Below are 70201 nucleotides of genomic sequence, written 5' to 3' on the forward strand. Positions count from 1 at the left end.
TCTCCTGCATCTCTGTATGACGATTACATGCTTTGTCTCCACATTTTCACATTTTTGCTCTTTGATTTCATGAAAACCTAGCTATACAGGACACGCTCTCTCAACTGCTGTAGGCATGTAGGGGCATGAAATACAGTATGTTGTTCTGTAGCAAGCCTCCCAAAGCGCTCCATCCTCTTCGTGTATGGTCAGTAAGTAGGACACATTCATAAACATGTTGCATTGCAAGGAAGACATAAGAAACTGCTGAGTGGAAGAAACTGGTTCTTAAAGTCAATGAAAAATGCTTTCTGTCTCTCGTTCTCGTTCTCTAGTAAACTGTAACACTGGCTCTCAGTCTGCTCTTCCCCTGGTGACAAGATGGGTTTTGACAGTCCTGTGCCAAGTGTTTGATCCGTGGGCTCAAAGGGAGGAAGCGTGGGCCGCAGGGTTCAACAGTGGTGGTGCTTGTATTTGTTACACATGAAGGGTATGGTTCCTGAAATTGGAAGGAAATTGGAAAAGCATCAGAGTTAATTCCAAGGATAATTTCCACCTTTAATTACCAGCACCAGTATATTTATTTTAAGGATTTATTTTTTTACGAAAAAAAGAATGTATAAAAGCTTTATCGGTGTATTTATTATTAATAATAATAATATTTGTGCAAAATTTTCTCAGTTGTTGGTTGGACTGAAATTTTCTTAGCAACTAAAAGATAGACATTCCTAAATGATTGAACATAGCAGAAAAGGGACAATATCAGTAAGTATTCTCAGATGTAAGGGTTCATCTCTGGCAGCTTAATGAAAATCCACAGCGTCAAGTACAGAAATATATATTTATCTCTGCATAAAATATTTCAATAAGCATATATTTCCATTTCAGGGTCAACTTTCTAGCCTAAAGTAATACTCCCTCTGACTCGTGTTTCTAAGCAGTGATGCTCACACATGTAACTAGCATAAGTATTTGTCAACCATAGTTTTACAGATAAGCCTTTATAAAGTATCTTCTGTCCAAAAAATCCCCCTCTCTCATACTGGAATCCAGATGTCAGAAAGGTTGTTGAAGTTATTCTGCCATTCATTTGTTGTACCCTAGTAAAAACATCTGTCCTCCATGTGGCACTCCTTAAATATTTATGGGAATATTTCCAGCGTAGCAATAATTTATGGAATTGAACTTTGATGAAAATTAAAAATAAAACATTTCAAAGTCATGAATTATCACAGTATTTTGTCTTTACCGTCTGTTACTGAGTTTCCATAATGACAAACGGGATGCTCCAGTCTGTTCTCTATGATAGAAACATTGCTTCATTTGTCATCTGCTCTCATATTTCTGTACTGAAATATGCAAGTAGCAGCCTCTGGAACTGAAATATGAAGCCAACACAGGACTGCCAAAAACTGCAGTTTCAGGAATGGCTGCTTGAGCCTGGCGCCGAAAAAGAATCAGTCCCCACAGTATTCCCATGTTAAAATGCCCAACTTCAGAGCAGAAATAAACATGTTTACAGCCTGGTGTAAAGAACTCTTTTGCTCTCTAGGTATTTCTAATTATTCAGTCCATCCAGTTGAATTTTATCAAGGGTTAAATCATGCAAAAGGGTGCATGAGGATGTGGCTGTTTTCAGGGACAGATAAGTGCCATCACAAGTCTGTCTGCTCTGTTTTTTCTGATATTATTAGTGCTTTCTGGAGGGTTTTTTTTTTTCAAATATCATCTTAATAACATGTTGTTATTGGTCTTGTGAGAGGTCCAGCAAATTAATTAGCCTGAAGTATAGCTTTCAAACAAAAAACCAGCTGGGCTGACAATGAAAAAGGGAGCATACATCATTTTTGGATTATCCAGCGTTAGGAAAGAAATCACAGACCCTCCTGTGAACCTTATTGTGCTGGTAATGTTTGCCGACAGGGAGTATAAGAGATGTATAACAATAGCTATAGAAATAACAACAATGCCAACAGCAGCAACAATAATAATAATGGTAGTAATAGTTGTAGCAGTGGGTGCTGAGTAGGATCACAGGAGCAGCATGTTACACAGCAAGCCTGTAGAGCTCTGCCAGCAGGAAAAAAACATACTTCTTATACGCAGGTTTACTGCGACAGATAAAAGGTAAATGTAAAGCTGCTCCCAAAGGTTTGATGATAAATGGAGGAATGAAAAGATAGGAAAAAAGAGGCTAGACTTGGCCAGGCTTGGAAGCAGCCATCAGTGCCCAGTGCGTTCTCTCTTTCTTCTTAAACTTTGTGTCACAGGGCAAATATAGTTGGCGTGGAAAAAGCATCCTTTGTGCCAAATAATGGTACTTACTTTAATACACACAGACTGAGTTCATCTGGTTTGGTTTGTGTAGGTAGACAACTGATAAGCCTTTAACTGATGATGATTAAATGGATATATAAGTTAAATACATAATTTATCATGTTCAATTTACCCTTTCCAACAAGTGCAAAGCTTAATTTTGATTCAAAAAGTTGTTAATAAGTTAGACCATAGATGTTATATCATTTCTCCTCTTTAATTTGCTACTCAAGCACCAATCATTCAGAGATAACCAGCGTTGATTTGAGATTTCTTTGATTTGTTGTGTGGTAGACTCCAGTGTTCATTTAGCATGATCAGTGTGGATAAAACATGGCCATGAAATTGACTGGTAATCATTGGTATTGGGAAAATGGCGACTGACAGCAGAGAATGTTTTCAGCTTCGTTGAAATGTTCTGGTGTCAATCAATGAGAAGCAGAAAAAAAGAATCAGCTACTCCTTCTGCATTGACAACCAACAATTTTTAAATAAGAAATATAGACTCTCCAAAAGTTCGAACCACCTGCATGGTGGAACGGCATGAGGAACATTTTTGTCTAAAAGTGTTGTATATTCGTTGTGGGCTATTAACTATTCAGCCAATACAATTCATGCACAACTTGATGGTATTAAAATTGCAGGAATGTTGGAGAGGTGCAATAACCATGCAATGTTTTTGTCCAAACTACTCACTGTGTGTTGTTCTCAGATAATCAGTGTCCAGAGACGATGACTTTTATTGCACAATATGAATAATAACAAGGTAAGGGCTGGAGACGGTTCTCTGTCCTGACTGCAGCTTCTTCTCACGTGCTAAATGCTGTCATAACAGCACTCTAAGATGGGCAACTTTGTCACTTTCTTGGCTGGAAAATATTTGGTTCTGAGGAAATAATCTTGTATGATGGAGTCAACGCTGACTGCTTAAAAGGGGAGACAGTAACATGCTGGTATTTAGAGGAGAATTTCCAGAGGAGTGGTATGTTTGTGTCATTTTACACTGCCAACCCATCTCAGCTCTATTGTGCATTATATGTGAGGTCGTCCTCTGGGTTAGGTGTTAGGAGTGTGAACATGGTACTTCAGGTCCACAGTGTTTCTTCTCTGATATGTATAGTACATAGCATTTATACTGCATTTACTAACCATGCTCTGCCAAAGTCTCTGTCTCTCCCATTTCCTCTCCTCTCTCTCCCTGTCCTCATCCTGCAGGTGGTGACTCATCTCCATCCCATGTTCCTGCAACACCTGCTGGTCCCATATAGCATGAATTCTGTATTACAGCTCAACTCCATGAACTTCATGCAACAACATGTTCCTGCCTACACCCCCACCCCCCCCCACCCCCAATACCTCTCTCTCTCTCTCTCTCTCTCTCTCTCTCTCCCACTCTCAACCCAACCGGTCGAGGCAGATGGTTTCCCCCCCTGAGCCTGGTTCTGCTCGAGGTTTCAGCCTCTTAAAGGAAGTTTTTCCTTGCCACTGTTGCCAAGTGCTTGCTCATCGGGGGAGCTGTTGGGTCTCTTTAAATAAATTTATAAAGAGTTTGGTCTAGACCTGCTTTATATGTAAAGTGCCTTGATGTAACTTTGTTATGATTTGGCACTATACAAATAAATCTGATTTGATTTGATTTGATTTACATCAGGTATTTGCACTCGACAGTTTCTGGTGAAAGAAACAATAATTCCACTGCCCAGTACATGGAACTAAACAGGTGTACTCAACAGCTCTCAGCAGCAAAAAACATACATGCACTTGTGAATTGGTGGAGACAAAAACAAAGCATAAAAGTTGCTAGAAACACATCTCCAAGTGAGTTCTTATGTTCCTCTGCATCTAATGATTAACATATAACAAATCACTGGAAGTCAGAGTTGTAATTACAGCATATTTTCAATGTCCCCTACAAAGTCTTGTGCTTTGTACAAGAATATATAGTATTTGACACCTAATAATTTTTTCATATGCCTTACAGTTGAAATCACGATGGCCCTTTTTCATATTCCTCAAGTAAACTGACCATACTGCTGGTAAATAAATTATAATGTAAACTCCCTGATTCCAGTCTCCTATTTTTACTCCTGAATTCTCCTTCATATTTTGAACTTTTCCATCTAGCAGGTGTCAGGTCTTGGAAAACTTTCCCTCATCTATCAAGACAGAGGGTGCAGCTTATGTTTCTGTAGCTACAGTGATCATGTGAGATTAATGGTTATTTAAAAGAAAACCCAGGGGAATAATTTTACTTCCTTACTTATGGGATTTTAATATCCTCCATGATAGCATGAATTTAATGATGCTCATTCCATTAATGCTTTTGTAATGACCAAATGGTATCATTGTTTGAAGTGATACAGGAACCTTTAAAGGAATAGTTACATATAGGAACAATTACAATTTAGATTTGGTGGATTTCTTGATGAGAGTTTGTTGAGAAGATCAAGACTCCTCACATGGCTGTATGCAACACTGTAAACCTTTGCTTTAAATTTACAGTAAATTACTGACTAGTAGTCGCGTTACTGTGTGGGTTTCCTCTGGGTAATCCAGTTTCCTCCCACCATCCAAAGACATGTTTGACAAGATCCTGTTTGGCTTACCTGGTGACTCTAAATTGTCTGCAGGTCTGAGTGTGAGTGTGAGTGGTTGTTGGTCTCTGTCTGTCTCTGTGTGTTGGCCCTGTAATGGACAGGTGACCTGTCCAGAGAGACCCCGCCTCTCTTGGATTGGCTCCAGCATCCCCTGCTTCTGGCCTCTTGTCATCCATTTTGTAGTCCTTACATTACTTTATGTAATCTTTTCTTTTAGCTGGTTTAAAATTACAGCAGAGACATGAAAGTAGTATCAAACTCATTACCCAACTTGTAGCAGTACTTTCTCTGAAATTCTGTAAGCGTTACTACTTTTGCATAAAATGTAAATGTTTGTGGTCTAAAGTTTAGTTACACACTTTAATTTCTCTAACTGCTTGCTTTGCATAAAATTTTCAGAACACATGGGGAGAAAGCAAAAATATGAATTTAATTTCTGATATTAAAAGTTTATAACCTTTCTACCTTTCAAAATGTACATTCCAAGGGCAGTTGTGTAAGGCCGTTGAGAAGGGCAGTCATATAGCCCAACTGGTTCAATCCATATTGCCTCTCCAGTTGCTTTTATACAACAATCATAATGTCAATAGTTGAAGTTTACCCTTTGAGAGGCTCACGGCCAAGTAACAATCCTGCAGAAGGATTGTTACTGAAAATGAGATTTTCAGAATGATGTGGTCAGTATTTTTGAAATCCTTTTGATGTTTGATGATTTCAAAAATAGCTTGAGACTGTTGCAAGGTAACAGACATAACAGTTGATGGCTGATTTTGGATTCATTATATATTCAGCGGTTGGAAGAATTAAGATAACATAGTATTCCAAAAAGAAAGTAGGATGTGTTTACTGTAATAGTAATCTTAAAAGTCTTGTACTCTTCCTGTTAAATGTAAAACTTAAGTTAGAAAATTTGTCCTATAAATTCCCAGATGGTTTAATTAGGGAAAAAATATCCATAACAATGAAAAATGTATGTGGTAATCATGGACAACAATGAGCCCTAGATGAGCCCAGCTCATTCATAAAATAGCTTTTCATAATAATTTCAGGTTTTTGGAGCTATGCAGTTAATATTTCTCTGAGCGAGTGTGTTCAGCATTTCAGCACCTCTTTAACATTTATTCAATGAAAAATTGTTAAAGAAAGTCCTTGGTGGTTGTGGTTTGAAGTTGTGCAGCAGACAGCTGAGTAAAAAAGTGGCCTTGGGCATCCTTGAAATTGTAGTGGTCCCAAGTGGCTCCTGTTTGTGAGTGGGATTATTTAGTTGGACTCCTGTTAACTTCATTCAGTGTCCTTTTTTTTTGTTTGTTTGTTTTTTTGTTTTTTTAATTTTGGCGAGGGGTTTCAGCCAGATTCGACTGAACTAAATCAAACTTGTCATGTATCCAAAGTCTATGCAACCTCGGGGACTGAGGATCCTCAAAATTTCAATGAAGAGAATGAACTGCATTAATCTTGACTTGATTGTAGGAACAAACTCCACTAAATTGAAGACATATAGAACATGCTGTCACATCTTAGGCACAAACAAAAAGCAGTTGAATGATCAACCTTGTAGTGTCAACCATTTCTTAAATGTACTTTAAGGCTCACTGAAAAGGAATAAGTTCTGATGATAAATAGTGAGACTGAGATGAATAACTGAAAGACTTCTATCGCCAAACTGTGGAAGAGGTTTACATTTCTCCGAAAACTACACAAAAATCCCATCACTAAGCAACAAGAAGAAGAGAGGAAGAGAGCCAAGACCTCATAAAATGGGGCTAATCTACTCCTAACTGATTTTAGACTAGATGCATGATTGCTAGTACTTTTCAGTGTGGTGGCCTTAAAAGGGAATAATCACAGTTTAAATGTGTTCCTTTAGAGCCCAGCCACGGGGCAAAGATCATGAATGTGTGAAATAAATTGCTCTTAAAAAGGGTTCCTCTACCGTTCTTCAAAAATGGGGCATCAAACCTAACACATGAAAATAACACATCGCAAATCATAAAACTTGTGACTCGGGATGCTGTGAAAGAAGACACCTGCTTTCATATTTTCAAAGTTATAACTCGCTGAACTTGCAGCACCTGGAGGTTTGAAGCAGGCAGAAACTGGAGCAGAGTGAGAGATCTCTATTTTCTTTTCTCCACAGGGGGGCAACATGGCAGTAACAGCACAAGTATTATAGATTTCTATCTTTGTTTGAGCTCTTCTACGTATGATAATAAAAATGAATAATGTGATGTCATTCTTTTACTTGCTGTTTCACTTACCCATCAGGGTCACAGGGCTGCTGGAACCAGTCCCAACTGAATCAAACCAGGAACCTTCTTGCGGTGAGGCAACAGCACTAACTACCATCTACCATGCTGCCCAGTAATAATTCTATTAATATTAATGATGATAGTAAAATCATGTTACTGTACATTTACAAAAGATGTAAGTTGTGGTGTTGGTGGTATTATGGATATTTTACAAATTATTAGTCACATTAGCGTGAATTTAGTATGTTTATTTTCAATTACATTACATTCCTTACCTTTATTTGAGTGTTTTTCTCCCTTTAGCTGAAGGGAGAGGAGCAAAAGAGGGATGGATATAATGTGTAGCAAACACCGATGGCTTGAATTGCAGTGGGCAGTCAGTATGAATGAAGTTATACAGTCACAGATTTTAATAATCAATTCCAGTTTTTTATTTGAATACATGTATTATACCAGGATACTTAGTTTACTTTGTAAATTGACAAACAAAGTTCTGGAAGTGTTGGACACATTTCAGTTAAATTTAAAAAAAAAAAAAAAAAACATTCTGTCGTCTGTCTGAGGAGAGAAATCCATACAGCTAAGCAAACATCAGCAGGCCACTGTGGCCCAGACATCTCACATGGGGAGAAGAGGCGAAGGCAGGAGGAAGAGGAGGAGGAGGAGGAGGAATAGCCATCTTATTCAGACTGTCAGCCAGTATCCTCCAGGCTACATGGAACACTGATGAACTTGATAGATTGGAGAGAGCGCCGGGAGGTTTGGGCTGAGCAGAGCGCTGATCCAGCTGCAATGCTGTGAAAGAAAATAAATCTGGCTGACACCAGTCAGGTGAGATCTGCTCCACACCGACCCTCCAACCACCAACTCTGGCTTATTGAGGAACAATCAAAACTTAGATTGCGTTTGAGGATAAATTTGCCATGTGAGATCGCTGTCATAGTGAGGAATGTCTCCAATCATAGGGGCAAAATATTGCTTCTGATTTAATTTCCTGTCAAAGCATGAATAAAGAAATATGGAAAGATATTCATTATTTTTGACGTGGAAAATGGTTCATTGTTTCAAACCTGCCTCAGGAAAGACTTGATGCATTGAAGAAAAAATGCACAATTTCTCATCACTGAAGTCTCAAGACGCATCAATAGCAAGTCTTACAAACATAAAACATGAAATCACATTGTTGCACCATAAACATATATGTATACTATGTAACAATGAGGTATTTCTGATTCTGATTCCAACATGTTAAATGTGTATGGTGTATGGGCAAGCCCATCTATCATTGATCATCTATCACTGATGTTGTTGTGCTTCAACCCAAGGTGTTGTTTGATAGGGGTTTTAATCAGCCAAAGTAAATGTAGTCCCTAGATCCTCCAGGGGGTGCAGTGAGGGAGGACGTTGGAGGGTGGAGGAGGCAGGCAGCCACAGAGACGAGCCTCCATCCATTAGCCAGTCTTGGTGTGATGGAGGCCATGATAAAGCTGCTGATAGAATCTGTGCTGTGCCTGTGTGGCTCTGGCTCCATGCACACAGCCAGCCATCTTCATCATCTGTCTTCCCAAATGAAACATAATAGAGAAAATGGCCAATGGGTGATGGAGACTAATTCAAAAGAAACATGAGGGGGGATCAATATGGTTTTCGCGGCTGAGCAACATAAGAGTCCCTCCAAACACCCACTGCTTACCCTCGGCTGGGTTTGGATGCCATCCTGCCCCCTGTATGTAATTTATGATGAAGGTGTCACTCTCAGAAATATAGACCACAGCTGAGTGAGCCTCGCTCATCGTGAAAATGAGAGCTCTTTGTCCTCGCAGAGGAAAGAAGTTGCTTGCACTGTTCAATTCTGTTTCGTTCATGACTTGAGATGATAGATTGATCCAAGGTATCCTATAAAAAGTTTGAAGTAAGTCATGCATTTAAAGTGGCTGTGAAAGACAAATGATACAGATGAAGTGTTCTCGGGCTTCTGTTGCAGAAAAGTTTTGATTTCAATTTACAGCATTTATTTAAAAGCAGAGTTTGACACTTTGGGAAATTGTTTTTCATGCTTTTCTTATCAAAAGTTGAGAAGATTGATTGCAGTGTTAATTCATCTGTATGCTTGGGGCTAAATTACAGCTGACTGATTGGTCCTGGGGCAGCATGCCTGCATAGTGGTTAGAGCAGTTACCTCACATCAAGAAGGTTGTGGGTTTGGTTCCCGGGCCAGAGGTCATTCGATGTAAAGTCCACGTTCCCCCTGTGCCTGCATAGTTTGTTGTTAGTCTCTGTGTTTCTTTGTCTGGCTCAATGTGTTGGCCCTGTAATGGACTGACAACCTGTCCAGGGTGTACCCCAACCCTGGCTCCAGCACCCCCCATTGACCCAGAAACAGATAACTATTGGAAGAGGAATGAAAGAGAGGGATTGGTGTCGTGGTTAGCATTAGCCCAGTGGACATGGGTTCAGCCCACAGGCCTGGGGCCTTTCTGTGTGCACTTTGACTGTTCTCCCTGTGTCTGCGCAGCATCCCTCTGGATTCCAAAGACATGCATGTTTTGGTTGATTGGTCAATGTCAATGTCACATTTATTTATAAAGCACATTTAAAAACAACCAAAGTTGACCAAAATGCTGTACAAACTAAGCAAAGCAACTAATAAAGAAATCAAATATTTACACAAGTGCAAACAGACACTAACAACACAAAAGAGATGCCTGATTTAACCCCAATCTAAAGCCAAAGAGAGGAGGAGGGTCTTTAGCAGTGACTTAAATATTTTTATTTTGTCAGCAAACTTTGTTACATTTTTATGTTGTGGGCGTTGTTCCAGAACCTGGGTGCAGCCCGAGGATTGTTTTAGTACACCTCCATCGGAGATATTCAAAACCTGTCCAAGGGTGTCCTTTGCTTTGCCCAATGTCAGATGAGTTTGACTTCAGTCGACCCACCTTGTAACCCTGTCTTCTACTTCTAGTAAACAAAGGCGAGTGTGAATATTTCCTTAAATGCTGCACTGCTAGTTTACCAGAAAAAAGGAGATGACAAAGAGCAACTATAAATTAAGATGAGATTTCATTAGTCAAGTTTAGTTTTTAAAACATTGACAGTGAAATAGGATACCTGAACAATGACTATACTAAAAGTATTTAAATAAAACGTCCCATTGTATTTATTTGCATTAACTGCAGCCTGAATTTCTCAACTGGCATTAATGGATTGCAATGTATTGCTCAACTGTCTTCAATCTTAAGATAAAAGAAACAACGAATTCAGTGAGATGACCTCAATGTGTCTACAGCACAACCTCAGCAGATCAAACTGCCGCCTTATCAAAGGCATTTATTTCTTTTGAATTGCACATTGAATCAGCCTTGCAGGCCAGCATGGATGCATAAAGGTAGCTGAGGCAACTCAGCAGCAACAGAAAGCAGTGATCAATAATGAATATGTGGCAGGTCATAGCTCAAGAACAGGGTAGTTAGGGTGAAGTGTAGTTTTCTGTACCCACATGGGGTGCATACAAAAACTGCTTTTTTCCCCCCCCCTTTTTTTTTTTTTACCAGAGAACATGTTGAGAAAAGGATGTTGATATGTTTGAGTTCTCCGAGGTTAACTGTTCCTGTTTTATCAGAGCACAGACAACAGGCCAGTTATGACAGCAGCCTGGAGGGGGCAACAATATCAGTTAGATGGGAGGTTGGAAGGAGGATTGTAGAGATGAAATTTTACTTTCGCTGTCAGAAGTCATTTCTATGTGATGTGTAGTGTGGAAGAGCGGGGAAAACCATATGCAAGGAGCGTTGCAGTAATGCGGGATGTCATTTTGCCAACAAGGGCTGGATAGTCTACACACTGACAGTCGTCTCTGACAGCATCTACCCAGCAGGCTCCACTTCATTCACACACGGAATGTTCTCGCCTTTATTTATTCATTCATTTCCATGTGGCCAAGTGCTGTCACTGTGATGAATGGGAGCTGGAACTGGACAATTGTTTTCACTCGACGGGACAAGTTTCACACGCCTTGAACTTAAATGTCCACCTTGTCAGAAGAACTCTGCCATTCACTGCCACCGCCACACTTTTTTTGAAATCCATGTGCTACCTTTGCTCACATGTCAACAGATACCAGCAAATTCCCACCACCCCCCTCCACCCAGCTGACCTCCCTGGGGCTTTTGTTATTAGGATCTACCTGAGGAATTGGAGCTGTTCGCTTCAATTTCATGTCTAATGCTCGCATAGCTTCATGCCATGTGGAGACTATGGAGTCTTTTCATTGTGAGTGGTGTGGACGTAAGGTAACCTTGGTGAATGTGTGGAGGCAGTGTTGTGAGGCCTTGGAGCTCTTCTCGCTGCCCCGGATAGCAGCTGAGGGAGCCAGTTTTCTGCCTGAAGCTAGTTTGAATCAGTGAGGCTCACTTGGTCAAAGTCAAAAGTATAAAAATATTCATGGAAATTTCAAGCCAACATTTATTATTCTGTCATTTTCCAATAATTATTGTTACACTGTTACCCATTTTTATAAGACAGAGCAGTCAGAGATATTTAAAGATATTCAAAGCCAGACTATTTGAAACACCTGAAGGCATTCAGATGAAGATATTACAACTGTCAATGTGAAACAGGGAAAGGTCAGAATTTTATTTCACCATGAATTTAGATCACATCTGTCATATTACTATTGATGCCATATTTAATGATGATAGTTACAGTAATCACATAATCTGCCATGGTAATGCATATAATTAACGCACTAAAAGGAACCATGAAGAGCACAATTGACATTTGACCTTCTTTAGGACATCCAGGATACAAACTAATAATTGCCTCAAGACAATGAACATTCAGTAACACTGCACAATTTCCCAACATCTGACTATAAAAGGGTTGTTGCCTGAGCACGATCCTTTTACTTTCTTAATGATTATGAAATTCAGCTGCAGATTTGTGCAACAGCTCTGAACATTGTTGAGCTGAAGCACAGACATTGTTGCAGAACATGTCATTTGAAAAGTAGATGAAAAGGGCCAGCGGCCTGTCACTGATGACAAGCGATAAAGGCATTTTCATTCTACGTGTAGGAAACAAAAGTGTTTACAATCAATCCAGTGTGACAGGCTTCATATCTGCCGTCAGTGTGTCCCCACTTAACAATTAATCCTTTCATTCTTGGATAATGTTTAATGTTTTAAAACAGGCGTATTTGTTGTCTCAGAAAAATGGGTACTGCTTCTTATGGGACAATGTATTTGGATTTCAGAGTTTCAAGTGTTGATGTAATTATGATGATTATGCTACACTATTATCATTATAATTTGCCTCCTTCCTTTTGTCACTGTTCTTAGGTTTGATTGTATAATGGTAAGCTTTAGTGAGCAATTGGGTTCCTATTTCCACAATTCCACAATTCACTCATCTTCAACCGCTTTTCCATTTCCGGGTCGCAGTGGGGGGCTGGAGTCAATCCCAGCTTGGCGTGTTCACTTTGAACAGGCCACCAGTCCATCACAGGGCCAACACACAGAGACAGACAGAGACCAACGACCACTCACACTCAGACCTACAGACAATTTAGAGTCACCAGTTAAACCAAACATGATGTCTTTGTCTTTGGACGGTCGGAGGAAACCAGAGTACCCGGAGGAAATCCACGTAGGGAAAACATGCATGCCTGGGAACCGAACCCACAACCTTATTGTGGAGGCGACAGCACTAACCACTATGCTTGGTGCTGCCTTCAAACTCAACTTAACAGAAAGAATAGCTAAATAAACTGTTTTACTTTTTTTAAAAAGCAAAACAGGTTAATGCTATATTGTAATTTGCATCAAATGTATCATTTGTATTTACCACAAAATTCAAGCCCGCTGATTGACCAAGCAAACTGACGTCCTCCTCAGTCCAACAAGTCTGAAATCAGCCTACTCTCTATGCATGCATAGATATGCCATTGGGAATAAATAGTCTTCTCACCTGTCTTATGTGATAGAAGAGATGGAGAAACCAAATTATCACCCCTTTTGAGCAGTTCTTTCTCACATTATCAGTGTCTCTGTAACCATGGTGAGGCCAGTCGGGTTAAGGGAACTGGAGAAAGCTGTCAGTTTGAAACTACAGCTGTAATCTTCTTTCTGTGGTAATGTCGGATTGTCGGCTTGTGTGAGTTGCCTTGGCAGAACGAACAAAGGGTGCATGATGCCTGAGGAAAGCAGCGCCATGTGAAATCCCTGTGTTGAGCAATATCAAGTCTCACCCAGACATTAGTTCTTTCATGCATCCCTCATCTACTCATCCCTCTGTTTTTTTATTTCTGCCAAATGACAATGATAGGCTTATTTGACATATAATAGACATGAATGATTTTTATTACACCCCTGAACAGTTGGCAGCTGACAGGTGCCAAAAAGGGCAACCACAAGCCAGAGCAGCAGTCTGGTTATAGAGAAAGTGCAGTGGTTGAATGCATTACATCTTGTTTTTTATCCCTGCTTCTTCTTTTGTGTCTTTGGAAAAATACATGAACTCATGACTAAATGTTGTTGTTTCGACTTTCTAATATATTTCTAAAAGGTTCATAAGATGAATCTAATAAATAACATTTGTCATAAAAAGACAAGCTTTTCAGGCTGTGCAGGAGCCATTTGGCTGGTGTCGTTTGGTATTAATAGATACCTGAGGGTTTTACTCTTGCTAATAACTTATCAAGTCAACACTTACACATTTCAATAAGCTGGTGATGAATGGATGGTGAGCCCGATTGTCAGCATGTTTTTACTAAAGGATAAGCAGCGTATTAAAAGATAGGCCACATGTGTTCAATGGTGAATACACTTGTGTGACCAGTCTATTTCAGGCACTTAAGTAATCTAAAAATAAATGCTTTCAGTTCCTACAGATAACATGGAAAATAAATAATCCTCTCCCAAATTATTCCTCATGCTGCCAGAGGAAATATCTCTTCCTGGGAGATTGAAAGGGTAATTAGCTGCTGCGTGTGACCAACAATTATTGCAGTGCTAAACATATTAACTGCAGTGCATTATCCACTGACCAACAGTCATACTGTGAAAAAAATGTAGGATAATGGAATGAGCTTTATCTTTCATCAGTAATTTGTATCTCCCACTGCAAGATAATCAGTCACCAGCTTCAGGTTTTATTCCAGCTACGGCATGGAGGTGGTAGACAGCCATGGGAACTGAATGTGTCTTTGTTTTTGTTTTGTTTTTTTTTTTTTGCTCCCATCCACTTGATAGCGGTTGTTTGGGCAAGTTGCAAGGCGTCGTGGGATTGTGGAGCCCTGCTGCACTTTGCAGATACACAAGCCTGAGCTTTCATGCCCACACCCGTCAAAATGGCCCTGTCAGGCTACTATCTCCTGGGACTTGCTGCTCAAGTACAGGGGGATTAAAGCTTTTGAAGCTTATGAAGCATTTTCACAGCCAAAGGTGTGTGCAGTAACAGCCTGTGTGCCATTCTCTGTATCAAGGGTTGGACTTCAGTGGACTCTTAAACCTGGACTGCTGGAAGTAACTTTGCATCCAATTTGAGCAACTAATTAGGTTACAGAGGGGCTAGATGCTCACACAAATACAGAGAATGATGGGAAATATGTGTAGAAAAGACAATCGCCTTTTTCCAGCACGTTGTTCAAAATCCAGTTAATTATGCTGTGGTAGTGTGGTAAACTGGGCCAGATTGTACTCCACCTCCTGTGGACGGTGAAGTGTGCACTACAATTAAGTGTTTTTGTTTATTTTTGCTTGAGGGGCAGCATTTAAGCTGATGGAAGTACTGCGAATCTTCGGGGAATATACCAAATAGAGACAGCGTATTCATAAAATAAAATAAATAAGTAAAGAAAGAATTATGGAGTTGATGTAGCTTTTTCTTACCGCCTTTCTTCTCAGCTTCTTATTTCACTGATGAAATCCTGATCCATATAGCAGTCTGGCTACAAGCTGCAACAGCATTTTTAAATTTAGCTCACAATCTGTGACAATTAACAATCCCGTTGGCCCATGTGTGATAAATTGCTTGCAGGAGAAGCCCGTTTGTTAGAGCCTTATCTTTAAGGATGCTGTTAGGAGGACTGAATTATCCATTATCAGACAGCACTGGAAAAGAGTGGAAACCAGACACAGATTAGGCCTGCAGATTTGAGCTATCTGTGACTGGGGTACATTTGCACATAGCCTTCCTCAGGACATGCTTGGGTGTTTGGCTTCCAATAACAGTGTAATCGACAACTACAGAGGGCCCAAGAAAAGTATTAGGCTCCAGAGCATTCATTTAAAATAGCTTTTAGTATAATTTGAATACATACAGATTTGAAATAAGTATTTTATGAAAAATATGAGTGATTTCTGATTACACACCCATGAATACTGATATTCTTATTTTATCAGCTCCTTCAACATTACACACACGGAACATTTAGTGATTATTATGAGTTATCAGTATTCATTGCCAACGCTTTAATTATTGCCTCCTATGTTATTTTAACTTAATGCTGATATTTATTAATATACTTTTAATAGTATCAGTCATTAATAGTCTTTTTTTTTTTTTTTTTGCTTGTATTCCACTGTGTCCTTGTTTTCTTTCTCTCATTCTCTTTTCATCCATCTCTCTCTCCCTCTCTTTCTCCTCCCTCTGCCTCTATCTCAGACCAACTAGTTGACACAGATGGCTGGCTTCCCTGAGTCTGATTCTGCCTGAGGAAGTTTTTCCTTGCCACCGTGGCCAAGTGTGTGTTCATGATGACATTTGTTTGTCTCTTTATGTAATTCTGTTGTACTGAGTTTGGTCTAAATCTGCTCTCTTCGTGAAGTGCTTCCAAGCAACCTTTTGATGATCTGATGTTCTATAAAAACAATATTTGAATGGATTTGATATTTTCCACAAGGCAGCATGGCAGCATAGTCATTAGCACTTTTGCCCCACAACAAGAAGGTTGTGAGTTCGATTCCCAGGCTTGGGGCCTTTCTCATTGGAGTTTGCACGTTCTCCCCACACTTTCATGGGTTTCTTCTGGTTTCCTCCCACCACACAAAGACATCATGTTTCAGTTTATTGGTGACTCAGAATTGTCAATCAGTCTGAGTGTGAGTGTGACCGGTTGTTGGTCTGTCTGTCTCTGTGTGTTGGCCCTATGATGGACTGGTGACCTGTCCAGGGTGTACCCCGCCCTCACCCAGTCAGGTGGGATTGGCTCCAGAACCCCCGCAACCCAGAAACGGTTAAACAATAGAAACTTAATGAATGAATGAATTTTCCACTAACTTGCATGTTCCCTTTTTGTATTCGGATTGAATAATTTGACAAATGTCTTGCTCTGCTTTGAATGAGCTTTCCAGCAGTCTTCCCTTCCTGGCCTGTCTCCTCTGCCTCTTCCAGCCCTGTGCTGATGTTGGACACCCGTGTGCATCCTCTGCCATCCAGTGGCTGACAGAGGGAAACGTGTCCGCTCGAGAGGGGAAGGCGGAAGCTGGCTAGCTCCGGAACCAAGGCGTTTGTTCCTACCCGGTGTACAAAAGCTGGCGTACCGTCAATGTTTAGGTTTTGCATCTTCGTTAGCGAAAGTAAACCTTTGGGTTTCCGTTTTAGTTCGTAAGTTGTGCTGACTTTAGTCTATAATTAACACACAGGGCCGGGATAATCTGTGTAGTTCGCCCTCTGGAGCCTTTCAAACAGAGTTAACGTGACAGCTGCTGCTTGCTAGCTGAGGCTGTCTTAGCTTTAGCTTCCCTGAAGACGCTAACCTACGAATTTGACGTTAAATCACTGAAGTCTGGTGTCTTTTAAACAGCGACACTCTGCTGCTAGATGAATAATTTACTCAGATAATGTTTGTATAAAATAATATAAACGTGTTGGCTTTAGATGCAAGAACTGATACATTATGTGCAACTACTGTTCAATGAAAACTGTCCAGTAGTTACGCTGCAGTGCGTTTAAGTTGAGCTTCAGAAACGTGTGATCTGATCCTTTCTTGTCTTCCTTAACTTGTCCATTCAGCAACACTGACGGCTGTTGACTTGGATGATTCTGCTCACTGACATTGTTTTAAGCAGCCAGTGGAACATGCGCCATTATTTAATGTTGTAAATAGGAGTTATTGTGTGTGCACACAGTGGAGCAGAGCTATGTCCGCACCAGAGGATGTGAACTGCAACCATACTGTGTATTTATGTGGTGCTGGTGAGCTCATGCTGTTCTGTCTCATTTCTTTACTTCCATGGTGTTTATGCAGCCAATGGTCTGACATCAGCCAGCAGAGATGCTGTTTAAAGACCTTCCCAGAGAGGCCCTAATGCGGCCGTTGTCCAGGAATGAAGTGGTGGGCATGTTGGTGAGGCTGACCATCTTTGGTGCAGCCACGTACTACAGCATCAAATGGGTGGTAGAAGCTATGGACCCGACCTGTAAACAGAAAAACCAAGCCAAGAAAAGGGTAAGTATGAGACTGTTCAATTCCATGAGGTCAGAGTTTAGATTGCTTTCAGGCATTATTAAGACAACAAATGAATGACTTGAGAAGTGTAGTGCGGTGTGTTAATTTTCTTATGTCTTCATCTGAGTTGCGTGCTTTATCTCTCCAGGCAGAACAACTAATGAAGAGGATTGGCGTGGAGGGGGTCAAACTGACAGAGTATGAGATGAACATCGCATCTCACCTTGTCGATCCACAGACTATGAAGGTCAGAGTTGTAATCCCTACTCCATGACAGAGAGTTTATCAATAAATGAAGATAGTGTTGCTTTTCTGTATCCATGCTTTCCCAGAGAAGAACTGAGAATTATTCACAGCCCTCTGCCTTCCTGTAGGTGTCTTGGAGAGATATTGCAGGCCTGGATGAGATTATCAATGAGCTACAAGACACTGTCATCCTTCCCTTTCAGAAAAGACATCTCTTAACTGGATCCAAACTCTTTCAGCCTCCTAAAGGTATCACACTGAAATTATACCGAAATGGACACATTCTGCACATAGTCTTCAAGGTGCAGAGAAAAATTCTAAATTATAGAATAAAATACACTGACAGATTGAAAAACCACACAGTGATATCTGGCATTAGAAAGTATGATGCTAATGACATGTTTAGTTTATGTTGGCTTTGTTCTTTATCATATATTTGAATTAAAATTTGGTTTAAGTCCTGCTTTGACCTTTTAGTTTGAGGACATATTTGTTTAAGGGTTTATTTTACCTGTATTTGGTCAACTTTGCAGTGTGTTGATCTTCTAACACATTTTCCCTCAATTTTTGGGATCAGATAGTTTAATTTCATTTGGTTTCTTCATTGATTTAAACTTAAAAACATAATATTCAATAAAAAAAACATTGTGCTCTGTAGCACAATAATACACATTTCATGATGGCATTGGAGCAGGACGAAAGGAAAATCACGTGGGTTGAGGCCCATTCTCACAATGGATGAATAATAATAAATTGTGTGGTGATCTGCAAAGCTTTCAACATCAGGTTTCCTAACCAGCCGTCTGCCAGGTCTGTTCTGTGGCCAGCTTGTTTATTTTAGGACTTTTGTGCTTTCAATCTGGATTTTAGTGAAACACATGTTACCTTGGGCTGCGATCAGGAAAATGATTTGGCAAGTGAAGGCTGTTGTACAGCCACAAAAACTCCTGCAGGATTGTTGCCCTGCTTCTTTTTTATTAACACTGTGGGACTGTTTAAAGTGCCACAGTGAAGACCCTCAAAATGCTGTAGGACGTTCTGTAACCTTGTGGTCAATATTTATTTTTAAACCCGCTGCTTTAGAGTATTACAACTAAATAATAAGTCTATGACAATTTCATTAAGACTAATAATTGGAGTTGTGGTGCATAAGAACTACATGCAGAAGTTGTTCTCTTTTTCATTTTTGTTGGAAAGCTGCCCACTGCACTCCAACATCATCTGGAACTATGTGCCAGAAAGCATCTGACAAAATTTATGCTCATGGCAGCCTGACAGCAGAGGATCCCTTTGAGGAATACTTTACTTTCAGTAGAGACTTTTTACTGTTTGGCCCGAAGCTTTATGCAGGGCTTCAGGATGAGTCAACATCCACAATTAGCTGCTTTGGGAACCAAGTTATATTCCTCGACTTCAAGCTTTGTTTATATCATGTAACTTACAAAAAGAATGCCCGTGGGAACAGATTGTTTAAGCTTGGCCAAACTCTACATTTCTACATTTGCTAGAGGATTCCAATTTAGGGAAAAATATTTTCACAGTATCAACCAGAGATGATATGAGCCACTTTTCATAAATGTTTTGCTTAAATGGGAGTAATTTCATATTTTGAATGCTTGATGAATCAAACAATCAATGGGATGTTGAAATAAATTATGATTCCTAATACCTGCTTATATTTTGCCTGGCAGGTGTTTTATTGTTTGGTCCTCCAGGATGTGGAAAGACCATGATCGCCAAGGCAACAGCTAAAGCCTCAGGGTGCAAGTTCATCAATCTACAGGCCTCCACTCTGACAGACATGTGGTACGGTGAATCCCAGAAACTCACTGCTGCAGTCTTCTCACTGGCTGTCAAAATCCAACCCTGTATCATCTTCATTGATGAGATCGGTGAGTGGATCTTAACAGGGTGCCTGTCAAGGATTGCATGGAAAAGTGATTCTTGTGCTTCTTCTTCATCTTTTATTCTTGTTAGGTCGGAATTCATCTGAAGCAGCATTCAAAAACAGATCACAGATATTTCTTTTATAGATTGACACTTAGGGAATTGTTTTGGCAGTTTTACAGGCTGCTGCCTCAGAAATTGTTTAATTCATTCAAAATGTCCTCAGTATCATGCCAAGGTCATCTCCCGCAGAGCTGTAAAAAGATAAATTGGCATGATTAAAAGAATGCCAAATCAGCACTCAGAAGTTTTCTCACAGCGGCTGTTTGCAGTTTCCCCGTGGTTGCACAATCTCAATCTCATTGTAGTGCTTTGCAACACATTTCCAATAAAAGGTAACTGAATAACTCACAGGCAACCATCACTGGATTATTTTGACCTTTAAGACAGTTTAGCATGTGAAGACTCTTGGTCATGTTCTACTTTGTAAGATTTCTACCTGGCTTTATGTACTTTCATATTATTATGGCCATTGATTGCAGCAAGTGTAAGTCATGCTGAATCAAAAAATATTTGTGTTTTGTTTGAGTTTACATTGATTGTTGGTCTCAGCCGGTAATGAAGATGTTTGTGTAAATGCAGTTTTCATGCTTTGATATTGCTCCTTTTCTCCTGTTTGTTAGAGTCATTTCTAAGGAATCGCTCCAGCCTGGACCATGAGGCCACAGCTATGATGAAGGCCCAGTTCATGAGTTTGTGGGATGGCCTAGATACTTCTTCAACCACCCAGGTGACACAGTTTTGTAGTATACTCAGTTGACCAAGTCGTACTGCGTTGCTGCTCTGCGTTGGCAAAGATATAACTATTCTATAACAGAGGGTAGTTGGTGTCCTTAACAGAAATAGAATAATAAAAAACAGTAGAATACGTTGTCAAACAAAGAAAATCTAAAAAGCATTTATTTAAACAACTAAATGAAGGCTGTGGGGAACAGTGTAGTTTTTAGCTTGAGTAAAAGGTAATTGCACCTACTCTACCTCTATGCTGCGCATAATGTTCCACATGGTGCATGTACCATGCTGGAGGAGTTAATGCAGCGGCTGATTATTTTAGCAGAATGTACTCACATTGCCACTTTTCCAATTCAAGGTAATGGTGATGGGAGCTACGAACAGGCCACAGGATGTGGATCCAGCCATTCTGCGCAGGATGCCTGCAACTTTTCACGTTGGCCTCCCAGTAAGATCTTCCATTTCCATCTATAATCAATGATCTGGTATATTTTATGTTGGAAGAGTAAAATTTGCTGCCACTTTGATTTAAATCTTAATTGTATATCTTGAGAGTAATTGCATTGAAATGGAAAACACTAGAATAAACATCTGATTGCTTATAATTAGCTCTTCTCCCCACTCTACCACAGCTTGCATTTCTTTCATTCATTCATTCATTCATTCATCTTCTGTCGCTTATCCGTTTCTGGGCCGCGGGTTTGCTGCATTTACCAGCATTTACCCAGCTCACATTGGGTGTGGGCAGGGTACATCCTGGACAGGTCACCAGTCCATCGCAGGGTCAACACACAGAGACAGACAGAGACCAACAACCACTCACACTCAGACCTACAGACAATTTAGAGTCACCAAATAACCCAAGCATGATGTCTTTGGACAGTGGGAGGAAACCGGAGTGCCCGGAGGAAGTCCACCCAAGTAGCTTGTATTTATTCAGTGATATAACTGGTGTATTTTTGTGTGTTTTCAAATAGCTTAAACTCGCTAAACTTCACCTTCTTCCGATTGTGTAATGGCTACCAGCCAAACCACAAGGAACACGAATTGTATCTTATATCAAGTGCAATAAACATTGAGCTGTCGATGTTTATTAGTAAAACAGCAACCAAGACTGAAGTGTTTTTAAACTCTATTCGAATGATATTTGCAATAAAAGGTGTTCACAAATAATTTTCGTGTGTAATATTTACAGAGTTTAAACTATACAGTGGCTCATATATAGAAAGTATTTATAATTCTGATAAATTCTTAGAGACATTTGATTTCTAGGGTGCTCTTTAATCTCCCTTTTCCCCAGTAAGAACCACTGTCCTTCTGTCTTCACAGAATGTCAGACAAAGACAGGACATTCTGAAGCTGATCTTAGCAGGAGAAAACGTAAGTTGTGATTTCTTCTCATTCAAGTCAGCAGCGGAACAGATTGTTTCATGCTCACAACTTTATCCTCAGAGACCATTTTACACCTGCATTTTCACTGTGAAGTCACACTTCAAAATATGAGAATAGCGACAGTTTATGGATTAATGATATATAATTGTCTCTTTTTTCCTGTCCTGTTTTTCTGCTCAGTTGAGCAATGCTATTAATCTGAAGGAGATAGCTGAGAAGACAGAAGGCTACTCTGGCAGTGACCTGCGAGAGCTGTGCCGGGATGCCGCCATGTACCGAGTCCGGGACTACGTCCGCAAGGAACAGATGAGGCAGATTGCGCAGCAGCTGCAGGACAGCCAAGACGAAGAAAAGTATGACTGATGTTCAGGCACCCACAAGACAAGACATCCTGCTCATAGTGTTCATTGGTATTGCTTTGTTTAACTACAGTATTTAACCTAAACAGACTGAGGTTAGAGAAATGTAACCTATACACGACACTCTAAATGCTAAATATTCCCCAAAATGAAGTATTGTTTTTCTTTTCTTGCCAGAAATTCAAGCTTTTGAAACAGTGTTCAGAGTAGGATATTAAATGTAATTTGGGGTCATCCAATGGTTAGTGCACATGCCATGTAACCAGCAGCATCTTGGGTTCAAATCCAACCAAGGAACCTACACTGCAGGTCATTGCCCTCTCCCTGTTTTCTGTGGGCCACTCTGCCAGTTAAAGGCATAAAAAGTCCAAAAAATATGTTTAAGAATAAAACTAGAGTCATCTTAAAGGCTGAGCCCCTCATATGTAAAGCTACTGCAGTAGCAATAACAAAGTTATGAGTCATTAAACAGAAGGATATTAGAGGTGGACGTGGTTGGTTTTAAAAACATCTGATATGTTAATATCTGGCCTGCGTAACCTATGCAGCTTCAGCTGTTGCCAGCAACTTCTGAAATAGCCCTCGAAGCAAGGTATTATTGCTAGAAGAAGTATTTTAAACCTTTACTTTTCACTACACTTCACTACACTTCAGCTGAACTCACTGCAGTTATGTCGCCATGTGGTGTCAAGTGAATAATAGGATGCAGAAGCAGCTAAAGGCTCTTTACAGATACGCAGCATCACTGTGTTTTTCTGTCTTCAATGCATTAAGTCGCTCCGGAGGTCTTTAATAAAACGCTGGGAAATTAGTTTATCCCAGCAGCAGAATTATAAAGAAAAAGAGGAAAAATACCTGTTGCAGGAGTGTCTTTTTCATCCTGTCAGGATCCAGAAGAAATATAAATAATAATATTGAGTTTGCTCACACTGGAAATGTGAAATAAGAAATCTGTAAAATGTACCTAGTGTGTATATTTCAAAACTCTCCCACGATGCAGAGCAGGAACAATTGGGACTGGAGGTGGAGCATGTCCAGCAACACATCTGCTGTCTGTTTCTGCAGATTGCTGTTCGAGGACAGAGTAAGGTTACAGTAGCTGATGTATAATTCTATGTTCTCCTGTTGATGTTGTCCATACTAAAGCACTATAAAATAAAGAGCAGTGTAGTATGTAATGTGAAATTGGGAATCGACTATTATCTTTCTATGCCTCTGTCCTGACCTTTGACCTCTTGGGTGCTTTGTTACAGGCCAGTGGACGAGGAACGGTTGCGGCCAGTCACCCAGCTGGACCTCCTCTTTGGCCTGGACAAGATGAAGGAATCTAAGCTGGCCACAGCCTCCATGTTGCCCAGTGTGTCCGAGGTTCCCCTTGACTGAACGCCAACACTGTTCAGTGTGTTAAAGGTCAAGACTCCAGCAACATGTGCGCGGTGCAGACCGGCAAGCCAACAGTCACCAGGACAGCCATATTTTTCTTACACTTATTTATCCAGAAAGGTTGTTCTGAGCATGCTCACCTTCAGCACAGCCCACCACACATGTACAGTTACAATATACAGTCAGAAATCTACTATCTCTTCCAACTGACCAGCTCCACTGGAGAGACTTACAGTCCACTAGAGAGACTTACAGTCAGTGCTTTGCACAGTGCTGCTATTAGTACTACTCTGTTTCTCCACTATACACTTCCATACACCTCCCCAGCACTGACTTATGCATGATCATGAGTGGAGAAGATCAGTCTGAAGTCATTCAGCCTCCACTCCAGATCAGTGTAATTCTTTGACGTTTGCTGCTTCATGTCAAAATGAACTACCGCCCCTTCCATTCCTTTCTGGGCAAAACATGGTTGAACAACAAAGACCTTAAATCACTTTAAAGTGGTGTTATCAGAGCACTTTGGAAGAAACGATTCAGCTGATCGTGGTTAAGCTAAGTCACATTATAGTATGATCTCTCTCAGTTATGCTTTTCAGTAATATTACACTTCCAAATAACAAGGTGTCTAACCAAAAATTGGCTTCTTTATTTCCTTGGATATTAGTATCCATTCAAAGAATTAGTCATTTTGTGTGTATTACTCTTTTAAAATGTGTGACTTTGTGCCTGCAGAGATGTGATGCTAATCATGTTATCAACTATTTCTCCCAAGGAGCTCTAATTTAAAATGTCTCATGCAGTGATGAAATCTATGTCCTCAGTTATGAGTTCAATGCTGTCAGATCACAGTATGAACATGACAAAGAAGAGAGAGAGCAGCGCATAGTCAGCCACAGGTGCATTTATGTGTTGGCTGTCACTGCCGAAGAGCTCAGATAAACTACATCATTCCACTGGGAGATCCAAAGCGGCATGTCAGTATAAGGCATAAAATCAATGATGACAAAATGCATTGGGACTGAATACCCAATAGAAATGCAGCCCATGTGCAACTCCTCCCCAGACGTGGCAGTTAATACACGTAGACAATTGCAAGTAACAAAACAACGATTCATGTGCCATGTGGAAAAGGGGTCGCCACTGAAACCCTTCAATAGAGACCGCTGCAATAATGATCTGAGCCAGCAGTAAAACACATCATTACACCCGATTATCTCCATTATCATTATCCTGCGACTAAATGGCTGTAAAAAATAGAGCTAGCTGTTGGATCACTGCTCAGCCCTCCCAGCTGTTAGCAGGAACATCATCTGCGTTGTGCTGTTTGCATGTGTGCAAAAGAGGGAGCAAAATATTGGCTTCGAATTAAGGCAGAGACTACGGCCGCGACTGAAGGTACCACTCTGTTTTCTGAATGATCTTTTAATGTGCTGAATGCTGCTTCATGACACGAGGTTTTTGAAGCCTCATTATTGTTCATTCAAAAACACAATCCTCATTGTCTAACCGTGTCTTTACGTTTTGAAATACCTTGACTGCTGTTTTTCATCAACATATTTATTTATTTAACATTATCAGCGAGTCCTTGATGTTTTGCCGAGAATGTTTTTATAATGAATGTATCGTGTCTCATCCCCTGTCAATCCCTGACTGTCATCAGTGGCTGAAACCGCTACACACATCAAGGGTACGATAATCCTCACTTTTTGGACAGTGCAACGAAGTTGAAGTTGTTGTAACATGCTTTCCTGCCTCATCTTTGTGTAAAGAGCCTCATTATTTCACATGTGGTCACAGCACGCGTTCAGAGATCTACTCATAGGTCTTACGCAGACCTTGTTACTGCACGGTCAGACCAAGTCAGGGCTCTTTTGTTATTTAACCGTGACCATGTGGTGGCACTGTAGTCTCACTGTCCTGTGACTCACACAGGAGTTTCAGGCAGGGAATTCACCAGCTTTTATTTAGAACAGTTTTGTAACATTACAGTGACTCAATGAAATATATAGAACCCGGCGTACTGGATCACCTCTCTCTTATTGGTTTCATTCAGTGATATTTATTTTGGTTATCTGCTGCTCTTCATTAGAGTGTCTCCGGTGTTAGTTAAATGTTGCTTTGTAAACCAGTAATTGTGTCAGTGCAGCTTGCAGGTTAGTTACCTTCCTTTGAAAGAGGCAATACCTGTCTAAATGCTTCTTAGTTCACCAGTGACTTGGCAGAGACTTCATTCCCTAAATATTGTCTCCCTAAGCAGTACTGCATCAACAATGTAAATGGTATTGTCAGCTATGTGTATGTATTGGATATGACATGTTACTGTAAAGTGTATTAATACAATCCCAATGAACAATGTATGTTTCAGTTTTTTCAAACAGCGATGTGTACTGCTATTGCTTGAGCATGGTTTTCATGATTTGTTTTTGTCTTGTCATTGTTCATATCAATAAATATATAAAGTCTCATTAATTCACCAGCATTAGCAATGACACAGCAGTATTTGGCACAAGGTCATTTTACGCCTGCGCTTCTCCAGGATCCAAAGCCTGACTGTTGTCTGGGATTTTCTGACTAATTGAACTCAGGTATTTTAAGAAAGCGATGCCGGTAAATGTTGCCTGTAGCTTGAACAGATGAAGTAATATTTCCAATTCAGACTTTAATGAGACAAAGTCTGAAGTGTTTCTCCACCAACAAAGTTCTGCAAGCATGCCTGTGTGGTCTTTGACTCTGAGCCATTGATTAGTTATTCATAAAGCCATTGATGAGTTATTCATGAAGAGGGACTCGGTGAAAGTCTCCATTCCAGCTCCTTTCTGTTAGAGGACAGTTCCCAGTCAATAAACATGATGGAGGAATCTCTCCCACGCAGCACAGCTGGGTGGAGGGAGACTTCCCATGGAGAGGAGAGCTCAGACACAGATAGATTCACTTTTGTCTGGCCACGGTTTGTCAGTACAGCAGCTTTCAGTGCTGGCCTGACGGTCTCTAGCCTTTTTTTTTTTTTCCATTAGCAGCCAAGATGGAGTGTATAATGGCTCCACTCTGCAGTGTGACAGTCCCGTGAAAGCCTCAGTGCCATCAGACATGATCGAGTGAGCCCACAGAGATCCACAGCAGGTGTTATCTCTGACATGTTTCTCAGCAGGATATCCTGTTGCCTCTTCATGCTCAGGGTTTTGGAGCAGATAACTTACCAAAAAAAAATCACGTTACATAAAAAAATTAAGGGCAGCAAATACATTTCAAGGACTCCTGGAAAGCCACTGTTGGGTTTGAAGCTGTGTAATGCGTTTCCCAATTTGAGATCAGCTTTGTTTCTTTGCATCATCAGTCGGTCACATTGAAAAAAGAGGGATGTGCCAGGTCAGGAACATCTAGCACTTTTTTTAAGAGAAAAGGGCTTGACCATGAAACTTCCTCATCTGTCATTTAAAGGCCAGAAGTGAGAAATGTTGGGCATACATATTGTACTTTCTACAACATGAAAACTAAATTTACAGTTTGTTTGTTTTTTTATAACTTTTATAAAGTGTTTGACTTATATTTTGAAAAAATAAAGTCTGTACATTATGAAGCTACACTTGTTTTGTCTGAAACAAAGAGGCTAACAATGTTTTGTTACATACAGCAGCATAGCTCCTCACCTAAGTATACATATACACATATAGTATAGCTGCTGAGACAGAGATAGATATTTATATATAGCTGTGCACAAATCATTAGTCCCTCAACCTTTCATCACAGGCAGTTATTTCTTTTCACCTTTCTTGCAATTTGTTCTATGAGTTATCGAAAACATGATTTCCTATCGTGGCTATAAATGAGGAATGAGATTACTCTGATAAATCATCCACTGGCCCTGGGACTTTTTGGGTGCAGGTTCAGAGGTCTTTTGCTGCATTACTCATCATTGCATGAGGCCGAACATGAACACACTTTGATGACAATTATGTGTGTACAGTGTTGTCATAAAACTCATTGACATAATCTATATGGGCCTCACTCGCTCTTACACAGGGTGGTGCAAAGCAGGGGCAGCATATGTGACAATTCATCTATGGCCATTAGGTCAAAATGTTGTTTAATCATTGCAGTCTCAATGGCCCTCAAGAGTTTCAAGAAAAAAACCATCCAGGTTTGCAGCGCAGCCTGTTCATTCAGAAGAGACATACATGTAATCAAAATTCCATGTAGCGATTGTTAAAAGGAAAATAAAACATAAATCCTTTTATGCTTAAAGACAAAACACGGGAACAAGAAGCCTTGAATTATTTTTGGAGTTACAGTGTGTGAAATAGATTTCTACAGAATTAGTTTTATGCTCCACTGTGCTTCATGTTGTTACAGCTACGGAATTTATATTGACATTCCAGTAATGGTCCTAACATAATGTTTACCGCAGCTGCAGGCAGTAGACTCGGCTCCCAGGCATAATGATGCATGTTGACACAGTGAGACACGCAACTGGCCAGCAGCATCCCGCCCCCATCTCCCCTCAGAGGGGGATAGCTGCCTCCCTACCTGCAGAGATGTTGAGTCGACTTCTCCGCCGCGTCTGCTTAAGATAGATAACAAGGCAGCTATTAGTCATAAGCCACAGTCCAAAGGTTGACAATATGAATGTCGTTGGTGCTGTGACTTAGAGTGGAGGAAATAATTATTTGATCCCTCGCTGAATTTGAAAGTTTGCCCACTGACAAAGAAATGAATGGTCTGTAATTTTAATGGTCGGTTTATTTCAATAGTGAGGGACAGAATATCAAAAAGAACATTTTGAGAATAACATTGTATAAAAAGATATAAACTGATTTGCATTTCATTGAGTGAAATAAATATTCCATCCCCAGCAAAACATGACTTAGGTGGAGAAGCTGTTGCTGGCAAGAAGAGAGGTCAGGTGTTTCTTGTCATTCCTTGCCAGGTTTGTGTGCATCTCAGGAGGAATTTTGGTCCACTCCTCTTTGCAGGTCCGCTGTCACTTGGCAACTCAAAGCTTCAGCTCCCTCCACACATTTTCTAAGGGCTTAAGGTCCAGAGACTGGCTAGGCCACTCCATGACCTTATTGTGATTCTTCTTGAGCCACTCCTTTGTTGCCTTGGCTGCATGTTTTCAGGTCATTGCCATGCTGGAAGACCCGTCCACAACCTTTTTCAGCGTCCTGGCTGAGGGAAGGAGGTTGCCATCCAGCAGTTCACTGTTTCACTGAAACACCCCCAAAGCGTAATGTGTGGCCAGAGCAACATCAGGAATGCATAAGGAATGCAAAAAACAAACAAACAAACAAAAACATAAAAAAAAAACCTGACAAAAGCTACCCAAAGTATTAAAAAGGCAAAATAATATTCAAACCATTCAAAAAACAATAAACCCTAACTATAGTAAACAAGCATACAAACAAAACAACAGTGGCAGTCTGTCTCCTCTGGGCATGATACCCAACATTGGATTCAACGTGCAGGAGGGGTAGCCATGGAACAGGACGTAAGGTATACCACACATACCAGACAGCAGCAGCAAAGGGAAGGCCGACACCTTGCCGCCCAGCTTATATGAATTGGTGAATGTGTAGTTGGAGGGCCTGACTGCTGTCAAACCCTACAGTAGCCCAGGGGGAACACCACCAGCCACTTAATGCCTCTGCCTCCATGCGTCACAGTGGAGATGGTGGTCTTTGGGTCATACTCAGCTTTAGTCTTCCTCCAAACACAGCGAGCAGAGTTGATGCCAAAGAGCTCGATTTTGGTCTCATCTGACCACATCATCTTCTCCCAAGCAGTCTCTGCATCATTCACTTCTTGAGCAAGGAGACCTTGCAAGCGCTGCAGGATTTGAATCCATTGCAGCATAGTGTGTTACCAATGGTTTTCTTGGTGACTGTGGCCCCAGGTGCCCTAAGATCATTAACAAGCTCCTCACGTGTAGTTCTGGGCAGCTCATTCACCTTTCTCATGATCACTGACACACCACAAGGTCAGATCTTGAGTGGAGCCCCAGACCAAGGAAGATGGTCATTTGGTGTTTCTTCCATTTGCAAATAATCCCACCAGCAGTTAAATAAAAACATAAAAACAATAACAAATAATAACAATAAAATGAACAGATTTTAAAACAATTTCAAGGTTTTATTGGAGACACATGAATTACGGATGTAATAGTAGGTCCAGTAAAAATGATGAAAACATTTCTGAAATGATTGAAATTCATGAAGAACAGTAGAGTGACTCAATGCGATAACAGATGAAGAAACGCATTCAGACTGCACGGCCTGGAAAAGTCTTATCGCCAAAGAAAAGGGGTTTGAACAGAGCATGACTGGATACCTTTCATCTTCAGCCAAGACTGTGGAACTGCTAACAGCTTTGAACCAGGACCTCAGGTTGTAATTGGGCGCATATGGTCTATTATCCTGAAATGAAATCTGGAAATTGATTCTAAAATTTATTGTTAGCCCACAAAGAAGCCCTAAAATGTCTTCAGTGCTTCAGGGGTGATGTTAAAAACTACAGTACAGTAACTATTTGTCCAATATAAGTTAATGCATCCTAAACAGAATGGACCTGTCTATGTGCTGAAAAATCTGAAGCACTGAAACACTGCAAGTGTATTAAGCTCAGCAGCTGTGATCAGTGATTGAGGTGAGGGCACCCATACAATACGTTGAACCGTGTGCAACAGCAACTGTCATCTCAGTTTTGATTTAGCTAGAAATGAAACGTTTAGCTTCTACAACTGAGCAGTGATGTTGAGGAAGTACAGCCATTAATTTTGAATAGGTTTTTAATTTTCATTTGAATATTTCCTGCTTTCTCTCGCTCTCGCTCTTTATCTTTTTCGATAAAGCAGCAAGTACTTCTCTCGACACAGCCAGTTTTTTGTATCCCGCTTTTCTCTCCCCTCTGCTGCCTCGCACCTAACCAGATAAAAGGTCGGGTCTTGGAAAAGCAGCTGCCACATTAGCAGATGCAAATGGAGTGTATGATGGCTGTCACACACTGAATGAAAGGTAATCAGAAGGTGTGTGGCTGTCAAGTGAAAGGGTCAGCTCCTCCAACTTAGTGTTGCTGTTATTACGCTTCCCCTCTTGGGATGAGAGCACTCCAAAATCAGCCACAGCTCGTCACTTCCATGAGTGAATGAGTACAGAGAAACTGTTAGGCAAGTGTCACTCAGCAATGAACTGTGAAACTACCGCTTCAACCTCTGATGTGCTTCCTGCCAGAACAATAATGCCTACATCACACAGTATATTAATATCTGTACATGTTAACATCCCCTCCACCGTGTCATTCTGTGGAGCCCTCGTACTTTCACAGTTGGGGAAAGGGGTCAGACATGTGAAGCAGCATCACAGTCACAGCTGTGACGTTTCAGTCACAGTTTCAAACTTGTTCAACTGTCTGACAACGAAAAGCGAAAAGCTGTAAAAGAGAGCAGCTAGCAGATAAAAAGCTGAAGCAAATGCGACAGAATGGTGCCAGAGCAGCAGCTACGCTATGTCCCAGATTATACTGGCCATCTGCGATCTTGTTTGAAAATCTCTGCCACTCAATAGCTGTAAATTCATTGAGGGTTTTGTACTCAGTCACCGGGGAGCTGAAGAATAGAGGGAAACATGAGGGATTTTAAGAGGATCCTCTACATCAGGCCTGTAAACTGGATCGCCATGATTTAAAGATACCACCAAAAATCTCACAGCAGTCTCATTTTAATTCCAACAGTTATGCCAGATAATCCAAGAAAATAGGATTCCTCTGAAAATGTGTCATGCTATTTAATATTCAAGTCTTGAATACAGAGAACATATATTTCTAAATCTAATAACAAAGATGCAACTTACAGATGCTTATCCTCTCATTCAGTTTCATTTTCAATGTTTTTCGATTTACTTTAATAGTTTCAAATTCACAGCTGCTCAGTTATTTCGAAAAGGCGTTGGTACAAGGTCAGCCAATCATTGAATCACTGTGGTCTCAATTTCAAAATACAAGCTCTCCGAGGCTTTTATTTTAACACTGACAATCGAGCAGCTGTTCATTTCCAGAAATCAGCACTGGTTTTATGTCCTGACCATCATTTACATGTTCATGTTGTGTATTTAAAAAGATCACATGGTTTCACATGGTCTCCGAGCCAACTGTGAAACCAAAACTTAAACAAATTGGCAAAGGGTAGGCAGGAGAATTCTTTGTTATTTTTTTGTCATCTCAACAATGGCCATTATTTCTCAGATGCAGGAAACTGGGAAGTTATCAATTCTATTGGTTGTGTTGAGTGTTTGTTAGTGCAAAACAAAAAAAACCTACTGGAAGAATAGACTTTTGATTTTGAAGGTAAAAAGTATAGTTTTAAATTGAAATTGTCACCACTCTACTCAAAGAAAGCAATCTGTCTATTTGTTGTCTTGTGTTTTCAGACAAGTGAGCAAATATTCATTTGATGTGCAATACCTCACGTCCTCACATCTCTGAAAGAAGTCTAATAACTAATTGCACAATTTCTGCCTTCCTTGCTCCTCTTCTTCAATCTCATCTTGTGGAAATAAAGAAGAGTCTGATTATAGTATCTCGGAGCCTTGCACACCTTTCCACATTCCCGGATCGAGGGTCAGTCAGTAGTGATGCTTCTTGTGTTGATAAAACAACGACAAAAGCATAGCCCCCACTGAGGAGAGCGGGGATGGGATAATGATCGCCAATTAATCATACACTGAGGTCATGTGGCGCACGAGGGAATGACTCACTTCCTGCTGAAGGTGCCAAATGGGAGGCAGCTGAATGAAGTGAGACATAGGTATCTCAGCATTTCATTTGTCTCAGCCAGTGAGCCACTGGTGCAAATGCGTGAGCTGCTATGGTAAAAAAAAAAAAAAAAAAGTTGTTTGTACTTGTCCAATCATTTATGAATTCATATACACATATTTAATTCATGCATCATGTGTTTGTCTCTTGCAGAACCTCACACTTAGCAGGCCATGAGCAGAGAGAGACACAAAGTGGCAGACTCGTTTAGGCAGAAAAATAGAAGTAACAGATTACCATTATATATATATATATATATATATATATATATATATATGCTAATTCATTTGCTTAAACACAGACATTTTGGGATTTGGCAATGTGTGCCTCTTACGTTGCTGTCATTGAAGACCAAAGATGATTGTAATGTGTGAGAGAAGTTAAGCTTTGGCCAACAGCTGCACATACACACTGGGGATGTGTTTGTCCTCTACTGCTTTGTGTTCCTTGAAAAAGGTCTGTGAGGACGGAGACGTAGAAAAAATGCTCCTAGCAGACATATTCATCCACCAATGAAAAGGCACATTATCCTTCAAGGAGAAACAATCATCGCATAGTTTTAAAATAAGGCACACAGTGATACCTGTAATTTTCCAATCATTTGCAAAAAATTGAATGCACAAAAATTGCAAATTTGTCAGCACTGCAATTACCTTTCCTTCTCCTTTTTGTTTCCGTCCTCATCCTTTCTTTGAATAATTACTGGCTTTTTGTAAGGTTAGCTGACTCATCTACACCTTCAGCAGTGCAGTAGCAGATGTGAAATAGACAATTGAAGGATAGAAGAGGACTTGGCTGCAGTTAAAAGAAAATTTTATCTATTTACCCAGAGTTTTAAATACTACACAATATTTCTTTTTATGCCTGTTTTAATATGGTTTCAGATGGTTTCAGATGGCAACCACCTCTGCTCCTGTGTGTACCAAAGGAAAATGACGGAAAATATAATGCCAGGTGATTATTTAGTTTGGCTAGTATCAATAAATAAACATTAACCTTGGGTAGTTCCTAACTTTCCAGTTAAAGTTTAGCTAAACTAACGTTGAGCAGCACTGCAGCATAGTAGGTGCGTCTCCTCCAGGTACTCCGGTTTCCTCCCACCGTCCAAAGACACCACGTTTGGGTTAACTGGTGACTCTAAATTGTCTGTAGGTCTGAGTGTGAGTGTGAGTCTGGCACTGCAACAGACTGGCGACCTGTCCAGGATGTACCCCGTCTTCTCCCAGTGTGAGCTGGGACTGGCTCCAGCACCCCCCCAAGACCCGGAAAAGGATACAGTAAGAGGTAGAAGATGAATGACTGACTTAAAGATAAATTACTGCAAAAGCTTTATGTAATGACAACAAGCTGAGTGTGACTGAGTGTGAGGGCATGAGAACGAAATGTTGAGAAAAGCATCGTATCCCATCATGCATATCCAAGCCGTATAGCAGTGTCTCCCATCTTGAACATTCACATTCAGAGGCGCAGTTCATTACACTTTCATGTAGCTATTTAAGCGGATGAGTCTGAGTGTGCTCAGTGAGAAGAGGATTTCTCTGAAAACTTCAAGTGGAGAGGTTTGTTAATGAATATTCAGATATGCACTTGAAAAGGATTTTAGAGGAGGAGGCTGTCAATGCAGCTCCAGTTGTTTGTGACACTGATTGCTGAGTATGCATTTTCCATCATTAGCAAATGTTTGCAGTGACACAGCTGTGATGTAAATTTTCAAAACATGTTCAAGGTTTTACAGCAGGTCTTTAATGGGTTTTCGGAGCTGTGAGAGAGGCAGTAAGTCTCTTTTATAATTGTGCTGTGTTTGATGAGCAATAATGTTAAGAGGTGTATGAGTGTGTGTGTGTTGATAAGTTAAAGGGTTTCATTTGGGTTTTAAACATTAAACGGCATCTGGCACTATGTTTCATCCGCTTTCCTTTATGGTTTTATACACACAAGAACTCTGCTGCCTCAGAGGTATGGGTCAATGTTCATTATCAAATTATATATTTACTTATTCCTCAAAGTTAGCCAAGATTGTGGCTCATTTCTAATTTATGCCAGCAAGATGGCCAAAAAGTTAAAGTATGTAAGTATGAAATCTGCATGAAGAGGAATGGCCTGTGGGAGACAAACCAGCTGCGTGCATTGGGGAATGGGCTTCTCACTCGTTGCTGGACTAGTTTTTCTGCCGTCCTGCTGTTTGTATTTGGCTGTTTTATTTCTGCGGGGGTCACTCAAACACACACCATGTCTTCTATTATTTATTCTGCATATGAAAGAAGCATAAGATGCATTCTGAGCTGCAGAAGAAACATAGTGGACATTCAGGGTTTAGGAGAGCAGAATCACGACTCCATTCCATCCATTATTGATTTGTGTTGCTAACGGTATTTTAAGCTCATATTGTACGACTGTTACCATTCAATCATTAATAGTGTCCAGACAATATATAGCCTACAGTAAATCAAACACATGCTAGTCACCACCAAAATATTCCCAAATATAAACTAGATTATGGAATCATTAAATCACATAATTAAATGCGGTGCAGTGTTGTTTTTACCTTCAGAAAAACATCAAGGGTAATTTTAATAGGTCACATCATGGATCCCTCACTGTGCAGACACATTATTATTATATTATTTTAATTATCCATCTATTTTTCTTTTATTTATTCTTTTTTTCTTTTGTTGCGTGGGGGGGTTCGTAGTTCATATGGCCACATAAAAATAACAAAGATACATTAAAAGGTAAAATATGCACCGTTGTCTACATTTCACTTTGAAAGAGCCTGCACTTTGTGTTACTGATGGAAGCCTGCGCTTTGAAGTACCATTATCACATTGCAGGCATAATTTTCTCCAAATCATATTGGAATGAATCACTTCCTTTGCTGAGGTGGCACTTTGTCAAATGCTACACTCAGGGCTAGAAAGCAAAGTAAAACTTCCTCTAGAGGATTTGTGTCAGGACTTTCTGGTAGTTAGGGCACCGGGTTTCAAACAAACACAGAGAACAGGGAGATGTGGTGGATTATTGCCGACAGAGGAAACAGGTGAGAGCTGATTGTGGGGAGCCATGAAGATGAATCATGAGCCGACAGGGGGGGAGCACTGGACTCTGATAGGCAGGAAGGGAGGCTGGCAGGCTGGGTCAAGTGGAGTGTGGAGTCCAGAATGGCAACAAAGCAGGAGCGTGAAGGAAAACAGGAGCTGAGGATCTGCACACAGGAGGCCATGATCAATAGGAGTCAAAAACAGAGGCCAACACCACTGGAGGCATGAGGCCGAGTGAAGCAGTTTTTTATGGAGCCGGTGAGTCGATGTCAGGTGTGTGGGTAGGTGGCTCCAGCTCCAGACCAGCCTCCAATTACACAACCACAGGAAAGACAAGCACACACACAACACAGGAAAGGAGGGAGGGACATAACGCTATGAATCCAGACCGTTTGAGCACAGCACTCTCATTTTAGCTGCCATGCAAGTGACAAGCCGAGAGCATAAGACCTTCACATTTAATTTCCTGTCTGTGAAATAATCACACTCATGCATTCAAACTCCTCATATGGAGGATTAAGGAAGCTCAGCAGTAAAACATTTTTGGCACTTTATCCCTTTGATTTAATTTGCTGAATTATGTTTGACTTTATTTTATTAGAACTATTTGGCACTTTTTTAGGCATAATTTTAGTTCTTGTCCCCTTTTTAGCATGCATGCACAGTTAAAGTACATCTTAACCTTTTCTTTTATTTTTTTATTTAAAATCATAAGTGCCAGTATTTTTTTTTACCTGAGACTAAACATCTAAAATTCCTATTTTATCTCAGGGGGCCAGACCCTCCTGCGGCTCGGGGTCTGAGGACGGACTACTAATACAGCCTGTCACAGTACTGCTGCTGTGGGAGCCGGAAGCAGGACCTTCACAGTGCTCTCAGATCTCTGCAAAACAGTCAACAAATTCTGACTCTCCATTCGCAGCGTGTATGATCTTCTGTAACTAAGTCCAGTCAGTATACGTTTTACAATGATTGACAGTCTTGCCATTGATTGCATGGAGACTCATTGTTATGTCTGAGAAGTAGCGGCAGAGAAAGTCGCCAAGTCTCTGGACACGCTGAGGAGCCACGAGATTGACACCACCAGCATCCACGTCACTGCATGCTGTTTGATGGCTGATCTGAGCCAGGAGAGGCAGATCTGTCATTTGTTGCTGTTGGCTGCTCAGCTGAGATTTTTTTTGGTTTTCACAAGTTTCCTACACACAGAAATAGGTGAACATCACACATCAGTAAATGTGTCTGTGCTCACTGAGATGACTTTTGGCAGCTGGTTCCTCGTGTGGTTTGTGGCATGAAGACACTTGTTCACAGCCCGAAATTTGGCACTCGCCACAGGGGAAGAAATGCACACATCAAATCACATTTACTGATGAGCAGTTGTGTGATGCTGAAAAATGGCAGTGATGTGAGAGAAACGTCAGTTTGTAGCTGCATTGAGAGTCTGGTTTAAAGGGAAATGCAAATGACTCAACAGAATCATTTTGCTGCTGCCTTTTTCCATGCCAGCTCCACCTGTCCGTGAAGTCATGAGTCTGGTCTGATGTCCTCTGGTGTTGAACTGATTCATTCCTTCGCTAGCTCTGCCAGCCATTGTTTATAAAAGCTGCGTACCCTCTGCACTGTGTTACTATGACAATGGACAACAGAGCGCCAACATCTTAGCAACTGCTTACTTCCGACAATTTGAATTTGAAAAAATAGTGTTTAAAGGCTCCTTTTTTTTCTAACATGAGTACAATAACACTAAGCTACTGCATGCCTGTCAAGCAATGGACAAAGCTCTTCTGCTCTGTGCCTGGTTGACTCATTTTCTAAATGGAATAGTCACTGTCACAGACAGGCTGACAGAGCTCCTGTGCTCAGTTTGGGCTTAGAGATCATCTCCTGAAATTAAAACATGAAAGAAGTCCTGCATGCTGCTGGAAGACAGGATACCTTGTCAGCATGACGCAGGTGATGTTGATTCTAAATGGAGCTGGAAGCCTCCCACATCCAGCTTCCTATTCCTTCAGTTGGAAGAGCTTGATGATACATTCAACCTAGGAGTAATTATAAAAGAAAAAAGAAAAAAAAAAAAAACCCCACAAAGGGCAATCTCATTTACCTCGATTTTAACCAGACCACAAGGAAGCTGAAAATCAAATTGAGTGTCTGTGTTGTAGGACCATTTTCAGACCTCTTGCAGCTTTTCACAGCTTCAGTCCTCTCAAATCAATCAATGTGAGCAGTCCTTCAGAGTATTCAGAAGAAAAAATGGAAGCCTGATTACTGCAGAGGTTGGGGATGTGATAATGGTACAGCTGTAAATAGGAATAAACGGCCGCCTTAAAATCATAACAGGTTGCTCTGCAGAAAAGGCTGCTTAAAAAAAAAAAACAATGGAGACACGTGTTTGGAAAAGTGAAGCCAAGACTGAAGATCCTTAAACTTGGATCCCATCGGGGGCTGATCCCACTTAGTGGTGAAAGAAGCCTGAGTGTATTGAAGTCCATGGGAAAATGGCCCTACTTCTCACTTGATTTATTACCTCTATATACACTTTATATATACACCAAAAAGTTTATTGTCTTTGTTCATGTTTGAAGTTTTCTTCAATAACACATTGTGGAAACATTTTTCCTTTCCAACAGATGATAAATTAGAGTATGGCTATGATGTCACTGACTGACTGACCACACATAGCGACCTGCCTGACAATCAAAATAGGGCACAGAGCAAGTCAGGTCCAGCTATCACTCTTCCTGTCCTAATATAGTTTGGCAATGGCCATTTTGCAAACTTGAACTTCAAAACAGCAATTTACAAACCAATGGCTGAGCACCTATTGGCTCTGTCGCTGCTGCCCAACCACAGATACTGTGTCTGATCAGTCAGAGTCCTGTTGTTCTCAGAACAGTCAGGGAAAAGCGAATCTACTTGGACAGCTAGCCAGCTGGAGAGACTGTGAAATAACTTGGCTGCTGCCTGTTTTCTCTGCACAGCCTGCACTGACAGTAATTACAGCTCTGAGTGCGTATGCTTGTTTGTACAGTAAGTGTGTGGAGAGTGGAGTTGGCAGTCCAAGTGCAGCCCGAGGCCAGGCCCCTTGGAGAGCAGTGTGGATGGACGGTCGTGTCACAACCTTTTTGGGAAAGGCAACTTCCCTATGAGGAGCCCAGCTGACCGCACCATGACAAGTTTATGGAAAGAAACTCAAAATGCGAACTTATTCTAACTTTATATAGTTGTCTTACTTCATTTTAAACGTCTCATCCCTGCCAGCACAGGCAGAAAGCTTAGAAGAGGACATGAGTATCAAAATCTATGACATGAAATTAATGTCATCAATCAACTGTCTGTTATAGTGATATCAACAGTATGTTGTCTGCTCAACCCTAAATGCTCTAATTGAGCTTCACAAATTCTGAAATATGTGAAAAAGTGCTTTTTCCACTGCCCTGGCCTTACATTCTCTCCTGTCCACCTATAGCTGCTAGTTAGACAGTCAAATGCTTGTGTGCAGGCTATGATAAGTGCTTATCTCATTGGTTTTCCCAGCGGTGGCACTGCCTTTTCTAATTGAATGAATATATGCAAATAAGGTTCAAGCACAGTTCAGCCAAGCTCTTGGTTCGACAGAGAGTGAATGCACAGCAAGCACACCTGGTAACCTTCCATATGTTCAACCCGGCAACAGATGCAGTCCCTGGGCACATGTGGTGCGCTGGGAGACTGGATGCAGGAGGGTGTATGTTTGCTTCTGGTGCACATTTGGAATTTAACAATGTGGTTCATGTCCAAGCATCTTTTGCTGTGGCTTGTTTACAGCAATGGGATGCTGCTTAAGCAAAATAAAATTTCATGATTCTTCGTTAATTTTCAAGGACTCTTGAGGACTCTGACTCTTACTGAATACGTTTAAATTTTGTCCTATTAGCTGGGCAAATAAAGCAGTATCGTGTGAGTCTGAGAAAATTATGACATTACCTATCAAGTTAAATGCAAATAATCGAAAACAAGTGACAATACAAACAAATCTTTCACATGCTGTTCAGAGAACATCTATAGTTGATCTTAATGAAATGCATGATAAGTCTAGTAAAAGAATAGTTAGAGGGTTAGGGTTAGGGTTAGGGATGAGACAGCTTAGACAGACTGCATGAGGGCCAGTCAATACATTTCTGTACACAGCTTTTTTTTTTTTTCTTTTTTTTTTTACTCCCCTTCTTTTTTTTCTTTTTTTTTTAAATCTTACACTCTTTCTGCTAAGCTAGGACAGCCTGTTGGCTGTCATTTTATATTTGTCTGGTAGATTTAACTGCGGATTTTCTCATCTCCTGTTCCTAGTCCCTTCGTGTAAAAGTCATTTAAATCCCGACAACTTGACTGCATTAGTTGCCAAAGGGTTACTCAAAGGGTGTTTGGTTCTGGTGCTGTTCAGCGATATCCCATCTTCATATCTCTGTTACTTTTTAATGAAGCTGGCAAAGTCCAAGTTTAATTTCTCAGAGCTGCTGAGAAAATCTGCGTGGGAAAAAGCAAACGAATAGCACACTCCGCTCCTTCAAAAGCAAGTGGTAGAGGATATAACAGATGGGAATCTTGATCAAGACAAAGGAAACACCCAATACATGAAGCAGCTGGCAGGTCATGTAAGTACTGTTTAATAGAATATGTAACAGTATTGCTGTAGTAGAACTCAAAAACATTTCTTCTGCGTTTAACATATAATTTAAAAATTCATTTTCGCCCAGCATCTGAAGTGCTTAAACACAACCAGCTGTAGCACCAGAGTTTGATTTTTATTCCCAGGGCACGAACTGTACAATTGTTTCTGTACGTGATTTTATTTAATTTTTTTTTTTTCCTGTTGCCAGATTTTCACACAGCAAAAAATCCTTTTCCACTCCTGTACTCATGCAATGATCTGCTCTTCTTCAATCCATTCTCCTTGAGGAAAACAGGGAAATGTTTGGAGCATGAGGAGCAGCAGTATATAAATCAAATACGACACACCTCCATGACATTTTCTGGCACAAGGGTCCCCAAGGTGGAACTTGACTTCGGAGAGGAGGACTTACTCTATTCTCATTGCTATCACTTGCAGCTGTATTTGCTAAAACCTCTGTGCCCTCTGTGTTTCCTCATACGCTTTTGGCAATTAATGTCTAGTTTGTAAAGTGAGATTTTAATTGATTAAAGAGAATGTTTAAGCTTCACCTTTGGGGAATACCCAGATGTTAATTGTGCTGTATGCCCCAGCTGAGCTGCAGCATAAACAGCTTTACAGCTCTGGCCTGTGGTGGGATAAATAAAAACAGTTTGCTCTCACGTTTTAATGTAATTTATCATTTCCTCCTTAAGAGGAAACAGCAAGGATAATTATATTTATCAACCACTGTCCCTGCTTTGTTTATAGCGTATACTTGACAGTGTAGGTAGAAGCCTGTTGTGTGTCTGCCATTCTGCGCAAATCACTGAAAATTTTATAGTGGAGTCTCGTTCAGTTGTTTTTTGCCTGACAGTCTACAGTGATATTTTAAAGTGCACAAATAGTCAAATGCCTCAAAAATGTTCATCTTACAAGATCTGGGCTGAAGCTTTGTTTACCGTGTTTGTCATGCTACTGTCAAGTTTCAATTTGTGGCATTAATTAAAAAAGCTGCATCAACAACTCCATGTCTGCAACTTATGAGGAGGAGATCTGGAGATTGTCCCGCTCCGGTTGGGAGTATGCTTCTGCCCCAAGTGAACTAATGGTCAATAGCAAGAATCCTAAAATCTATGAAGTAAACCAACACTGAGCAAAAGACTGACAAAAAAGTTGGTGGCAGAACCTCACACTGAACCAGCAGATGATTTGATTCAATTAAATCTTATTTGTGTAGTGTAAAATCTCAACAAACATGACCTAAAAGCACTTCCAGAGGTGCTTTGGGGTCATGACTCAGTTCCCACAATTACCTCTTAGTCAGCCACAGCTCAGCACTGAGACTCATACCAAGGGATTGAAGTGTTGGGGAGAGAGGGCATGAAGTCATTCGGATACCAGAAATATAATTTTTGCATTATTTGAATTGCAAAAATTAGGGTGGGCGATCTAGCCAAAAAATCATATGAAAATCTTTTTGATTGGGATCAAATTCCACAGTCTGAATCGTGATCCACTTCCTGCTATCACACAAAATACTGTCATCTTTTTACAAATTGTATCAAAACCAATCAAACTTTGTGAAAATGTGAAGTTACTGCCCCTTACTCATCCCATCCTGGATTTCCCTGCCTGTAGCCAGCTCTCATCCTACAGACGGACAATGACTCCACCCTCTATGTCGTTGGCCAACGGCTGATTAGTTTGGTGCAGTCTAAAGAGCTTAGTGGCAGTGGGGGGGAAAAAATAAAAATAAAACTAAAAAAATAAATATATATTCATCAATAAAAAAGGTAAAAATATTCTCCAGCAGCCATTTCTTGAAATGAGTCAGTTGGGTGAATACAAATGAGCTGCATTTCTAAAACATTCAGTACAATCCATTAAATATAGATTTTATGAAATGAGACCTAATCCATTACTAGATTGGGTGCAAACCCTTTGACACTGTGTGTCCAAAGCAAAAAAATGGAGCATGGACTTGGTGACAGAATTTATTTCTCCAGTCACTGAGGCCCTCTGACTTGAGCGCCTCAACCATGTCTTCTTATTAGGCTTTGGATCTTAGCAGAACACTCAGATGTAAGTTGAACATAGCTGTGGATAGGAAATGAAGAGGACAATAGGGAGAAGGGTTTACATATCTTCCCATTCAGAACCCTTATCAACTCAGGAAATAGCATTAGCTATTTCAACAAAGACACATGGAAGCAAAAGGAAATATCTGTTTAATGTCACGCCACTTTGCATTTTAACATGTGTGCTCCATCAGTTGTGCTGTCAAAATTGCAAAACACGTCTTTGTATATAATTTCTTTTGTCCAATCATTTAATGAAGGCTTACAGTGACTGTGGTCACAGCTGCTCTCCAAATTGAATAACTGATTATCAATTGCTTTGCACAAAAGCAAAGAATTAGCTTCAGTGCTCAGGATGCTGGCAAGAAGGCCGGAGCTGCTGAGAGAGCTTTTCTCTGAAAATGACATGTTACTTTCCCAAACATTATTCCTTTTGGCAGTTGAACTTCAATTTAGTTCTGTATTTCTCTAAGAAGCAGGAAATACCCTCGCAGAAGCCTGTGCATCCCTGACATCCAGAAAGAGTGGGTGTCACATTTTCATGAGGAGGCCTGGTTTTAGAACAGAACTCCTCACCTGCTGCGTCCAGAATTTAAGCGTGTGAAGTGGACCGCACTCAGCATCATCCCACAAATGGTCTGAAACCTACACATAGAAACCATTCCAATAATGGTCTTTATACACCTGGGGAAGGTCAGTTCACAAACCTGAAGGGAAAATGTGGCTTTGCATAAAGGAACAAGCTTGTGTTTGGAAGGTACCTGATTTGATAGCCAGATTGGCAAGTTTAAATGTAGTTGGAAAAAGGTGGAAAAACAGCAGCTATCCTAACCCTCATCAACACCACTGTGGTGGCCTTGTCCAAAGCCCCTAACCACGAGTGGAGCCACCAAGTGCCAGCAGGTCAGACTGTGGTTGTACAGCTTCCAGGTGTGAATGTGTGTGACTGTGTGAAAGTCACATAGGCCTTCCTGAAAAAAGAGAACTTCTCAGTTAACAACCGGAGCAAGATGAAGGTTTTATATGGTTAAATCTAAAAATAAATAAATAGGACTTTGTGAAGGTAAGGGGAAGGTTGTGGTTTCAATAAATGTTGACTGTATGCTGACTGACTTTCTTTTTTTTATTTCTTTTTAAAAATTCTTTCCTCTACGACATCCTTCCTGTAAATATAGATATCTCAAACCAGCAAAAAAAGAAAAAATGCACATTCATAAGTAGCCTGTCTGGGATTCCAGAAAAAGCGGCACTAAATCTGACAAATTGCCTCAGGTGACATCATTTAAGCCAGCGTTATCGAAGCTGAGGACAAGTTTGAAAATGAAAGTGTGTTTGCGAAAATCTTACCATGACAGGTGGAGGAAGAACAAGAGTCCAGGATGCCTTACACTGAGGATGTTTTTTGAAACTTGACTAATCAAGGAGAAAGGAGGATTCATCTGAAGTAGCAGACCTTGAGGATAGTGTTATATGCTCTGCAGAGATAACTCTAGGTTCAGTTGCCCCAAGAAGCGGGAGAATATGTCAGAAAGGGACCTGTGACTATGCTATTGGTTCATTAACCGTTAACAAAGAAACATGAATATGTCCGCCCACGTGCTGATGTCAGAGCTGGAGTTGTGGAGGTCAAATTGTAGTGTGGATAATTAAATCATTTTGTTTCTACAGGAAAGAAGAGCTGATGGAATTAAAAAACAATATTGGCAGCAGTGTTTCACTGACTGCAGATTGCACAGCCTGGAACTGTGGTGGGGGGGAATCACCTCTCGAAACATGCATGATATGACAAAGGCAAATGGACATGGGGGGACATTATTCATTACACGATGTTCTTAGTACTTATACCCAAGTCTTCCAAAGCACTGAAGCCTTGGTGATGTTCCTCACTTGTAAGTTGCGTTGGACAAAAGCATCTCCCTCTTGGAGTGCTTCTGTATGTTCCCGCTGTTGCATGAGGACGACCTCAAGTACTTTAAGTCACTACTAATATTTTTTAACGAACAGTCTTTCCTCTTAAGGTACCTCTTACTACTGTCCCCTACAGTTTGTCCTGCTAATTAAGTCTAATTTGGAGCAGCTAAATGTCAGTTCTGTTAGGTACTACTGACGCAGAGATAACCCTCGGCATGCTCTTTTCCATTATGTCTCATTTTAGAGTGTTTTATATTACTGCATTCACATTTAATCTGCAAGTGCATTAGCGGTCATCAATATTCCAGTTTATGAGTATTAGTTGTATTGATACAGTCGTTTCTACATATATAGTACTGTGGATTTGATCAAAATAAGGGGATTTATTATTTCAGTGGTTGCCTTCTAGTATCTGGGCAATCTGCCTGTCATTCAAAGTTTGTGATTGCTGGATTGAACTGTTTTCATCATGCTCCTCTTACTTTGGCTTCTCTTCATTCACCGTAACATTCTTCCATTCAAAGGAGGCCATTTGCTGCCATTCACTTTATGTTGTTTGTTCAGGTGCCTTCCCTGCAGGTGGATTTCTCATCTGCCTCGGGACTCTGCGTCAAATTTCACCGTCCAGAGCTGCAGGGCCGAAAAGGTGGCAACATTTCCATGCACACAACGAAAAGCAAACAAGTGACGATTCTGTGATACTTTCATATCTCGCCACAGGAAGGTGTGAAAACTGAGGGTGTCAAACAGAGAGGTGTTATTTTTTTGCTTGCAATTGTGTGATTCATCCTCTTTATCATTTCAACACTGCTGCACATCAGTGTAAGCAGGATCAGTCACTTGGTAAAGGGAGATCAAGGTTTGTAGCACCTTGGTTTTTTTCTTATTAATAAATATCAGTTTTTCGTTTAGCCATTGATGGTATCTAGTAGTTATTCAAGCTATGGCTTTTTAAAAGGATCTCTTTATCCCAGAAAATCCCTCCACAGCCCAGGAACATCCCTGAAGTTAACGGCTGGAACAACAGTGCATTAATTAGTGTTTGGAATAAGAAGAAATGAACAGATATTTGGTTTGTTGTCCTGTTAAAATCGGCTAAATGATACCTCTAATGTCCTGGTGCAAAGATGAAGGTTTGTCAGTTCTGTCAGGCACCACAGTGTTAAGGGTGGCGAACCAAACAGATACAGCCAACATCATCCTTTGTAAATCAAAGGCTTGAAGTCAATTAGCAGCATAGTTGGCTCTTCATGCTCAAAGCAAACAAGACAGCTGAGACAATTATAATCAATAAGCTACATTTAATCTCTGAAATGTAACTGAATGTCTTAAATCTCCAGTTTTCACAATACAGTGACAGTGACACGACTGAAAGTCCATCCATAAATCCTGCTGCAGCTATCAGCATTTCAACTTCACTTCATCCATCTCTTCATGATATAACGCAAACATGTCCAAGCATTTGAGCTGTGTTCCGTCAGTCCATCAACAGATGAGGATCTCTTCACTGAGCTGATGTCAGTGTTTTATAGCTCCTCTGTGGTCAAGTGACTCTGTGGAGAGTTAAAAGCAGATATAAAGAACATGAACGCGCTGATGCTGGTCTCTTTTGGAGTCTCATGGCCAAAACCAAAATCATATCCCATAAAAGCATGATTTGTATTTTTGTGTGCCCGTTTTAGTTGATTGTCATGGATGAAAGCTGGGTGTCGTACTACATCGTGGATGACACCCAGCTCTACCTTTCCTCCAAACTTGCTTCTTCCGTAACTGTCATCCTCGACGGCACATTACCTTTCAAAAGCACACAGCACTAACGGCACTCAGTCAACATATTTCCATATCAGCAATATTAATCACCTCCACCCATCTCTCACATCCAACAGCACCTCTGTCCTTGTTCACTCCCCGGTTACCTCCTTCAGTGACTTCTGTAACGCTCTTCTCTTTGGCCTGCTCCAGAACTCTTCTGCTTGCATCATCACCAGAACCCCCCTTCTGTTAATCACATCTCTCCTGTTCTTCAGCAGCGTCACAGGGTCAAATACGGTGTTGATTATAGGATTCTGTTGCTCACCTTTAAGACCATTTATCACTTTGCCCCTCTGTATCTTTCTGAACTTTTCCACATTATTACATAAGCCTGCACTTATAGGTCTTGTTCTTCCATCCACTTCAATGCTCCACCTGCCGGTCTGACCACCATTAAGGTCCAGAGCCTACAGCCGCTCTGTATATGTATTATTGCTATAATGAAGATCCTCAGTTTCTCTTTCATGGGCTTTCTTCCTCCACCCCGCTTTTTTTTTTTTTTTTTTTTTTTTTTAATTATTCAGGAATCATGTGACTTCTATTGTTCATGTTTTTTTCCCCTTTATTTTGTTTTTTCATTTGAACCTTTATTTTACAAGGATATCCCTTGAGATAAAATCTCTTTCTCAAGGGAGACCTGGCCAAGAGGCACCAATACGATACAAGAGAGCAAAAAAGAAATAAAAACTTACGCACAATTGAGAACCTGTAATATCATTTCAATTCAGACTAGGGTAGTAGTAACACCCTTCTTTCAAACAGTTTGTTAAAAGAGTTGATAGTCTTCTTTATCAATATCCTGTTATGTTTAGGCAGTTTTTTTTATATTGTAGTATTTGCAATACAAATCAGAACTATAAGGAAATGTCCCTTAGTCAAATAAAGGATTTTGTTATCATCAGGCAGAGTGAGTAGAGAGCTGTGGAGCGGCTCCATTCAATAATATCACTGTTGTTTGTCACCTCAAGATAACAAGCAGGCTGCGTTCAGATAAAAAGTGGCAGGTATTTATGTCTGACTTTGATAATGTATCTGGGGTGCTTTTTGATTTACCAGTGTGACCTCTGGCCGTAAGTAGTCCACTCGTGAGCTCCTCACTGACATCTGTCATGACAACAAACTGACTGATTTCCAAACAAACCAGGAACTCCTCCATGTGTTAACATTCTTCACATTCTTTGTTGTTCTTAAATGAACCTCACAGCCAACCCTCTAAGATCATAAACTCTGAAAACTAGTCAATGCACCGTGCTGGTTCCATCATTTGTTTATGTCATTAGTTCTGGAGAGTAATTTGTCTGTCTGCCCCTTTGGCACAAACATCCTCTTAGTCTGGATTTCTCTTATATAAGAAAGGGGAAACTGATATGTCCAGATGTATTACTGAAGCTATTTCAGTCCCAGAATGCCGATGGTGACTGGGTCTTTATTTTAGGTTCTTGAGTTCTTTTCTCCCTTCATTTGGACTGATCGGCAAATATGGTGCATTCATAGAATTAAGGAAGGCCTTGAAGAGATCTTTGTGTTCCCTGGTGGTCTGACACTAAAAGGCACTATCTCCCACGTCCACATACTAGACAAGTAGTGATGGACTACTAGTGGGAGGAGGACTTGACAGAGATTTAGAAATAGCCACCACGCAGCCAGCATCTGTGCAACTGCCCCCCTCATTATGATTTACAAATCACCATAATGCTTTTAGTCATTACAGACATTAGAGCCTGGTTTCACCGTGACAGTGCAGACTCAAGCGTGAACTCTGTCCAACAGTTTTGGCTACGGCAACAGGCTGCCCACATAAATGCTGTGTCGGGCACCATGAAACAGAAACAGTAATGTCTTTTCTATTAAGCATCACGACAACAGCAGCAAATTATCTTGGTATGTGTGCCAATTATCAGACATATAGTTTGTGTGATGTTAGCAGTCATAGCAGCAGAGTTGTGTCCCTCACTATCCAGAGCTGGTGCGGTCGGCCGCAGCACACCACCTCATCCTCTCAGCATGTTAGCTTTGCAGCAGCAAATGTAGCGCCACTTTTCTGCCTCATTAGTGCCTTTATATCGTGGTATCCTTAGTTTGAAAGACTTAAAAATACAATGTGTTTCTAGCACACTGGATTGATTTGAATGGAAGCCTAATTCAAAATGCTTCAGGCAGCTGTGCTTGTTAGTTTTGCGACAAACCTGCAGTTCTATATCACCATAATCTTGTCAGTGTAATCTAAACTAACATTTTATACTTCTTAAACTGCAGTTTTTTGAATGTTTTGTTTTTCTGCATGAAATTTTATATCTTAAATCCTTAAAGCCATTTTGATCTAGATTTCATCAGTGCTTTGTGACATATCCTTTAGACGGGAGAGCTGTATTTGTTTTGCTGTTGAGTTCAAGTATGAACAGTCTTTCTACAGACCTACATACTCCACCTGTTAGCATTGACGCCATCACAATGAGTAAATATTTTCAAGCGGTTCAAGTGTGTCCCGTCGGGTCAAGTATATTAATGTTCAAACAGCTTTTCAATGTATCACACTGTTTACAACAAAGTCAATAACAGCGTTAATGGTTATTTTAGACTAAATCCTTTCACTCAGTGGCAGATTGTATTTTTTCTAATTATTTCATTTTAAAAAATCTGTATATTTAATGTGTAATAGCTAAAATTAGTAGCCATAAATTGTAATGTATATTTGATGTGTGTGTATGATATGCTGTATGTTATTTCCCAAACAGGGGAGAAGGACTTTGGGGCCATTTCTGTCATTTTGTTGTAATTTCAATGGAACGTTAGAGTGAGAAAAGTATGTCATCAAATAAAAGTAGTATCATTAGTGTCAATGGTATCAGTGCTAAATTGCTCCCACATTAACTTAAATGAGTTTATTTTCAAGCAATGTTATGTATCAATTATGCATTATGCGCACGTCTGTCATGGTTTTGGTTTGTTGTTTTGTTTTGCTTGCTTTGTGGTTCTCTTTCCGCATGGACCCCGCAGAATCAGAGAAGGTTCGTCAGATGCTCATGGCTCAAGGCAATCTCTTGGTGGAGCAAGGACGAGTGCTGTGTGACGCAGCTGGAGGGTTTGGCGACCTCAGAAGCAGCGGGGTTCAGCTGGGGAACTGCATGGATCACCTCTCAGCCCAGCTCTCCAGCCGCCGGCTCCACCTGCTGCATCAGCCAGCCCTCATCGCCTGCCACAGAAGCCCTTCATCCCCACCCCCCACTAGGAATTCAGGTGATGCTTACACCAATGTGTTCTAGTGTTTGACCAGCAACCCCTCACATACTCCTGCTACGCAATAAGGAAGCTGCTAACCGTCTCCTCTCGGTTCAGCTAGTGTAGCGGCTATTGGCCGTAGAGCACGCGTGGGAAAGCTGTGCTCTACAGGACATCTTTTCACAAGCCCTTTGTGGGAACATCCAAGCCCTTAGACCTGTCGCTGTGCCCTCTGAGTATTATCACCTTTGTGATGTTTTTAGCAAAGACCATGCCCTTTCCTTTCCGCCTCACCGTCCCTATGGCTGCAGCATTGATCTCGTCCCCGGGTGGACTCTGCCATCCATCAAGCTGTGCAACATTGCCAAGCCCGAAAGTGAGGCCATGGAACAATGCATTTCTGACTCACTTGCTGCAGAGATTATCCGTCCCCTCCTCCTCACCCCTAGGTGCTGTTTTTTTCTTTATTGAGTTTTTGTTTATTTAGATTGGTTGGATTGGATTTACAGAGGTCCCAGGATGGAAGGCCTTCTGCGAGTTCGTCGGAGCATCTGTACTTCGGTCAGCCTCTCATCCAGCTACGACCCCCAGAGCAATGGCCAGACAGAGCGTGTCGTTCAAGACGAGAGGCACAGCCAACTGCAATTAGAGACTAACGGATATTCACTGGACCCCTGCACCAGCCTACAGCCCGGGTGAGCAGGTCTGGCTCTCCACCCAAGACCTCCCCCTACAGGTTGAGTCCCACAAGTTGGCCCCCAAGTTCATTGGCCCTTATACCATTGACCAGATTATGAATCCCTGTGCTGTCAGAATCTGCCTCCCTTCCCCTCTCCCTCTACGTTCACCCAGCGTTCCATGTCTCTCTCCTCAAGCCAGTTGCCTCTAGCCCTCTAAATTCTCCAGCCCCCCCACCCTTGAGGACTTCCCTGCCTTCATGGTCCGACGTCTCCTGAACAAGAGACATCGAGACTGCACAGACTACTTTTATTGTACTTTGAATGTAATAAAGACTTGGTTTTACCTCATCTGTTTCTGCATTGGGGTCCAGTTTTTGGTGAGCCATGACAATGTTGACTGATCCATTCAAGCAGCACCACGCTGATCTTTGGAGGGTGATCAGGGTGAGTAATACATCAGCATGCACCAGAAGAGAAAATTTCAGCAACTAAGTCTGCTCTCCCACTCTCCCCTCTAACATGCAGACAGGGTCACAAAATGGAAACAGCTCCAACCAAAATAAATCCTGATTTGCAAAGTGCACACTGTAACGGCATCCACCCTCCCTGACTTCAATAACTTCTACCAAAATAAGAATCACCACCTCTGACTGAGCCATGTAATCCTCATTCACTTATGCTATTGTGGGTAATGGATCACGCTTCAAGGTTTGAGAAAATGGAAAGGAAGTGAAACATTGCTGAATGAAGACACTCCAAGTCTTCCACCCAAAATTCAGAATCAAAGAGAGTCTGTTTTTTTTTTATGCCTATCCGTCTCACAGGTGAGTTGGCATGTTCTTGTGTATGGGTTCATGATAACTGTATGTAGTTTATATATATGTAGTCTGTTTGTATAACAGACATTGGGGTTGAAGGCTGAAACTAATAACTGACATAGTTAAAGTCGACAGTGCTGCCTTATATTCAAAATATGCATACACTTCTTTTCTTTTTCTGCTGCTATACCTTTATCAAGCATAGAATTGCAGGACATGCAATTTCAGGTGCTGCATTATTAATAACATTACATTAACATAACATCAGGAAGTCTACCTTTGTGATCCACTGAAAAGGAAATCATTACTGTATGTTACATATTGTAGATAAAAACATATTGACATGGAAACTACACAGTTTTAAAAAATGAAAGTTACAGTACAACACACATTTGCTTAATGCCAGTGCCATGGAAAGCTGCCGCTCCTGACACCCAGTTGGTTGTGCTTCTTCTCTTAATGCTGTGTTTGAACTACTTAAGGGCTCCAGCTGTGAACCCAGCATCCCGTTTCTCCTGCTGCCTCCCACAAGCGTAAGCCATTCCTAGACACGATCAAGCCGTGACGCTAACAAAAGCTGCAGAGGCTGCGTAAACAAAATCCATATATTCATCAAGATAAACCTGATTTTGTGTATTATGGACACACTCACACATGAACTGATGGCTTATGATGAGAGGCTACATTATTATTGTGTATATATGTCTGAGTAATGATTATCAAACTTAGAAAAGGAATCAGAGTGAAGAAGAAAAGCTCAGTCTGTACTGCAGATGAAAGGCTACTTTTCTATTGATTCTGGGAAAGAATGGGCCCACTGTGTGAAAACCCATGTCACTGTGCAGGTTGCATTATGCACTTAAAAAGGAGGCGCTGTGTTACTTTTAGTTATGGCTGAGAATCTGTATGTCTAAGTTTACCAAAGAAAAAAGAAGCTGTGATTGAATCTCCTCCTTTATGCAGTTAAAGTTTGATATTGCGTGTACGACAGCTGTCCGGCTCCACAAAACTGAATAATCATTTAAGCTGAGCCAAAAAAAAAAAAACAAAACATGCTGAGTGTACTTGTTAAATATGATAAAAGGATCCATGAGTAGCTGCGCAAAGGATGCTTTGGTCTTTCCTTTAATGACTTTAGGAAAGCCTGTAGCGAGAACTCCATGAGAATTTCTTGCCTTTCAGGAAAAAAATATGCAAAGGGAGTTGGGAGCTCCTCGGTGTTTGATTACCTTCTCATTGTAATGAAAATAAGATTAGGGCTGCAATAGGCACAAATTATATCAAAAACTAACTAAAACTAATGAACTAGAAAATTAAAGTCTTAGCTGGAAACAGAAAAGTACAGACGTTCTCCCTAACTTCATCTAGTATTGTTGAGTATTGAAGCCAAATAAGTCCAATTGTCCTCTATTGTTAAGTTGTCTACAGCAGCTTTAACCTGACTGCATTATTCTCTTGAGTTTGCTACACCAATCATCAAGATAAATGAATGTCAAATCTACTTATCTTCTATTTAGAATTTCAAATGAGTTTGAAAAATCCTGGGATACCATTATAACTCTGTTCACAGACCCTTTAACTGATTTATGCCTTGCAGAAAAAGCCAGTTACTTACTGTTTCTCAGCTGATAAATAGTATTTTAAATGTGGGTGTTGCAGACAATTACCGACAGTCACGCTAAATGATGCTCTGTCGGGGTCAAGACATTTGCTGTCATGTGTGCAAAAGACAGGCTATTATCTTCAATGTCACCCAACTGCTGTTTTCTTTCACTGTTCTCAAAAGACAGAAAAGAGGTAATCAAGGCGCTGCAGCAGATAGCAAGTAGCTGACCTGGTAACCCTGCTATCTGTGTGTGAAGCGTGCAAAGAAAATGATGGACAACTTATGTTTACCGCACGCAAGGTTTACTTCACCTTGACAAAAGAAAATAGATTCAGGCTTGCTGGAACGGTCAAGAAAAAATTCCAATGGATCACATCCCTTTAATGGATCTCACAGCTGTATACATATTGAAACATAGCGTGTTGCAAATGCAATTTCAAGCAGCCTCTTTAGGTTTTTTCATAAACTGATCCTTCCATCAAGTAGGAATTGAAATATGTGGAAAATCTTATGGCAGGCACTTATTAGAAGTCTCTAAAAATTCTGGCTCTGCCCACATCCCACATGTTCTGACTGAAGCATATATTTAAATTCATGTAAATGTAAATTTTGATTGACGGATGCAAAAACCTTTGTGTCAATAGTTTTTAATACTCATATATATGTGAGTATATTGGTTACATTAGTTGTGATTATTGCAAAGAATCCTGATAATTTAGCAAGTACAGTTACTTTGATAGCCTTAACACAGTGGGATCAAGAAGAGTCCCGTTCATTTGAACCTCCATTGGCTTCATGTTTGGCTTTTCAGTGTGCACACACTCATATATACATACACACTTTACAGAACTGTATCAGATGAAGTGCAACACAATGGACAGACTCACCCCATACTTGTCGTGTAGGAGTGCTCTTCTTCTTGGCAGTCTGCAGTGGGAACATGTGAAAATACAAGGCAATGAGTCAAACCTCAGATACTCTACAACTAGGGTAAAACATAGCACGGATACACGCATGGCAGTGAAAAATCAATCCAGCGTTGTTCTGTGTTCACTTTGGTGTGTTTAGGGGCGGGTGCCCTCACGCACAGTTCCTTTGATGCTGGCATCCTTAAAAAGCATACACTTACCTTCCGGCGCAATGACAGAACCTAATTACTCAAAAGCAGCTTCCAGATTATAAAATGAGGGGAAAGGAACAATATCACCTCAGGAAGTGGAATAAAGTGATATCAGGCACCCTTGCTGTGATTGGCCACTGCTGGTGATTGTGGGAGGAAAAGTATACACACACTACATAAATCGGATTAACACATAATTGCACATTAACTGGAGTATTTATAGCTTCGGTTTGATTGGAAAGTGGGGAACAAGGTCTTAGTCATGGTCCAGATGCATTGTGCTCACAGTGCCAAACAAATCTGTTTTACATCTCTCTATATGCTTGCAATTAATTGACAGTAACCGCGGTAAAGCATAGGGAATGGAGATGTGTCTTCCAAATGTGAAATAAATGACCATTTTAATGTTATGCGTGAAAATAGAGAGAAATTCAACCAAATGAAATTATGCCTGTAAAATAAGTCTCATGGAACGCCAACAAAAAAAAAAAACATTTATTAAATAAGATATGTGATCCCATTCAAGTGATATGGGTGTTAACCCTTCGAGGGCTCTGTCTCTGGATCCCTATCAGTGTGTAGTATCTTTCCCCAGCAATCTTCTATAACACTTAAGCTCAAACACTGCTCTTTCCTTGTAGACAGTTAGAAGCCTTTGCCAAAGAGGGGCCAAATGGGCCTGCAGGGAGTGCAGTTCACTATTGCCATGTCCATTTGGAACATGCTCCACCCTCTGACAGGTGGCAGTGGCTCTATCTACACAGCCTGTATATGAGAGGAAGAGTTTGATTAAAGCCTGTGAGACAAGAGAGAGGGAATAAGTCATGCACAGTGTTTCTGTTGACCTGCCTCACTTCAGTGGTTTCAATGCTCCATATTGGTCTCTCATAGTTCTCCGGTCATTCATTGTTAGTATCCTGCTGCACTTATGGTCCTCATACAATACCACATACACATAGACATGTAAGTAGTTAAAATACCAACTATTTTGATGCTTCTTCACTTGTGAAATGAATATCCCTTTTCTTGGCCACTCCCACAATGCCCAACAGAGTGAGGACAACAGAATGTGTCCTTGCAAATCCTCTGCAGCCAACTTCCACTGGCTCACAGAATGTCCTCCAGTCTCTGCACTTCTCAATAACTTCCTGGTACTTCGCCTGCATCTCCTCATTGGCTTCCTCAATACACTCTTCCCAGGGCACTGTAAGTTCCAGCTTGATCAGTGATGAGTGATGTTGAAAACTTCAGCTGCTTTCCCTAGTCACTGTGTAGCTGCAAGTCAAAGACCGTCTGGAGGAGGCCTGCTGTTGTTGTCTGTGCCCGGGGTTCCTGTCCAGATTTGATAAAAGTGTTTGCCCTCTTTGGGGCATGATGGAGTTAACTGGCTAAACTCTCAGAAACAGTTTTTTAGATAAAAATAATTTTTTAATTGATGTGGGAACAATCAAATAAATTGCAGTTAATAATAACAGAGTGTCTAGATATGGGGGAGTAAGAGACATACTGCAATTTAGTAAAATCATAGAGCTTGAATTCTCTTTCCCCGCATTTTATCAAAGCTTCCCCGTTTAATTACTGGGGCAGATTAAAAATAGCAGCGCAAGAGTGTGAGTTCCCTTGTCATCCCCCACAGCCTGTTAGAGCTGGCGACTGAGCCTGTGGGCAACATATGTGAAAAACACATCTGCTACTATCCTTTTTCCCTTTGATGAATAGACTGCATCACACCAAAATATATAACATTGAAATATGCTAACTGAGGCACTATGGTGCTCATCTCCTGAAAGTAATGCTTAGTGTGACTGCTTGGAGACTGAACTTTTTGGGGGAGACATACAAAGTCTACTGCCCCTACCTGCTATTTCATTGTGTTAAAACAATCGTCATTATTCCGGCTGAGGCAATGTTCTTGATCTTTACTTTCAGTTTCAAACATTTTTATGTCACTGTGCCCCAATTTAACCCACAAAGCCAAACTTAGATAGATTTTGTCCCAGGACTCTGATATGAATTATTGAACTGAATTATATAACAGTGTTCAGCCAACTTGAAGAGGTACACATAATGAGGATAAAAAGTGTAATTAGAAAAGTCCTAATGCTGAGACTGGGAACTGTTCCATCGAATTATTTGACAGACGGTGGTAGCATGGAGGAGTTGGCCAAGAGCACCTCCAACCCAAATATGTAGATGATTTTAGGAATATGATGTTTAGACACAGACAGTAGAAATACTGAAACAAGTCAGTACCTATGATGTGTGATGCTGTTGCAGGAAGCACCAGCACACATTACGGCATTAATTACACATGATGGAAACCATCAGCTCTGCTTGCAACACAAGCTGAATCACTGCAGAGCTTTGCAAACCCAATTTTTCATGCGGTGCCACCAGCAGTCAAAATTTGTTTCACTTTATGACTAAATTGCTGCAAAAATAATGATGCTTCCATCTCCCTCAGTTGTGCTTTGTGCTAAGTGTCGGAGCTAATTGTCAGTGTCCAAAATGTTAAAATGAGCCGATGTTAGCTTCCTAACAATCCCGATAGAGTAGAGAGCAGGTCAGATTTCTCCCTTCACTCCTCTTCCAGTCAACCTTCTCTTCCAAATATTTCTCTTTTTGATTAAAAAAAAAGGCAAATTACAGCCAAATTACAAATTCTAGGCTACAAAACAGCACCTCACAAACTGACGGGTAATATCAAGAACAATATGGGCTGACAGTCGCTGGAGACCAGCAGAGATAAAGAGAGGGAAGCCTGTAAATACCTCAGACAGATAGCCAAACACGACTGAGTGCCGAATGCGTATGAGGCAACAAGCTGAAAGGTGATAATTGTGTTCTCAGCTTGTTTTTCTGGATCCAAATAATCCAAAACATTTGTATGTAATGCTTATAATTGTCATTGAAACATGTTAAAAGGCTGGAGTCCGGCTTTAGTCCAAAGCACCTCTTTGTCCACGTGCAGCTTCAAGTAGACCCAACGGTGCAGCTGTATAGAGTTTTTCTGAATGTGTTACACGCCAACATTTAAATATTTTTATTTTACTTTGCAGAGACGCTCACACAAATCAACACCGGATTGTTGCTCGGAGCCATTCCATGTGTTTGGTGCTAGTAGAAACTTATTCTCCATTATTGTGTGTCAACAGTCAGTGCCCTTTTATCATGAGACACAAGAAGAAGAAGCTTTATTGTCATAGCAAGGAGTACAATGAAATCCTGTTCGGCAACATCTCTTGTAGCAGCTACGTCATAAAATGTAATATACGTATTAAAAATAAGGTGCCATTTAGAATAAGAGTAAAAATAAAGTGCACTCTACAATAAGAATTTACAAAAGATACAGACTGTAATAGTCTGTATCAAGAGTGCCAGAGTCAGTAGTCCATTTACTGGAGGTAGTGGGTGCGTGGGGGTCATGATTCCTGCAGCAGTCTCTTCACAGCCATTGGGAAGAAGCTGTGTTTCAGTCTGTTCAGTCATGACTCTGAGTCTGCCAGAGGGAAGGCTGGTGAACACAGTGTCCTGGGTGGGTGGGGTCATCCCACATCTTTGTGGCCCATCAGAGGAGATGGCCGGAGTAGGTGTGGAAGTGGGGAGCTGATGACCCGCTGCAGTAGTTTCATACCACACCGTACATCCATAGGTGAGGACACTCTCTATTGTGCAGTGGTAGAAATCACACGTCAGACTCTACCTCATCCTTTTACAAGACAGTTTCACTCATACATGTAAGCAGACAGCTGTCACGCTGCCTCTGAATAAAAGATTTTCCTCATGGCAGATAGAAAATAAAGGGTTTTTTTGTTTTGTTTTGTTTTGGTTTTTTTTTGGGGGGGGGTAATATTAATACCATGAATGTTTTTAATGTTTCTAACAGCTTGAGATGTGTTCTTATTCATCAAAAGACACCTATCAGCCTTGTCAGTGGGGCAGATGAATTTTGCAAAGCAAACTTTACACATCAGGCTTTGATGACAATGCTTTGGTGAGCTAGAAAGCGAGGTGGACCTGTGTTACAAAGCTTGGAGGGAAAAAAGAGCTTTCAATTCTCAAGCGGAAGAACGATAACTCCATCGTTGCACAAGTTATCTTTTCATGAACACACATCATCTGAGGTTACTAATGTAGGCCACAATGTTATTTTAAACAAGTGTTTCTTTATTTACAATGTGTGAAATGCTTTGCCACTTCCCCTTCTTGTTTCTGAAGGTAATGGCAAAGCGGTCAAACAGAGCAAACACAGAGCAGTTGGAGACAGACTGATTTTACACAATATAAAATAGCAGTTAACTACAAAATGATGTAAGACAGCAGGACGTTTGCTTGGAGGAAAATGTAGTGTAATCTCAAAAAACTGAGGTAGAAAAAATCACATTTCTCAACTGATGCCATCTGACTCAGGTTCTGACAAGTCACCAAAAGTTTATCTAGAAGTGTAGCCGGGAAGATGGTGACCACATTCTGGTTCGAAAAGAGAGTGAATCATGGTTGACAAGGTGTTGTACAAGAGTCTGAGCAATGTGTAAATTCTCAAAGTGAAAACTGCAGAGTTCAGTAGCTTTAGTTCGTCATCTTCTCCAACAAGGTCAGCAGCCAAACATGGAATGAAACCACTCAAGACAAAATAAAAAGGGTGAAAAGAGTCCACAGTAACATGATATCCAGCACACGGTCTCTCTTCAGATTGAATTTAAGTGTGCAATTAAAAAGTATTTTGGGAGAAACTCGGAAACCTTCCCAAACTGTCGGCAACTCTTCAAATCCTGTCACCACTAATGTTTACGGGGGACTGTAACACAAATATGTTTCATGTGTACACTAAACAAATCACTTTCAATTTCTTTTTATAGTAACAAACACTGAAATTCCATGAATGAAGAATGTTCCTTTCATGATGTATTTTAACACCATTTTCCACCCACCTCTGTTCTTTTGGCACAACCACTTTTTATACATTTGTGAAATATTTAAGGTACTCTTGTTAAATTTAGTGAGAATAACAAATTGGAAGCTATGACTGGAGATAAGGTGATATAAATAATTTTCAATCCTCGCACAAAGTATAAAAGAACCCAAAGTGTTCATTTCCTATTTGAGATTAACCTGGGATGTCCTCAAAGTCATGTTTGATGAAGATGCTCAGAAAACACTGTGCACAAAACATGTTTTTACTTATCAAACATCAATCTTGATACTATACAGAAATGTGCTTTCTGTTCCCCTTGAAAGCTCTGGAACGATGGATTGTGTTTACATACCATTCCCATTGTCACCAATTTATCCAAAAGGAGCCTCTCACTTGTCATAAATCCAGACCCAGGACAGAATTGTGGCATATGCACAAAAGCAGCGTCGACTTCAATAGACCATCAAGTGCGCTCCATGATTTCCATTGCCCCAAAATAGAACAACTGAGTCACACACGCTGAAGTGATTGTGCTGTCTCTGCCTTTCCCTGCCGATGGGCCAGTGAGGCACCAATCACTGACTCGCCAAGTGCACAAGCACAGAGCCACCATTGCCCTACCACCTGATCCTCAAGAACGGCTGATGAAGCATCCTGCTTTACACCTTGAGAGCCTCATGCACGCCCACAGCAGAGAGTCGGCGGTTGATGTTGCGATAACGACAGCGGAGAAGGTCGCGGTATGTGGAGCGCAGGTCTCGGTTGAAGAAGGCGTAGATGAAGGGGTTCATTAGGGAGTTGGCGTAGCCCAACCAGAGCAGTGTGCGCTCCAGCCAGATGGGCACACAGCTGCACTCTACACCACAGATAAAGGGCCTGGCAGTGGACAGGATGAAGAATGGTAGCCAGCACACAGCAAAGACCCCCACAATCACCCCCAGCGTTGTGGCTGCTTTCTGCTCCCGTTTGAAGATTGAGATGTTTCTGCGCTCACGGTTCAGCAGGCGGGACAAGGCAGCACATTCCTCCGCCACACCGGGTGGCTTCAGGCCCTGCATGCGAAGCGCCTCATTAGCTACCGTTCCTAGACGTTCGCGCCGCGAAAGGTCGGTGAAGCGGTGCTTGGCCCCACTTTTGCGAGCAGCCCTGAAGATCTTGTAGTACATGACCAGCATGACCAGCATAGGGATGTAGAAGGCTACGGCTGTGGAATAGATGGTGTAGCCAAAGTCTTGGCTAATGAGGCACACACCGGCTGTGTGGACGTTTTTGGCCCAGCCACAGAAGGGCGGCAGGGTGATAGACGCTGACACCAGCCATACTCCGAGGATCATCTTTGCCATCAGCTGACCGTTCTGGCGAGCTGGGTAGGTGAGAGGTCGTGTGATGCCCAGGTATCTGTGAGGAGAGGGGAAAGAATTATCAGGATACAGTACTTCCAGGCAGCTTTTCAACACAGGAAAGCATGAGGTTTGCCTTGAGCTGTACACCTTAGCACACAGCCACTGTGTGGTTACAGTATCTTCAGCCAGAAAGCCAGAGACGTACTATAAATACAGTGAAGAGGCTCCCTGCACCAAAGCCTTGAGGCAAAATTTTGAAGGCACCTTCACATTTTCCTCTGATTTAATACCTTGTCTGTTACAGCAGCTTTATCAGCCGATCATCTACAAATCAAGGATACTGTTTCACATTTAATGACACTCTGCTGATGCGCAGAAATCTGCTGCCGCTCTTCATTATTATGAAAGAGCAGTGCAGTAGCATCAAATAGATCATACAGCATCATGCCTGCTCATTTCAATAAGACATCATTAGCTTGGTCATTGTCTGCTGGGCAATGAGCTGCTGCTGAGCTGCCAATCAAGCAGGCACCCGAGTGGTTTCATATGACAGCTGGGAGTGTCAGAAAAATAAAATTAAGTGTGAAATGTTTAGATTTGTAATTAAAAAAAACTAAATAACCACTATTCCCATATAATGCTCAATGTGTATAATCTGTGTACACTCTCCATATACCTACAGGCTTCACCAGCATCAAATGCATCATTGATGAAAGTGTATCTGTATCTGGTTTCCACACTCCCGGTAATCACAAGATAAAAACAGTTTGGGATCATCATTCACCGGTGATGCTATTAGCAATGTGGAAATTAAATTCAACTCAGCCATCTCCCTCCCTCCCTCTATCTCTCTCTGCCTCCCTCTCCCTCCCTCTCTCTCTCTCTCCTTCTCTCTCTCCCTCTATCTCTCTCTGCCTCCCTCTCCCTCCCTCTCTCTCTCTCTCTCTCTCTCTCTCTCTCTCCATCTCCCTCCCTCTTAACCTAACCAGTCAAGGCAGAGGGCTGAAGTGCTTGCTCTTGGGGGAATTTGTCAGGCCTCTTTAACAACTCCATAAACTCCATTTGGTTTTGACCTGCTCTATGTGTAAAGTGCCATGATGGAACTCTGTTATGATTTGGCACGATATGAACAAGTTTGATTTGAGTTGAATTTGATATGTATGGTCTGGCACCTTACTTCATTTGTTTATACAGGTAACCTCTGTGCATGAACGCAATGCAAAAATGAAATCCATCTGTGACATACAGCAGACCAAAGAGAATAGCACTGATCCAGTCTGCCAAAGGCTAACCCTTTTTAATGTTGTATAGTCTGGCATCTCTGCTCCACACGGTGCAAGTGGTATTGATCTGGACCAGAATTAATTAGAAAGGACAATAGGGATATAACTGCGCTGCAGGTGGGCCTGATCTTTTCTAAATTCCTGCCCAGTGTTTACAATTCCACAGACACCTGAGGCATGCAACTCGTATGACAATTCGTCAATGTTGTCCGGCACAGCAAAGGGTAAAACAGCAATCGTTCATGTAAGATGTCATTATTTTGTCACTCATGGCAGCGTGGGTGGTGTTGCAGAGGACCATGGGGCACAAGAATGAAAAAGAAAGTCAAATACGCGTGGCTTGTTTCAGTAAAGAACAATCTCATTGCTCTGAGAAAAAATGGAAACCTAGACAGTGGGAGTTGGGTTCCTATTTATCGGTGCTGCACTCTCCTGGCTTTTGAGTAGGTCTGCTGAGTGAATATTACATAATAACTTGTGTTTATTCAACCCCAACCCCTCCAGCCGCTGCTCTGCCCAGTTTACAACTCACACTTAAAACCTACCTAAGCTTTGCGGGGTGGAATGAGCAAATCCAGGCAAGTAGACACACTGTCAAATAGATACACGGTAGAGCCAGAGATGGGTGCACACTCCATGGTCTTGGAATTCATACGAATACATAATGGATAGTCAGTAATGCAACACTCCACTCTGACGACATTCTTCAGTAATGAAGGTAGTTGCGGTGCTTCTTTCTGTGGATATTTGGGTGTCTGTGTGAAGCAGAGGGCAGTTTTCCATAACCTGTGACTCATCTTCAGCCCTGTACAGAACTGTTTCGCAGTGCACTCATTAGATGTAAAATTCTTCCACCATCATCAGACAAATGACTGCCAGGTTGGATAATATTGCACACATTTTAACACTTCATTGCACAGCTTCCTGCATGTATTTATCAGGATGAGCCAAAGCAAACATCTGTGAGATCGTTGGTGCTTTTATCTTGCAGAGATTAAACTTAACTGATCCCTGTTAGGCAGGATACAGCAAAAATCAAAAGTACACAATTAGATTTTATGGTTATATACACAAACATACACAGGCACAGCACTACAATCTAATTAGCACCTTACAGTATGCAAAAATGTATTCCAGCATAATGCAGTGCATTAACATGCAACATGATTTTTTTTTTTTTTTTTTTGTAAACAGGCTGTAAACACATCACAGAAATGCATTATTTAAGATCTTTCATTTCTTTGATTTATCATTTTCTGCTATAAAATTACAGTGAAACACTAAGTAATGAAATTTGTGAAATTTAAAAATCCAATAAAATGAAGAAGTTTAAAATGCCACAGCATAGGTCACACCTCAGAGGAGGCACACAGTCAAACTAAGACGGCTATAATTCACCCTAATAAAACACTACATGCTTAACAGAAACAGTAAAAAACCAACTGGGGGGTTTCTTTCATATCTCTGGACGATTTGGGACATATCCAGAGTCACAGCAGCCCACAGAGATTACCCTGCCACAGGCAAACAGTGAGCCGGGCTAATAGAGAATTCTATTACTTCTGCTCGGCTACCAGTATAGGGTAGAGTGAAGTGTTTTCTGTGCTGGAAAACTGCGACTGGCAGTGGTGCACAGCAGTCGTCAGTAATCTCCAGGAGCACCTCTGAAACCTTTTACGTCTGAGAGGGGATACACAGTGAAATATTTACCAGGCTGCACCAGGTTTAGGTGGGGCAGCGGTAAATTTAGAACAGGTTGCCTAAAAAAGAAATAAAAATAAAGATGCAGGAGGGAAGTCTGCCAATTTACTCCCCCCCCCCCCCCCCCCCCACACACACACACACTTTCATTCATCTCAGAACTCAGGCCTTTATTATTCTTATGTCACTGCACTTCACGGAAATCCAAAATTAGCCGCTAAAAAAGGGAAGTGTTGCCCATTTTTGGAGGAGCTTTTTTTCATTTCTTTTTTCCCAGGATATCTGTGTGAGTGAAATCGGCACAGAGATGCAGACATCACCTGAAATCAGGACATTTTTCTTGAAGAGCTGTGTTTTTTATCCAGCGTTCCACAGTCCACTCAGTTTTCATGCTTGCTCTGTCTTACTTCAAGCGAATCAATTCCCTGCACAAAACAAGTCATATATCTGCAGAATATATGAAATGCTTGGGAGCTTGTTTATTGATTTTTCAGTGTTCTATTAATAGGTTTTCACAGCTTGACCAATCTCAAATCCATGTAACTTTTTTCTATGAGTAGTTTATTTCAACGAAAGTAAAAACTAGACCTAGAAATAAAGAAAGCATTTACTGAGTTGCTAATTTGTAAAATGCACAGATGATGACTTTGCATCACACTCAGTTAAAGGTGCTGACTGGAGGTGACTCAAAAGAAAAACAGCAGCAATCATTTTCTGTGGAGATGCTTGTTGAACTTGTTTGTTTGCACAAACGTAGGGAGAAAATTGCGTTCCCCATCTCCACACCTCTGGCCAGCAGAATCATTAGCTTTCTGGACCAGTTAGATGACAAGATTGAAATCAGATTAATTCCTATACATTAAAAAAGAAGCTGGAGCCAGAAGGCCTCACTCAGTCTGAAGGTTACAACACCCACCATCCACTACATGTAACATTCAATAATTAACACCTTAAAATATCGTGGAAACTCCAGGAAGTTAGTGTACTGTTCCAACTGCTCATCCAGCACAGTGAGTATTTTAGTGCTTCCGTTAGGGGCAGATAAACTTGGAATATCCTTTGGATCATCATGAATATGTCTTTTTTTTTAACCATAACAACCTTCATTTTCCACACTTAAACATTAAGGGTTTTTGTAAAACTATTTCCACGGCCAAAAATGACAGCACCTCAGGCTAAAACTCACCACTTACAACCTGCCTTTATCTGCAGGACGATACGGTGTTGAAAAGCAGGTGCACTTTATTTTAAGTAAAAGACAAAAACAAGCACTTTCCATAACTCACATTGTTTAATACCACTCTTTTTGCCTCACCTTTCAGACCCCGTCCCACCAGATTCTGTCAGCATCAGCTGACCTGATCTCTCTGCTGAGTTGACCCTTCTCTGTGACGCAGACATCATCAGACAGCCTCTTCCAGAGTCTTCCCCTCTTTAAAAGATATTTGGCAAGCATTTGCACAAATTTCTAGATTTTTTTATCTCCTTTGTGAAAATATCACAACCCCAATATGTGTGTGTGTGTTTTTTGTTTTTTTTTTTTTACAGTGGAGTGGTGATTGGTTGATGGAGCTCTATTGAAAGAACTGAAGAGAATAATTGAAACATATATATTGTGATAATATTGTTTCTGACTTAAGACTGGCTGCGTTGTAAACATTTTTGGTTCAGTGACAAGGCTTATTGTTTCTAGACTGTCTCGTAGTAATTATATTGACGTTTTACCAAACTGTTCAGTTTGAAGTTATCGTGACAATTACACTTGCCAGATGACTAATTAAAAATCAACATTATATTCTTCAAATCAAACGTAATGCCTTGAAGACAGGGCAGCTTTTTAGGAGTTAGAAACTGTATCCTTCCAAGCGCGCTAACATCCAGGACATGGATTTTCATCATCATCAAGGGTTACTGGCAAATTATTCATTCAAAAATGTTTCATTCAGCATCTGGGCATATGCCAACTTATCTTATTTGGTGCTACAATTGGTGGTGACATTTATTCTCCAGTTGGTCTGTCCTGGTTGAATGCCCAGACTGCTATGAGTTGTTGTTTAGTCTTCTTTCATAAATTTCACAGATGGTCTTAGTGCTTCTTGTAGTTAATATTCTGGAGCCTGAACAAATTGGTCCCAACCTCAATTTTCATGGTCTCACCTAAAAATAATTATTATGTAAGCAAAACAACAAGGTTAGCACAAAATTTACATATGCGCAACAACAAAGAGGAGCTATCCTCTGACCCGCCCCGTGAGTCAGCTTCTCACAGCTTTAACGCAAACTTTTTGCAATGCCTACTGTCTTGGGATTTTTGGGTGACATAGCTGTATGCGTAGCGTGCGGTGTGCACTGCTTCCTGGACCTGAGCCTGACTGTTTTCACTAGGGATGAGATTAACTAAAAAAAGACCAGTGTCTTATTAGTAAATGAATCTCTTTCATCACACCATTTCTTTTTCACTTTTTGAATGGATTTTTTGGAGGGGGTTTTTGTTTTCTGGTTTTTTGGGAGGGGGAGGGGTGGTTCTGCTTGCTATTCAGCGTTTTAACTGGCTTCCATTATGATGGCAGCACCAGTGACCATATTTGTGAGGCAACAATAAAGCCTCTATAGAGCTTTCTCTCTTCAAAGAAAATTAAATTTTCACATGTACATGTATCACATTTCCTCTGTGGCACATTGTTGGAGAGAATCTTTCCAGGCACATGAAGTGCTACAAGACCTGACCACCACAATAGTACACATACGGTGGAAAGGGACCCTCTGAGAGCCACAAAGCTGTCGGCCAATTCAACAAGATTCCAAAATGCTCTCATAGACATTAATGAACATGCCAACTCTCCCTTCTTAATTTCACAATGACTAAAGTCATTAGTGGAAGGTGAATAAAGATTTGCCAATGAATCCATCTCCCATTTCTGTTCATGCTGATGTAAGAGTAAAAGTCTTTTTTGTCACCTTCCCTTAGGTTGTCCTAGTGTCTCTCAAAAGACACCTTTAAAACTAAATAAATTTCAAGGAGAGTCTCAGATATGTGGGAGGAATCTCATTCTTCAATTCTTCCTGTTTTTCTGCTGGCCTTTCAGAAAAAAAAAAAAAAAAAAAACAAGTTGAACAATTTTAGTTACCAAGGATACCTAAGGCAGCTCCTGTTTGGGTTGACACACTTCCTCCAGTTTGGCATGTACCCAGCAGTTTGTATAGCTGGGGTAGCTGTGCAGACCATTATATGTCCTCATTTCGTGGCTCAGCAAATGGAAAAGGACAGTCAGGAGGAGTTGCATCTAACTTGCTCCTGAGTCAGTAGACACCACCATGTAATATAACAACAGCATTTGAGGACTGTGCTCTTTTCCACCTTCTATTTACTTTTTTTAGGACATGAAACTTTCACAGACGTCTTACTAAAAACAAAACCATACCTGCATTCATTTAACATAGTGTGGACAAGTCGGACAAACCCAGCTGCATACGTCGCCTTCAGCTTTTCAGAATGCTTTCAGCTTCATTATTCTGGATTGCAAAGTCTGTTTCTTATAAATGTATTGTAGACTAAGAAAGATGAAAAATATAAATGCAAGTGAGGCAACTAAGGATTTCACTCCAGAAGTCCTAAAAATAAATATCACCAAGTACAATGTATTATTGCAGAGCTTAGACTCTCTTCAAAAGGCTTATGCAACATGACATTATGAGAAATGCAGACACAGTGATTTCCACAGGGAACATGTAATTCGTCTGCCTCAATAATACACCAGACCATCAATATTTTTCTATATTCTTACTTTTATGGAGTCAGAACAGTCTCATAATGAATGAACTCTTGCATGGCGTTTTTTTTTTTTTTTACAAACGCTCATGCTTTGTTTCGTAGTGGTATTTCGGACTTCACAGACGCAATTAAACAAACAACGTACAATCTGTACGTTGAATTTTTAGACTGCCCTGACGACACAGGTCAACCAATGTCACCACTGGCTGATAAAGCTTTCAATCAAATGTTTCTGATTGACAGATTTATCAGGCAATTAGGTGTGTTTGCTTTCAGCCAATCATTCCATTCCATTCAGTAATTCATATACTCGAGGAATTTATATTACAAGTGTGCCTCAAAATTACGTTTGTTTAATTGCTTTTGTGAAGTCCGAAATACCACTACGAAACAAAGCATGTGCATTCGTTCTGACTACATATACACATCTTGTGTAGTGGACTGTGAAATTGTTGAAGAACACTACACAAATAAACTTCAGGAGCTCAGGGCAGTCCCAACGGGTTTACTTACAAAGAGCAACAGCTGTGTTTAAATAGTGGCTCATATGACAAAAACATCAACCGCCATGAAAAGCAGCACATGTGTACAGATGTTCTCTGTCGCTGAAATAATGTGTTAATCATTTCATATTCTTCAGCCAGATGTTGTGCGTCTCATTTTGTTTAAACACATGCCCTTGATTTATCAATCAGTGAGGTAATTTGGTATGAAGAAACATTGAAATAAAGTAAATGGAGAAAGTGCACAAAGGGAAAACTCATGCTTATGTTTAGCAAGTGACGAAGCAAGAAGAAAGGAAATTGGATGTAATTTGATTTTGCAGCAGATGACACACATCAGCGCATCAGATGTGGAGGTGTAATCTGTGTTCCTGTTTGAACAGTGTGTGGCAACCTGAAGAAACTATGACTGATGACAGGAATATTCATTAATAAAGTATTTTTACTGCTGATTATCTCACCAAGAGCAGTGAGAGGGAGAAAAATTATTCAGAATTATTCAGCCTCTGCCTGCTAGAAAAAAACATTAACATATACACTGTTACATCTGTACAATGGCAGGATTTATCACAACCAGTGAAGGTCACTTTTGTACTGCCAAAGCAGCACACATACTGAGCAGTACTAACCTGTCAAACTAGACATAACACTTAACAATACAACACAAAAATGGTGTGTAATTCCAAACAGTCACAGTATATTTAATCCACTCTAGAGTAAATATTGCTGAATATTGGGAAGATCAAGTGACACTAAAGTCATCTGTCTTTAGTGAACATCCACTATAGTACATTGAATGGCAGTGGGACTTGTAAAAAAAATGTAACTCACAGCACATTGTCAAAAATGTGTACTTGTGCCTTAGTCTGTTAGTAAGGGAGAGCTAGCATTCATGCTAATTGGCCCAGGTGGTGCACAAACACAAACAGGCAAATGTGGAAAGGAAAAGGAAAGAGACCAGAAGGAAATAACGGAAGGAGCTGAACACAAATGCGCACTTGAACTTGAACTTTCTGGTGGCATAGGAAGACAGTAAATATAGTACAAACTCTGGCATCTCACTGGGTCTAATCCTCTGTGTACATCCTGACAAACAAACACACCCACACAACCCCAACCAGTGCTGCCAACCAGCTCTAAATGCCTACCAGGTACTTAAAATCTTAGTTGTCTGTTCAACATATACATAAGCAGTTAGAGGTGTTCCAAGGATCGGCCTGCAGTTGTCAAACAGGAGCTCTCTCTAACACCATCTCACATTGTGGTTGTCATGGAGTTGCAAATGTTCATGTTACATCTTTTGCAGGTGCAACTCCATAAAATGTTGGATAAGAGATACTAATTGATCTTGCAGTGAGATTCTGTCAGCTGTTGCTTCCACAGTGAAGAATGAACTTTCACACTCATTTGTGTCTAATGCATTGGATTCTATATGATGACTGTGGTTTTCTCCTCTGTACGTCACACACACAGACGTAGGTAATTGTGGTATTACTTAATAGTGCAATATGAATTCAGTTCAGTGCCAGGAGCCAAATCACTAACTACTTCTAACAATCAGAATTCAGCTACAAATTCATATTGAAAATTTCTATCATGCTGTTCGCTTATATGATTTAGAATTATCTAAGGAAGAATTTGGAAATGAAATGGCAACTACAACAGACTGAAGCAAAGCAGACAATATATGTATAAGAGTGGTGAGATAAACGGATGGCAATGAACTAATGCTATGATTACTTTTTAAAATGTAGAATTATTGTATAAGTTCAAACACAGACATCAACAGCATGTGCATGTTAATGCACACAAATTATCCCTGGTGTAAAAAGTTGACTTCTCAGAAATTAATTATTGTAGGATCATTCATACTGCCTGGCTCAATGAAGCTTATTGATATTCAGTGCATGTGCACAGATGAGCCGCACGCCATAACTTCAGTTGCATTCTGCAATAGCATCACTATGCTGTGTTCAAAACATTTTATCTGCAGTCCACAGCGTGATGTGTGTCTGTGTTTGTTTGCAGTCTCTCGACGGCATCAACAGGAAACCCATTATCTCGCCACTTGGTAAATGCTTACTGGCCCTTTGTTCAAGCTTGATGAGTAATAGACCCCGCCTTTGTTATGCCAAACACAGCATGATTTATGCCACAATAAAGTCACGAACACTTTGCCAGGTAAATAGGGTGACAAGCTGGAAATAGCAAAATAAAACTGTGGAGTGGGTATTCATCCATCACTCTTCATGCAAAATTGTAAAGAAAAGCAATAACATACCAAAAGATACCCCAGGGTTTCATGGATTTTCATTTTTCATCAATGTTGTGGTTATAAAACTCTCTCAAAAAAGCAATAATTGTGTATAATTTCAGTTTAAGGATGTAAAACATACAAATCAAATCAGGTTCAGATGGTTTTTGCCCAACCACAGGAATGTGCAAATTATTCAGAAAATCAGCAGAACAAGCCAGAACAACCTCCTTCATTGTGATAACAAATTTGTGACTGAGCATTTTCATCCCAGCCTGTGATTTATCAATACCACGTCTATTGTTCAAACATGATGCAGAACTCAATCCAAAGCTCACTCTTTAGTTAGCAATACAGAAATTCTATTTAAGTGGCTCACAACAAAGAAAACCAATAAATGACAAATGTAAATCAAATTGCAGAGCATGGGGTCTGGCTTTGACGCAGAACACTCTGTCCTGTTTGGACTAACATAAATATCTTTTTTCAAACAAAATTATATCCAAGTTCCTTTTAAAGGCAAGGGCCGACATCCTCCCCATTGGAGTGGTCATCCACAGCTTTTTACAGATCTGAGAGTGGCAGCTGGTCAAAAAAAACAAGATTCTGTTGAACATTTATCATACTGAGTAAAATCATTAACCACATGTGGGGTTAATGTTAATGTGGGGTTAATGTCCACCCCTTTGGTACAGATTGAAATATTGTAACAAGTTAGTGTGACTAAACTAGTATTATGTACACCAGAGATCAACATGTCACATTGCTATTATCAGCGTGTTATCATGCTGATATTAGCATAACACTCAAACCATTACATTAATAAGTGCACCCTCAGCCGCTGGTGTGGCTATGCTATACAAGATTTCCTCTTTTCATGTTTCATTTATCACATCACTTTCAGCTAAATGTTATATTTCTATGCTTTCTTGCAAATTAGCAGGACCTCTTCACAGAGAACAAAGTGAGAAGAGCGAGGACAAGGGTGAAGTAAAAACAAATGGGAAAAGGGGGAGGATGATAAAAACACCATGTGCACTGTGTTACAGACACCTACACC

The 70201-nt window shown here is 40.7% G+C and overlaps 2 protein-coding genes across 2 annotated transcripts in view; one reads left to right on the plus strand and one right to left on the minus strand.

Annotated features, from left to right (window-relative positions):
• The first annotated feature begins 16645 nt into the window (after positions 1-16645).
• atad1a (ATPase family AAA domain containing 1a) lies at positions 16646-26116 on the plus strand. Its single transcript, XM_029510687.1, has 10 exons — positions 16646-16747; positions 17391-17591; positions 17740-17838; positions 17966-18086; positions 19529-19729; positions 20408-20514; positions 20875-20964; positions 21846-21896; positions 22089-22261; positions 23521-26116. Exons 2-10 carry the CDS (start codon positions 17418-17420, stop codon positions 23648-23650), a joined length of 1146 nt encoding a protein of 381 aa, XP_029366547.1. The 5' UTR covers positions 16646-16747; positions 17391-17417; the 3' UTR covers positions 23651-26116.
• Positions 26117-58488: 32372 nt separating this feature from the next.
• Positions 58489-70201, minus strand: part of htr7c (5-hydroxytryptamine (serotonin) receptor 7c) — a 17036-nt gene continuing 5323 nt past the window's right edge. The window contains exon 2 of the mRNA XM_029510990.1: positions 58489-59683. Within this exon, the coding sequence (XP_029366850.1) occupies positions 58945-59683 (739 nt within the window). The 3' untranslated portion in view covers positions 58489-58944. The remainder of the gene's footprint in view (positions 59684-70201) is intronic.

The sequence above is a fragment of the Echeneis naucrates genome, chromosome 9 (assembly GCF_900963305.1).
Source record: "Echeneis naucrates chromosome 9, fEcheNa1.1, whole genome shotgun sequence".
Lineage (NCBI taxonomy): Eukaryota > Metazoa > Chordata > Actinopteri > Carangiformes > Echeneidae > Echeneis > Echeneis naucrates.

Bases quoted from the DNA above. Each gene is read 5' to 3' on its own strand.
- atad1a (XM_029510687.1), top strand. From the start codon at position 17,418: ATGCTGTTTAAAGACCTTCCCAGAGAGGCCCTAATGCGGCCGTTGTCC. The intron at 17,592-17,739 runs GTAAGTATGAGA...TTATCTCTCCAG, and splicing joins AAAACCAAGCCAAGAAAAGG to GCAGAACAACTAATGAAGAG. The intron at 19,730-20,407 runs GTGAGTGGATCT...CCTGTTTGTTAG, and splicing joins CATCTTCATTGATGAGATCG to AGTCATTTCTAAGGAATCGC.